At 38.8% G+C, this 60,948-nt stretch overlaps 2 protein-coding genes across 2 annotated transcripts; one reads left to right on the top strand and one right to left on the bottom strand.

Moving 5' to 3' along the window:
* Positions 1-2,370: 2,370 nt before the first annotated feature.
* Positions 2,371-3,303, top strand: LOC115857671 (olfactory receptor 4B1-like). Its single transcript, XM_030864940.2, has one exon. It carries the CDS (start codon positions 2,374-2,376, stop codon positions 3,301-3,303), a length of 930 nt encoding a protein of 309 aa, XP_030720800.2. The 5' UTR covers positions 2,371-2,373.
* A 22,193-nt stretch (positions 3,304-25,496) lies between these two features.
* Positions 25,497-31,726, bottom strand: LOC115857398 (olfactory receptor 4P4-like). The gene is made up of 2 exons (XM_030864343.2): positions 30,820-31,726; positions 25,497-25,498 (listed from the first exon to the last, which is right to left on the bottom strand). Coding segments are annotated over exons 1-2 (909 nt in total).
* Between the last annotated feature and the right edge of the window lie 29,222 nt (positions 31,727-60,948).

Here is a 60,948-nt window from a genome sequence, read left to right as displayed (position 1 = left end):
GGTTAAAGGAGCAGCTGATTCTGGGGCTCTGGCTCACTCAGGCCGGGGGGGAGGGAGGGGTATGGATGTGGGCCGAGCCTGCGGCAGCAGAGGCCAGCGTGATGTTGCACCAGCCTGAGGTGCACTGTGCGTTCTCCTGGGGAAGTTGTCCCTGGATCCTGGGACCCTGGCAGTGGCGGGCTGCACAAGCTCCCGGGAGGGGATGTGTGGAGAGTGACCTGTGCTCGCACACAGGCTTCTTGGTGGCGGCAGCAACAGCATTAGTGTTTCATGCCCATCTCTGGTGTCTGACCTGATAGCTGCGGCTCATGCCTGTCTCTGAAGCTCGTTTAGGTGGTGCTCTGAATCTCCTCTCCTCGCGCACCCGGAAACAATGGTCTCTCTTGCCTCTTAGGTAGGTCCAGACTTTTTCCCAGACTCCCTCCCAGCTAACTGTGGCACACTAGCCCCCTTCAGGCTGTGTTCACGCCGCCAGTCCTCTCCCTGGGATCCGACCTCCGAAGCCCAAGCTTCAGCTCCCAGCCCCGCCCGCCCCGTTAGGTGAGCAGAGAAGCCTCTCGGGCTGGTGAGTGCTGGTCGGCACCAATCCTCTGTGCGGGAATCTCTCCGCTTTGCCCTCCGCACCCCTGTTGCTGTGCTCTCCTCCATGGCTCTGAAGCTTCCCCCCTCCGCCACCTGCAGTCTCCGCCCAGGAAGGGGGTTCTAGTCTGTGGAAACCTTTCCTCCTTCACAGCTCCCTCCCACTGGTGCAGGTCCCGTCCCTATTCTTTTGTCTCTGTTTTTTCTTTTTTTCTTTTGCCCAACCCAGTTATGTGGGAAGTTTCTTGCTTTTATGGGAAGTCTGAGATCTTCTGCCAGCGTTCAGTAGGTGTTCTGTAGGAGTTGTTCCACATATAGATGTATTTCTGATGTATCTCTGGGGATGAAGGTGATCTCCATGTCTTACTCCTCTGCCACCTTGAAGGTCCTCCCGAACATAAAAGTTGAAAAATACTAGCAAGAAAAAATTTCAGCAGCAGAGTTGTGGACAGCCAGATACTTTTGGAGATGGAGCTGACAGGAATCGAGCTCCAAGATTTTCTCAAATGGAGAAAGCAAGCTGAGCTCGCAAGCTGGCAGCTGCCAAGCCCGTCCTGGGAGGAGGTCGCCCCTTTTTTTAAATGCCTTTCAATGCCCCGTTTCTTCTCCAGTTTTAGCCAGATAACTTACTGAGGATTCTCTCAGCATATTTTCACCTTGTGTATGTCTTCAGATTCTCATTAAGAGAAAAACTGGGGGGAAGGAAGTAATTAATCTATTTCAGCATGGATGCACAAGAGGAAGAAGGAATAATAAGAGGAATAAGAGATCTTTCATAGTAGCTTTAAAAGCAGAGAAAATCTTGAGAGTTTTCTCTGCCTCGTTTTATAAATGTGTCATTTAATTGTTTGAAATTGCAAGCTTCCTGAGAGTGAGAGCCATCTTTCTTCTTTCATATGTCCTGAATTGCCTAGGCACATGGTAGGTACTTAATAAAACATTTGGTCAAAGCATTGAATTAAAATAAATCCTTACCTCCTTCTGACAAAAATGTTTGCCAATGGCAGGAAAACTGGAAGACAGAAACAAGCAAGCTTGTGTATCCCCATATATTATATTTGAACTACGTTTGATAGTGAGCTGTATTCTCAACAGCTTCCAGATTTTCACTTTGGTCTCAGATGTCAGAAATTTCAAAAAATGTGTGTAAAAATTCATGAAGCTGTGGGATTGAGTGGAACCATGAGGTCTGAAATAATTCAGAAGATTATCTAGTTCAGACAAGATAATATCGATGACATTCCTTGGAAAGGGTGAAATATCAATGGGACTGGCATTTCTGGGGAGTAAAAGGAGAAAACGAGATTCAGGAGCACAAGTTCACTTGAGAATTTCTAACATAAAGGCATGGTGAGAATGGGATAATTGCTAGTCATTAATATCTATAGATGGTTATTAATGCTGAAGATGGTAATTATTTTTTCAGTGTGGTTTCCTTGAAACAACATACTAGCTGGAATAAAATGATCTAGTTCTTGTTCTGAATCCATTTCTTACTGGATGGCTTCGCTAATTCACAACCTCTCTGAGCTTCAGTTTTCTCACTTGTAATATGGGGATCATAGAATTTTTGTAAAGTAGATTGAATCATAGAGTGGGATACTGAGCACTGAATGAATAAACATTTACTATATTATCAAACAAATAAATAAATAAACAAACCAGTCAGATATTATGTGTGAAAGAGTTCTATCAACAGGCAAGTGCTAAGTAAACATGAAGGACTGGTGTTATGATTGTGTCTGTTTTGTCACAGGTCTCTTCTCTTAGATCCATCTTCTTTGAGTGGAATCCATGGTGAGTAAAAATAATGTAACCGAGTTCATTTTCACTGGTCTTTTCGAGGATCCAGAGGTGCAGAGAGTGTGCTTTGTGGTGTTTCTTCCCGTGTACTTGGCCACGGTGGTAGGCAACGGCCTCATGGTTCTGACGGTCAAAGCCAGTAAGAGTCTGCATTCCCCCATGTACTTCTTCCTTAGCTACCTGTCCCTGGTGGAAATCAGCTATTCCTCTACTATTGTCCCTAAATTCATCACGGACTTACTTACCAAGATTAAAACCATCTCACTGGAGGGTTGTCTGGCTCAGATATTCTTCTTTCACTTCTTTGGGGTCACTGAGATCCTCTTGCTTGTGGTGATGGCTTATGACCACCCTGTGGCCATCTGCAAACCCCTTCATTATGTTAACATTATGAATCGTCAACTGTGTCATGTATTAGTGGCTGGTTCCTGGCTTGGGGGCTTCTTTCATTCCGTAATTCAGCTTCTCATCACCATCCAATTGCCCTTCTGTGGTCCCAATGTGATTGACCACTACTCCTGTGATCTCCAGCCATTATTCAAGATTGCCTGCACTGACACCTCTGTGGAGGGGGTTATTGTGTTGGTCAATAGTGGCTTAATTGCTCTGTGCTCCTTCCTCATCTTGGTGACCTCCTACATTGTCATTCTAGTCAACTTGAGGAACCATTCAGCAGAGGGAAGACGCAAAGCCCTCTCCACCTGTGCTTCTCACATCATGGTGGTCATGTTGTTCTTTGGACCTGCCATCTTCTTCTACATGCGACCCTCCTCCACATTCACTGAGGCAAAACTGGTGGCTGTGTTCTACACAGTGGTCACCCCCATGCTGAACCCCATCATCTACACACTCAGAAATGCAGAGGTGAAAATCGCTATGAGGAGGTTGTGGGGCAAAAAAGAGAACTCAGGGGTGGAGTGAAAATGGGAAAGTGATTTTAAAAAGTGTGTCTGATTATTCTCTGTTCTTGAAATGGATTTTAATTTTAGTGGAACATTCAAGAATGGCAGAAACAAATGTAAAGACTTAATGTTACTGCTAATGTGATTCTCCTTAGTCACCAAAGACTCCCCACTAATCCGGTGTAATGATCAAAGGACAGAGATCAGATTGGTTTCATGATATCCAACAATATCATGAGATTAGGAAATATTAAGATTTAAGCTAAGTGAAAATGCAAAGGAGAACATTTTGACAAGTGTTTTAGAGGTTAAGTCACTTATTCTTATGATCTCCTTCCTTCCTCCTTTTCTTCATCTATCCCTGCCTCCCTTCTTTCTTTCCTTACTTTTTTTTCCTCCTTACTTCTTCATGCTCCCCTCTTCGTTCAACCTCCCTAGCAATAACAACCAACATTTCATTAAAAAAGGAAACAAAATCGAGGAATTATCATGGGATATTTGGGGAGGAGGGTAACAATCTGATCTACTCTTTCGACGCGGGTAAGTGTGTCTTTGAAAATTGCATCCAGGGATTTTTCTCTTCTTCTGGTTGTTTGGGCATCTTGTACCATAGACCATCTAATCACAAGTACCAGAAAAGTCCCTGGAGCAATTTCAGTTCTTGTGACATGTTGGCACAAAAGATAGTCCTTAAATCTTCTCTCACAATGTCTACCATCAATAAATTAAAAAAAACAAAAGGTCACAGATTCTAGTTATCAATAGGGAAAGGTCAAGTCAAACATTTTAACAAAGCTTTATCTATAGGAAATAAATATAGAATGTAGGAAATTCTTGTTAGGCATAACTTGAAGAATGAATGGGTGGTAAGTAATGTCCAAGTATGTTTCCATGCCATACTCTGTACTTTATTCTGACTGATCAGGCCAGGTCCATTTCTTGTCATGCCTATTAGTGTTTCTTGGTGAAGTAGGATGAGACAGACTGTGTTGACATTATTGTTTCATCTCTCAGAAACTCCTTTCACCCAACTGACTCTTATCATTGTGGACAATTTAGAGAATATCATAAAATTTGCCCCTGTTGGCTTCAGGATTACACAGACTGGCTATACATTTGCCCTCCATCCTTCCAGCTCTCCTTGAGGATCAGGGGAAATAATGCAGGCAGCTTCCTTGCAGAGCCGTGGAGCATCATAGTATGCTACAGACCTTAAGGGCTTTTCCCTTTCTCCTCAGGTGCTGATTGAGCATGTAGGTGAATAGTGGTTTTAAAGGCACCAGGAAATCTTCCCCACTTCCCTTGTTGTCCCCACTAATCATGGCCATGGATGACCATTAATAATCTCTGAGAAAATGCCACTTCTTTTGTCTGGAATGACTTTACTACACTTTTCCATATGGCAAACTCCTATGCATCCTTTAAGACCTAGGTTAAAGTCGTCTTCCTTATGAGGCCTTCTCTGACCTCCCTCCACCTTGGGCTGAATTTGTGTCTCCTGTCCATGTTTATTTTTACATGCATTTATCATTGCCCTTATGACTTTGATTATATTATTTTATATACTTTTCTCTCTTTTAAACTGTAAGCTCTCAAGGGCAGGGCTACCCACTACCCCTTCTTCTTCTTTGTGGCTCTAAATATTGTGCATGTAATTGGTAGTTTATACGTGCTTGTTGAATATAGAAACTTTCAGACCCACGTAAAATCCTCTCTACATCAATTCTTACTAATTCCTTCTGAACACTTTCATGGTGAGGAGCACTTCTCTTCCTGTTAAACTCTGAAGAGCTCAGGCTCTGATATTCATCAGGCTGTTTCAATTTCCTCTTAGCCACAGTCCAAGACCCAAGCTACCCAACTTCTCTGAACACCTGTTTTTGCACAAATACAATAAGGTTATCAATGGTATGAACTTCATAAGATTATTCTGAATATTATATAAGGTAATGTACACATAAAGCTTTTAGAAAAGAACATGATATAGAGCTGTACCATGGACCAGTAAATATTAGCCACCGTCACCATTATTCTGCCTCTTCTCATATAGGTCTTCCTTCTTTCTTGGGGAGCTACTTGGAATAAGCCTTGATTGCACCCCAAAAGGCTTTCAAGCATTTGAAGACAGTTCAATCCTTTTGTTTCGAAGCTTCTTTGGGATAAACATTCTCTGTTGCTTAATTGCTTTTTCTTTTAATTTTTAAAAAAATTTTTTGGGATTTCCCTGGTGGTCCAGTGGTAAAGAATCTGCCTTCCAATCCAGGGACATGGTTTCGATCCCTGCTCCAGGAACTAAGATCCCACATGGCGTGGGACAACTAAGCCTGCATGCCACAACTACAGAGCCCGTGCGCCCTGGAGCCCACGCACCACAACTAGAGAGAGGAAACCTGCATGCCACAACTAGAGAGAAGCCCTTGCTCCACAACGAAGAGGCCGCATGCCTCAACGAAGCTCTTGCCTGCCTCAACCAATAACTGACGCGACCCCCCCAAAAAAAAATTTATTGGAGTATAGTTAATTTACGTTGTTGTGTTACTTTCTGCTGAGCAGCAAAGTGTATCAGTTATACATATACATATGTTCACTGTTTTTTTAAGATTCTTTTCCCATATAGGTCATTACAAGGCACTGAGTAGAGTTCCCCGTGCTATACAGTAGGTCCTTATTAGTTATCTATTGTATATATAAAATTAATTGCTTTAGAGTGCCTAGCACAGTACCTGGCACATCATATGTGCTCAATAAATATTTGTTAAGTGGATGTTGACTGTCACATGGCCTCCCCATTTATCTTTTATGCTGAATGCGCTTATATTTCGTTAATGTATATTTGAAAGCGTTTGATCCAGAACTAAACTTAGTGGATTTACCCTCCCTTTGTCTTGATGTGTTGCTAGGACTGTAAGATGCAGGCTGTGACAGGAACCTCTTACTCACGTGCATCTTTAGTTTCCTCACTGAGAGCTACAGAAAGAACATCATCAATGAACTCTGAGTCATTGAATACTGCATGGGCAGATAATATCTACTCCAAATGAATTGTCATAATTCTCAGGGATTACCTCACCTACTGAGAGTTGAGACTTGGTGAGTCTATTGAGAACTAATTACTCGCTTTGTTCTGGTCTCACTGGAAAAACACAGGAAGCAAAGGAAAGCATTTTTTCCATTGTTTTAAGAAGCAGAGAGTGTTGAAAAGCTTACGAATGCCTACTAAATTCACAGATGCTACAGTCTAATTATATCACTTATTGTCGAAGGTCATGTAGTTAGTTCTCAATTGTTGATTCAGTCACAGCATTAAAAAATGTATTTTTTAGAAAATAAATATAAAATAATCTCACTAAAAGAAATTTGGTAGCATGATGCAAACTACCTTGCATATACAATTGCCCCCCCCATTTATTTTTTGTATTCTTTTTGGTATAGGTTTGACTATGCACAACAGAAAATAAGGGCAATTTAAGAGATAGAACTACAGGAGTACAGAGGGAGAAAATCCAGCATGATTGTGAAGTCCAACAGTATTATCAGAAATTGAGACTCTGCCATCTTCAGCATGTAGCTTCAACCTATGTATGACCTCAAGGGACTGCTAATACTCCAGACCTGTGCTGCCCAGTAGGACTCATGCTATGCTGGAGGTGTCCTCTCTCTGTGCTGTCTAATATGATAGGTAGATAATATAATCTAACTGCTAATGAGCAGTGGAAATGTGCCTAGTGAGACCAAGGAACTGAATTTTAAATTTTATTTAAATAAGTTTAAATTTAAATACTACATATGACTAGTGCATGTCATATTGGACAATACCACTCTAGCATTTCATCTATATTCCAAGAGGCAGTAAAAGGATGACGGAGGTGGGGGCAGTGGGCGGGGTAGAATAAACTGATCATTTTCTTTTTTAGGAGATTTTCCAAAAGTGCCACACAGCAATTTTGCTTTCATCTTAGTTTATTGAAATTAATCACATGGCAATCCTTAATTGCAAGGGAGTCTGGAAACTATAATCTTATTTTTATTTTTAATTTAATTTATTTTATTTTGTCTGGGTTGGGTCTTCGTTGCCGCGTGCTGGCTTTCTCTAGTTGCGGTGAGCGGGGCTACTCTTCGTTGTGGTACACGGGCTTCTCATTGCAGTGGCTTCTCTTGTTGCAGAGCACGGACTCTAGGCACACGGGCTGCAATACTTGTGGCTCGCGGGCTCTAGAGCACAGGCTCAGTAGTTGTGGTGCACGGGCTTAGGTGCTCTGCGGCATGTGGGATCTTCCCGGACCAGGGCTTCAACCTGTGTCCCCTGCATTGGCAGGCGGATTCTTATCCACTGTACCACCAGGGAAGTCCCTATAATCTTTTATTCTGTGTAGAATTGTTTTTAACTAAAATCAGGGTTCTGTTCTGTTCTCAGAGAGGAAGAAGAGAATGGATATAAGGATTGGGACTTATTCTCAGGCACCTGGTTACACATATATTCTCGGAAAACATTCTGTTTTCTGAAGCAGCTGTGGTCTAGATCAGTGTTGCCTTGAGAACTATCAGTGATGATGGAAATGTTCTAAATCTATGCTAATACATGGTAGTGCCTAGCCATGCGGCTAATTAGCATTTGAAATATGCTTAGCACAATGGAAGAATTGAATTTTTAATTTTATTTGCTTTTAACTAACTTAATTGTAAATAGCTACATGTGGCTGGCGGCTACCATATTGGATACGCAGGTCTATAGCACTTCAGTGTTTACTTCTGCAAACTTGTAGCTATTGTTCTGGATCAGAGCAAGATTGCTCCTGTGCCAAGTACCCTGATAGGTCTGTGGTTGACTACTATTACATCTCATCTCTCACTAACCAGCTCTTCTGACTATCTTGAGGTTAGGGTTATTTTTGTACTAAAAAAAAAAAACCTTTTTCTCTTCTTCTTCTGGGACCCCTATAATTCGAATGTTGGTGTGTTTAATGTTGTCCCAGAGGTCTCTGAGACTGTCCTCAGTTCTTTTCATTCTTTTTTCTTTATTCTGCTCTGCAGTAGTTATTTCCACTATTTTATCTTCCAGGTCACTTATCCGTTCTTCCGCCTCAGTTATTCTGCTATTGATCCCATCTAGAGTATTTTTAATTTCATTTATTGTGTTGTTCATCATTGCTTGTTTCCTCTTTAGTTCTTCTAGGTCCTTGTTAAATGTTTCCTGCATTTTGTCTATTCTGTTTCCAAGATTTTGGATCATCTTTACTATCATTATTCTGAATTCTTTTTCAGGTAGACTGCCTATTTCCTCTTCATTTGTTAGGTCTGGTGGGTTTTTATCTTGCTCCTTTATCTGCTGTGTGTTTTTCTGTCTTCTCATTTTGCTTATCTTACTGTGTTCTTACTGTGTCTACAGGTTCATAGTTCCCATTGTTTTTGGTGTCTGTCCCCAGTGGCTAAGGTTGGTTCAGTGGGTTGTGTAGGCTTCCTGGTGGAGGGGACTAGTGCCTGTGTTCTGGTGGATGAGGCTGGATCTTGTCTTTCTGGTGGGCAGGTCCACATCTAGTGGTGTGTTTTGGGATGTCTGTGGCCTTATTATGATTTTAGGCAGCCTCTGTGCTAATGGGTGGGGTTGTGTTCCTGTCTTGCCAGTTGTTTGGCATAGGGTGTCCTGCACTGTAGTTTGCTGGTCGTTGAGTGGAGCTGGGTCTTGGCGTTGAGATGGAGATCTCTGGGAGATTTTCGCCGTTTGATATTAGGTGGAGCTGGGAGGTCTCTTGTGGACCAGTGTCCTGAATTTGGCTCTCCCACCTCAGAGGCACAGCCCTGACTCGTGGCTGCAGCACCAAGAGCCTTTCATTCACATGGCTCAGAATAAAAGGGAGAAAAAATAGAAAGAAAGAAAGAGGATAAAATAAAGTAAGATAAAATAAGGTTATTAAAATAATTATTAAGAAAAAAAAATTTTTTTAAGTAAAAAAAATACAAACACGGACGGGCAGAACCCTAAGACAAATGGTGAAAGCAAAGCTATACAGACAAAATGTCACACAGAAGCATACACATACACACTCACAAAAAGAGGACAAGGGGGAAAAATCATAAATCTTGCTCCCAAAGTCCACCTCCTCAATTTGGGAGGATTCGTTGTCTATTCATGTATTCCACCGATGCAGGTACATCAAGTTGATTGTGGAGGTTTAATCCGCTGCTTCTGAGGCTACTGGGAGAAATTTCCCTTTCTCTTCTTTGTTCGCACAGCTCCCGGGGTTCAGCTTTGGATTTGGACCCGCCTCTGCGTGTAGGTCGCCTGAGGGCGTCTGTTCTTCGCTCAGACAGGACGGGGTTAAAGGAGCCGGTGATTCGGGGGCTCTGGCTCACTCAGGCGGGGGGGGGGGGGGGAGGGGGGGAGGGAGGGGCACCGAGTGTGGGGCGGGCCTGCGGCGGCAGAGGCCAGCGTGACGTTGCACCAGCCTGAGGCGTGCCGTGCGTTCTCCCGGGGAAGTTGTCCCTGGATCCCGGGACCCTGGCAGTGGCGGGCTGCACAGGCTCCCCGGAAGGGAGGTGTGGAGAGTGACCTGTGCTCACACACAGGCTTCTTGGTGTCGGCAGCAGCAGCCTTAGCGTCTCATGCCCGTCTCTGGGGTCCGTGCTTTTAGTCGCGGCTCCCGCCCGTCTTTGGAGCTCCTTTAAGCGGCGCTCTTAATCCCCTCTCCTCGCGCACCAGGAAACAACGGTCTCTTGCCTCTTCGGCAGGTCCAGACTTTTCCCCGGGAGGGAGTCCGGCAGGTCCAGACTTTTCCCCGGACTCCCTCCCGTATAGCTGTGGCGCACTAGCCCCCTGCAGGCTGTGTTCACGCCGCCAACCCCAGTCCTCTCCCTGGGATCCGACCGAAGCCCGAGCCTCAGCTCGCAGCCCCGCCCGCCTCGGCGGGGAGCAAACAAGCCTCTCGGGCTGGTGAGTGCCGGTCGGCACCGATCCTCTGTGCGGGAATCTCCCCGCTTTGCCCTCCGCACCCCTGTGGCTGCGCTCTCCTCCACGGCCCCGAAGCTTCCCCCCTCCGCCACCCGCAGTCTCCGCCCGCGAAGGGGCTTCCTAGTGTGTGGAAACCTTTCTTCCTTCACGGCTCCCTCCCACTGGTGCAGGTCCCGTCCCTATCCTTTTGTCTCTGTTTTTTCTTTTTCTTTTGCCCTACCCAGGTTCGTGGGGAGTTTCTTGCCTTTTGGGAGGTCTGAGGTCTTCTGCCAGTGTTCAGTAGGTGTTCTGTAGGAGTTGTTCCACGTGTAGATGTATTTCTGGTGTATCTGTGGGGAGCAAGGTGATCTCCACGTCTCACTCTTCCGCCATCCTCCTCAACTCCTCTACATTCTTATAATTATTCTTGAGCTTGGTTAGTGGGAGTAGAGCAGCATTTAGTTTATGATTAGATTATGGTTAATTTTCCCTCACTACTGAGACAATGCATTTCTGAATACTGTACCTGGTGCCTGGTGAATTATGCAGTTTTCTATTCTGATGGGTTGGAAACCCAGACTATTACAGGTGCTGTGTGAGTTCCTAGGACTATTGCCTCTAATATCACTAATCCTGCCTGATATCCTAAAGACACTCAACATCCTAAAGATCTCAACTCTCCACAAGGTTACCTACACATTAAAGAGTTCTCCAGTAAAATCGTTAATAATACACTTTTTAACCAGACAAGTTTGTTCATGTTGAAATATAAATATCCAAAACATGGGCAGGTAACTTTGGACAAAAATTGAGGGAAAGGCCTAGCAGACATTAAAATACAGCAAATAGCTCCAATAATTGTAAAAATGTGGTATTAGCTATAGAATAAGCATATCATTTAAACTGAACACAAATCCCCGAAATAGAACATAAAGGATAAGAGATTTGGCAATAAGGTTAAGGTGGTATCTCAAATTACTAGACAAATATAAATTATTCAAAAAAGTTGCTGAGACAATGTGTAGATATCAGGAAACATATTCCTTTTACCATGGAGAAAAAAATAGATAAAAATGTAACCGGAAAATATCTGTCAATATAGTAGAGGAAATTATGGCAAAATAATTGCCATAATTTTTTGACTTTGCAGTAGAGAAGGCTTTTCTAATAATGATGCAAGGGCAGTTGGAAGTGAGAGGGTTGCATGTCAAGATTCAGAAAGTGGAAAATTTAAGGACTGAGGAGAAGTGAGAAGGAAAGAAGGATGGTAAAAGTGGTAATTTTCTTAAAATTACAGTGAAGAGAAGGACCTGGGCTTTATATTTTGGGAACCTCTTCTAGTCATGTGAATATTTGGGGAAAGACATGAATAATCTAGGACTCTAGGGTTATGGGGTGGGGTGATTGGAGAAGGGGGCATTTGTGATAGCTGCTGCTCTGGGCTGGTTTTCCGATAAGTTTGTTACATTCAGGAGGCAGAGAAAGATAGCAATTGGGGAAGTTCTAGGAATCTGAACCTCCGTGTTGCTGGCATTCTATGTGTTGACATTCTATATGCAAGTTGAGGTTTACATAGATATTTATCTTTGCACGTGTAAAATTCTCCAAGATGAGTGACAGTCATGAAACTGTGAGTTTTAAATAGCTCAAAGACAATTACGGGATCTTAAGTAATTACATAAATAGGAAAATAGATTGATAGTTAATGTGAATATTAAGAGAGTATGTTGGCTACATACAATATTGGGAAGAATGTGATAGCCTTTCTGAGCCAAGAAAAGTTTTCAAAAATCTAAATCACTTTGAAATCAGGAAGAATATTCATGGTTAGAGTGTGTCAGAATTCTAATCTCCATGTGAGAGTTTGATTTTTAGTACTTATAACAGCAACAAAAGTAACTTTTAAGAACTTTAATTCATTTAAAAATATTTAATTCATTTAGGTCAGGGATCCTTTAAGAAAAAGCACTCTGGAAATTCTTCGCACTGGATAGTGGTAAATTCAAAAAACAAACCAATGAACCATCAAATAACCAGAATGTCTTCTGTGCCAGCTCAAAATATCATCAGGAGGAAAATTCCCCAAATGTACAATAACATACATAGTAAATCATAGTTTTAACAAGTTAAGACAATAAATAATACAAAGAGTATTAAGAAAAAATGTTATAAAAAATAAGATAGCTGAAGTCATTGATAAAGTTCACAGCCAGCCAGGCTTTGGCAACTGGGATGGGAGCAGAAGTGCCAAAATATGTTGTGAACAGCAGTTGCTTCCATTCCAAGAACCTGTAGGCCCTGAGGTTAGAGTTTGCCAAAGCCAACACCAAATGACCAAGAGCAAACTAACGAAGACTTCAAATCTAATCCAAGGCCACTCCAATCTGATAGCACATTTCATTATGAATTCCTACGGCCTAATTGGGGGAGGGGGCTCTGATCCCATGTTCCCAGAAGCCTAAATCCTCACAAAATGTTCTGCATGGAGCTGGTTCAAACATGATGAGTTAGCTTCACCACACACCACCGATGAGTTAGTTTTACCACATACCACTGATATTACAGCTACGTACTCAGATGTGCTAACATCCTTCTCTGACACCACACACCAAGAATAGAAATCTTGGCAATTGTTAGTTCTTCAGTCATATTCCAATAGCTGGGAAACCGAGGTCAATTTCTGTTATAGAATGCCCTGCTGGGAAACAATGCAGAGAGATCATTCTGGAAATATTTGTGGGTTCCAGAAGTGGTACCTAGAGCATCCACCATCCTCAGTTAGTTCCTTGAAGAGCTTATTTTCCTTCCCTCTAAAGACTGTGAATTTTTAACCTGAACCATCCTGCATCTTAACTTTTCTTTCTCCTCTTCCCCCTTCCTGCCATATTCTGGTAACTTTTTTCAACATCTCACTAAAGGAATTCACGGAGACACCTTTCAGTGGTCAATATTCCATAAAAATCTCCAAACCAAAAAAGTAAATTTTTAAAAGTTTACATAAAAGTTTTTAAAAAGTTTATAAAAGTAAATTTCATATACTGTATTTTAAAGGATTGTGTGTGTGTGTACATGCACACACACCCAATTAAATATTACAGAACTGTGAAAGTCCTATCAGGTAATTTTATTAATTAATTTGCAGCAAGAGAAAAATAGGATTCCATTCTTTTTTTTTTTAAACTAATGCTCTTTATTTTTTTTTTAATTTTATTTTTTTTAAAATTTTTTTACATTTATTTGGTTGCACGGGGTCTTAGTTGTGGCAGGTAGGCTCCATAGTTGCAGCTCACCAGCTCCTTATTTGCAGCACGGGGGCTCCTTAGTTGTGGCATGCATGTGGGATCTATTTCCCTGAACAGGGATCGAACCCGGGCCCCCTGCATTGGGAGTGCAGAGTCTTATCCACTGTGCCACCAGGGAAGTCCCTAGGATTCCATTCTTTATCAATGAGGTGTTAGGTTAAAAAAAATGAAGGAAGAAAAAAGTTATACAATTTCATTTTGCTTTGTGACCTTATTTGTGCTTGTTCCTGAGGTGATTTACTAACAGTTCCAGCTGTGGCTGTGATGTCTGTGTTCACGTTTTGGAAAAGAGCTTAGTATTATAATCAATGATACTATAGGAATGTGGGAATATTGGGATTGACATATATACACTATTGATACTATGTATAAACTAGATAACTAATGAGAACCTACTGTACAATAACATACATAGGGAACTCTATTCAGTGCTCTATGGCGACCTAAATGGGAAGGAACTCCAAAAAAGAGGGGATATATGTATACGTATGGCTGATTCACTTTGCTGTACAGTAGAAACTAACACAAGATTGTGAAGCAACTATACACCAATAAAAATAAAAAAAAAAGAATGTCAATTTGCTTAATGTTTCATATCCAAAAGAAAACCAAAGTGAAAAAAAATGAAACAAATAAGGAGATATTCTCTCCAAGTCACACCTAGAATGTTCACCAATACTTGAGAGTTAATATGTATGTATTAACAGTGAATCTGAATCCTGTGACTGATTTGTGATAGCACAGTCACGGAGATCGTATACGGCAGTGACCTATGCAGTCATATCCCTGAAGGGCAGAGAGGTCACAAATGACACTGATGTAGACATTTAGCTCTTCAGCCTTTCAAATGCTAAAGTCTAAGATGATAAACGATTTTGGCTGAAGGCCAAGTCTGAAGCTGAACTTCAGAGCTTACCTAGTTAAAAATCTTCTGCCAGATACGCAAATTTGAGAAACAACTGGCTACACATTAAAAAGGTATGCACAGGGCTTCCCTGGTGGCGCAGTGGTTGGGAGCCCGCCTGCGATGCAGGGGACACGGGTTCGTGCTCCGGTCCGGGAGGATCCCACATGCCGCGGAGCGGCTGGGCCCGTGAGCCATGGCCGCTGAGCCCGCGCGTCCGGAGCCTGTGCTCCGCAACGGGAGAGGCCACAGCAGTGAGAGGCCTGCGTACCGCAAAACATAAAATAAAATAAAAATAAAATAAAATAAAAAGGTATGCATAGGTGTCATGTATATAAACAAATGGAACTTCAAAGGGACACACAGCCTTGAATGTGAATATGGCACTGTGCCCATGCTCTGAGTGACAGGAAAGGGGAAAAGAGTGATGTTAGGAAGATGTTCCGGGTAAAAGCAGAGAGTTGGCATGAATTCACGGATGGGGAGAAAGGAAAGGGGCCTTCGTCTCTGTTCTTCACTGGGCAGGGCACTGGAGACAGAGGCACCGTTCAAAGTGGCTGTTGTAATGTCTTCAGAGAATCTTTTATTATGTTGGGGGAATTGGGGCCTGCTAGTAGGAGCCATTTTCAGTACCTTAATAGTATTATTCTGCTCCAAAGCTTCTTGCCAAGAAACCATTGGTTGCAAAAATAAGTTATCGCTGGGGATTTGATAAACAAAAGTGCCTGTTAGTGTGGAAGTAGTTTTGGCACCAAACGTTCTGAATAATTAAAGCATTGCGTCAGCCTTGGAGACCAAGAGACCGCACTGGAAGGAGACAGTGACTGAAGTTTGCCATATACCTCAGGGAATGCACTTTTTCCTTCCCTGCTTCATGAGCCCAAGGCAGGGACTGGAGCTCCAAGCCATCTCTAAGTAAGGCCGATCTAAAATATACATCATAATCGTTGCCTCAAGGTACCACATTACCCAAGACATTACACCCTAGAGAAACACTTGGCATTTACATGTAGAAGTCTATACATCAGCAAGTAAATAAATTGGATTCATTTCTATTAAAGACTTCAATTTTCAGGAGCAACTTTAGGTTCACAGTAAAACTGAGAGGAAGGTACGGAGATGCCCCACATACCCCTGCCCCTACACATGCAGAGCCCCCCACATTATCAGCCTCCCCTCCCAGAGCTATACATCTTTTCCAGTTGATGAACTTATATTGGCACATAATAACCCAAAGTGCACAGTCTACCTTCGGGTTCTCTCCTGATGTTGTCCATTCCATGAATTTGGAGAACTGTATAATGGCATGCATCTATCATTACAGTACCACACAGAGTGTTTTCACTGCCCTAAAAATCCTCTGTACTTCACCTATTCATCTTCCTCCTACCAATTCATACTGAATTTTTGCTCCGGACGCGCAGGCCCAGCGGCCATGGCTCACGGGCCCAGCCGCTCCGTGGCATGTGGGATCCTCCCGGACCGGGGCACGAACCCGCGTCCCCTGCATCGGCAGGCGGACTCTCAACCACTGCGCCACCAGGGAAGCCCCATACTGAATTTTTAAATTATGAAATAAGATAAAGGTACATCTATCTTTAATTAGGCCATCTTTTTGAGTTCTTCACTCAATATAATGAACTTGTCATAGGTTAAAGTACTTGCAGAATATGCTTGCCATTAGAAGGTACCAGGTTTACTTAGGACTCAAGGTCCTGGAAGTTCATCTATTTATAGAGCTCTTTAACAAGTCAGTGAGAGAGCAAAGTTGATACTTTTCGTTATCATTTTACCAACAGAAGATATTATTCTACTTGGCTAGGCTTTTGAATCCGGGCAATATTCTAGGGGACAGGGAACTGTGATATCATGCAATACACTAAGAGCCTTCATTATGATACCTCCCCTAAACTCTGCATGTCTTCTTTAATTAATGTAGGTATGTAAGAGTAGGTGGAATTTTAAAAATAAATATGCCTCTCATTAATAAAAGTATAAACATACACCTCAATTGTAACTTTATAGATCACATATTTTAACAATATGTAATAAATAAAGGCAAGTCTTTCTGTCTCAAAGAAACGCTCTTCCCTTCACAGGACACTGGCTTATCTTACTATTCAAAGAACTGTATTACAAGTGACAAGAAAAGTGGCTAAGAATTGACATTTTTAAACTGACATTGAAAAATATGAACGCAGGTTGTTTTGAGGATGATAATTTTATCCATGTTCTTACTTAAAACAACAACCACAAAATAGAACATTCTTCTAAGTAATCCTTTGCTAATCATATGAAAGTTACTAGATCTGTTCACAAATATTCTAGTTCTCTTCTTCTTTTTTGGCACATAGCTAGAATGCATCTCCTCATCCCTTGTGGAAATTTATGATATTATTTTGTAAAGCTGAATATTGCCACATCCTGCAACCTATCGATTATACTCCTAGGAGACATATTGAAAAATGTTCATAGTTACTGTTCATAGTAGTCTATTCATTGGCTGGAAAATGAATAAACACATTTTAAAATGATCACACAATGGAGTGTGATATAGCAGTGAAAATGAGTCTACAACTATATTCAACAACCAACATAAAACTAAGTAGTGTTGGATGAAAAAATAAAAGAAATTCTTAGAAGTCTGCATATAGGATGCTAAGTTCTCTAAAATTCAAAGCCAGGAAAAAAATACATATAGATAAAAATATTTTATATTTTAGGATAGTACTGGTTTTTTTGTTTGTTTTGTTTTTCTTTGCCATGCTGTGCAGCATGAGGGATCTTAGTTCCCTGACCAGGGATTGAACCTGTGCCCACTGCATTTGGAGTGCAGTCTTAACAACTGGATGGCCAGGGAAGTCCCTATTTTTTGGATAAAATTAAAATATTGGTTACTCTTAGGGTGAGGAAAGGGACAGAAAAGGGAGGAGGTTAAAAAAATTTAATTATTGGTAATATTTTAGTTCTTGAGATGGTAGTAAGTTTACTAGGATTCATTTTATTATTTACATAAGTGTAAGAAAGCAATAATATAAAATAAATAAAATAAGAGAAGGTAAAATTGTTTAGAGATGGATGAATTCTACAGTTGAAAACATTATAAGAATGGGTCTCTTCTGTCTGATGTCTTGGCTTTCTTTTGTGCTCTCTCTATTTTCTATCAGTCTCTCTCTACTTATGGTAAGATCAAGCAGGAGTTCTGGGTCTATATTTTCAGACACAAATTCTTTCTCCATGTATCTTACAGTAAATAGTCTCCCATTTCCCTCCAGCCTTACAGGTTCCCTATTCAGAATTCCAGAGAGGAAATCTGAGTAAACTTATTTTTGTAGTTGAGTTGAATAGACTAAACTCAGGTCACTGGCCAATCCATGGAGTGACTCCCCAAGTCAGGTGTCATCCCTGGTACAGTCTGCTATGATTAGATAGGAGGGAAAAGGGTAATCGGAGAACAAAAATGTGACAACATCACATTTGTATAATATGGACTGTTAGCCAAGCACGATGAGAAAAATGAGGAAAATATTATAGTATCCAATCAAAAATTTACCCAGACATTTTAGGTAAATTTCACTTATTTTCTTTTTGGTTTTTTTTCCCCTAGTTTTGTTGAGAGACTATTTACATATAACATATGTAAGATTTGTGATGATTCTATACAAGTGTATACTGGGAAATGAGTACCACAATAAGCTTATTTAATGTCTCCATCCCTAATATAATTACTTTGTGTGTGTGTGTGTGTGTATATGTGTGGTGATAATAGTTAAGATCTACTCTCTTAATAACTTTCCAGTATATCATACAGTATGTTAACTACAGTCACCATGTTACACGTTAGATCCCCAGAACTTATTCATTTTTTAGGTGAGAGTTTGTTTTCTTTGACTAATACCTCCCCATTTCCCCTATACCCCAGCCCCTGGAAACCACTATTCTACTATTTCTATGAGTTCAGCTCTTTCAGATTCTGCATATAAGTGAGAACATGCAGCTTGTCTTTTGCTGTCTGACTTATTTCACTTAGCATAATGCCCTCAAGTTCCAGCCGTGTTGTTGCAGAAAGTACAGTTTCCTTCATTTATATTGCTTAATAATATTCCATTGCATATAAACACCACATCTTCTTTATCCATTTTTCCTTTGACAGGCACTTAGGTTGTATCCATATTTGGCTGTTGTGAACAATGCTGTAATGCATATGGGGGTAAAAATATCTTTTTAAGATAGTGTTTACTTTTCCTTGGATATATACCCAGAAGTGGGATTGCTGAATCATATGGTAGTTCTAGTTGTAATTTTTTGAAGAACCTCCATACTATTTTCCATAGTGGCTACATTGATTTACATTCCCACCAACAGTGCAAAAGGCTTCCCTTTTCTTCACACCCTCACAAACACTTGTCTCTTTTAACCCTTCCTATAGGAAGGCTTACACTATTTTAGAACTGTTAAATTTCAGTAAATGTGATAGGTTAATGGAGGCGGGCTAGTCTGCATAAAAAGAGACTGTGTCATCTCAGTTTTCTTCTGTGTCATTCCTTAGTGCTAGTGTTTAAGAATCTCCTTGCAAGCTCTCACTTCAAGTGATCTTCTCTATCACACCTGTTACAATAATGTTTCTTCTTCATCTTCCATTAAGCCCTCTGTCTCCCTTTCCCATAGACCCAGTCTCATTTAAACTGGAGGAAAGGAAAATCTGACATCAGGGAATCATACTCTGATATGTAGGTTAGTTTCTTTAAAGTATTTTTTTTTCTTTTGCAAGAGCTGAAAGGGGGAAAAAGTATTCAAGTTACCAGTGGTAGAAAAGAGAGGGAGGGAAATACACATAAAACAACTGAGTTTTGTTATGTAACCTTCCCACACTAGTTTATATAGAGAACTGTCCTGGCATTTCAAGAATTCTAATAGTCTCTCATCCACTCTTTGTATATCTTAAAATCTACATTTACTTGCCATTCTGACAATGTCTTATCAAATAACGTTTTAACTTATTGATCAATGTCACTGACAATTTTTCTTGTTATTGTTACATCATTTGACCCACTGTTTTGCTTTATATTTTAGTACCATCAGCTGTGTCTTTTACACATGTAGGTTGCTTATTCAAGGCCCAATGTTGAACTTATCATATTTTTACCAGCATTTTATATTGATACACTTGGCTTATCTATGTGTGTGTGTTTGTGTGTAGACTGTATAGTAAAAACAAATCTTTTTTCTTCTAAAAGCCTTCAGCTATTTTAAAGAAAACTGTAATGGAATTTCTATCACCTTTAATCTAGGATTCTTTGCTACAGTTAAGGTATATTGATAACAATTCTTGACGCTAAGTTTAAACTAAACTAAATTTAGATAATAAACTAAGCTAAACTTCTAGATAATAAAGCTAGAAATTAAGCTATTGTTCTGATTGTTTTATATTTCTATTGCTGTGTAACAAGCTACCACAAAAGCAATAGCCTAGAACAACACCCATTTACTCTCTCAGTGCTTCTTGTCAGGAGTTTGAATAAGCTGGTTTCTGTCACTGATAAGGTTACCATCAAGGATCTACTGGGCTGGGCTCTTTTCTGGAGCTTCTGGGGAAGAATTGCTTCCAGGCTCATTCAGATGGTTGGCAGAATTCAGTTCCTCTGATTGGAGGACTGAGGCCCTGATTTCCTTGCTTGCTGTCAGCTGGGGGTCACTCTGAGCTCCTAGAATTTCTTTTCTTTTTTTTTTTTTTTTTTTGTGGTACGCAGGCCTCTCAGTGTTGTGGCCTCTCCCGTTGCAGAGCGCAGGCTCCGGACACGCAGGCTCAGCGGCCATGGCTCACGGACCCAGCCGCTCCGCGGCACATGGGATCTTCCCGGACCGGGGCACGAACCCATGTCCCCTGCATCGACAGGCGGACTCTCAACCACTGCACCACCAGGGAAGCCCATGAGCTCCTAGAATTTCTTGCATGTGGTCCCTCTGTCTTCAAAGCCAGCAATGGTGCATTTAATTCTTCCTGAGTGTACTCTGAATTTTTGTAACTTCCTCTTCTGTTACCAGCCAGGAAAAATTCTTTGTTTTTAAACAGTTTATGGGATTACGTAGAGTTCAAAGAGAACTCAAAGTCAACTGATTAATACACTTAATTAAATTTTTGAAATCCCTTATGACATGTAATTTAACATAGATGTGATATATTATCATATTCACAGTCCCAGGAGCTAGGGCAGGAAATTTTATGTTCCACTGGGCCTCCAGGGAAGTCCCTGTCATCGAATATCTTATATAATCAATTCCATTATACAAATTGTCTCCAGGCATGAGCATGTAAATCTCATTCTCTGCCTCAAGCAGAGAACTGAAATTTCAATTTCACATAGTTTTTCATAGTGAGCTATTGTCATGTTTCCTCTTTATATATCATTTTCTTCAGTCTTAAGATTGTGAGCTGAATGTTTTGTCTTTTAAATATTTCCCAGTTCCCTATACTAATTTCTTTGGAAATTGCATCAGAAGTTTCTAATAATAAAATAATAGCAATAATACTAATAACAATAATAGAAAATACATATTACTTATGTATAATAAAATAAATATATATTCTTATCGTATTTATAAGTGAAGAATCTGAATCTCAGTGAGAGAAGTATCTTTCCCAAAGTCACATCTTGTATTCAAGTTCACGTTTTCTGGCTTCAACGTCTGCGGTGGTATGCATCAAATCATCCTGGACATTTGGCATCTCACATAAAATTGCTTCTTCTTCTTTTGAGTGCTTAGATGTATATATAATTAGTTTTGACACTGTCGCTCTGTTGCTTCTTTCTGCCATCTTCCTGTTACCATTCACATGCCCACATACCACACACATACACTCATGAAAATAATCATTCCCCCTTGCAATGTTTTTGACATCCAAAGCACAAAAATTAAATAGTTTAGATGGTGAAGCACAATTATAAGTTTAGTTCAAGAAAAATGTAAAACTAAATCCTTTCAACTGCATGTTACTTTGCCATCATAAAATAATCAAAGCTATGAATATTATCTTAGTAATTTATTTTGTTGTTGCTATTAAAATTCTATTAGAACAGACTGTATAATTTGGAAACAAATGTATAACTTGAATCCTCACTATACAATTAAAACTTTAAACATGATTTTGAAATATTCAGCATATTATTTTATTATCCTATTTTAAACTGAATATCCAGAAATATTGACTAAGTATTTCCTATGTGTCAATTGTGGAGTACTTGCTTAAGGTAGTGTTTGCCATGTTTCTCCATAGTAAAACTGCTATCTTTTCCTCTCCTAATCTATTCTTTGGAAGTGAGATACTAAATCTAGTTTGCCCTCAAGGGAGACGTGAGGAAATAAAGTTTCACCTCCTAAGGTGTTAGTATTTCCACATATGTGAAGTTTTTTATGTAAAAAAGATTTATTTCTGCTCTTGCATTTATTTATTCATTTATTTATTGATGCCACTTTAGACATATCTATATTTGTTTTATACTTTAGATTTTAATCCACTGTTGCATTATTTATTTTGTTCACTTTATTCCATCTTTGCACTTGGGGGGCACTTTCATTTCTGTCCATGTTTCTCCTTGACATGACCACATTCTGTTGTTTCTTTGAACAGTTATTGACTTTATAGCATTGAAAGATACTCAAGAGTTATCTTCTATTTTCTCTGCCTTAAACCTAGAATCAGCCATTTTTCCTGAGTCCTGTTTCCTTTTTATTAGAGAATAATATTTAGAAACCAAGATATTGGCAGTGGATTTGCTGGGTATGCTTATTGCACCTGGGATGTCATTATGTCTGTGCCTCCCAGCAGGCAAAACTAGGTAATATTGGCATGTCTATTAGCTTTTTGTGCACATATATCTACAATTGGTCTGTACTATTCACCTGTGTATGTGTGTGTATTAAGCTAAAAAATTAATTTATACTAAAATCTGTGTGTATCTCTGTGTCAAAACTGGTACCACAGGGTTCTTTCTAGCCATCATTTCTACCACACACTATCCAAACATTAAAAAATGTTTAATTGCTGTAAAGATAACTGACTGAAACAATAACAGCAATAAAGCATTAGCTGTTTATAGTGTATGGAAACCTAAAAGGTATGACCATAGGGACACAGCAACTAGAGGGAGAAACTGGGAATATTCTGTTAAAAAGTTCTTTTACTACACTGGAAGCTAAATTACATTATTTGAAGATGGAGGGATAGATCTTAAGTTATATAACTTAAAAGTATATTGTAAACTCTATGTAAACCACTAAGTTTTCAGAAGAGGTATAATTATTCAATAAGGAAAATAAAAAGTAATTATAAACAAGTACTCAATGAAAACAAGAAAAACCACGTTAAGAGAAAACAAGGGGCAAAGAAGAAATACATCAAATAGAGCTAGCAAGATGGTAGACTTTAATTCAAATATATCAAAAATTATTTTATGAGAGAGTGATATAAAAATGTTAGTTAAAAGATATAGAAAACATTAAAGTAAAGGGTGGAGAATGATACACAGTGAAAGCAAGAATTAAAAGAAAGCTGAAAAAGATACTAATTTCAGATAAAGTAGACTTCCGGAAAGTAAAGAAGCAGGGGTGAAGGGGAACATTACCTAATGATAAAGGGATCCAATTTCTGAGAAGACAGAACCATTCTACCGTGTATTCTTCTAAAAACAGAGTTTCAAAACTGATAGATCTTATAGAACAATAGAGAAATACACAATTACAGTTGGAGATTTCACCACACTTCCCTCAGTAATTGTTAGAAAGTAGGCAGGAAATCACTAAGGCTAGAGAGACCTTGAAAACAGCACTATTAAACAATTTGACCTAATTGACATCCACCAAAACATTTTAGGGCTTCCCTGTGGCGCAGTGGTTGAGAGTCCGCCTGCCGATGCAGGAGATGCGGGTTCGTGCCTCAGTCCGGGAGGATCCCACGTGCCGCAGAGTGGCTGGGCCCGTGAGCCACAGGCCGCTGAGCCTGCGCGTCCGGAGCCTGTGCTCCGCAGCGGGAAAGGCCACAACAGTGAGAGGCCCGCGTACCGCAAAACAAAAACAAAACATTTCATCCAAAAAAAGCAGAACATGCATTTTTCTTAAGTGTACGTGGAACATTCACCAAAATATACTATATTCTGGGACATAAAACAATCCTTACTTAACAAATTTAAATTAATGGAAGTTATACAATGCATTTTCTTGGACCATACTAGGATTAAAGTAGAAATCAACAACAGAAAGTTTTATGGAAAATCTCTGTATTTAAACAATAAATTTATAAGTAACCCATGGGTCAAAGTGGAAGTCTGTAGGAAATTTTAAAAATTAGAAGTAAAGAAAAATACATCACACTAAAATTAGTGAGAGTAAGTTAAATCCATGCTTCTAGGAAATTTAAAGTACTGAAGATATACATTAAAAAATCTAAAATCAACAATTTTCATTTCCATCTTAGGAAGTTAGAGTAAGAAGAACAAATGAAACCCAAATCGAGGTAAAGGAAGAAAAGAAAACAGAAGGGAAATCAAGTAAACTGTAAATAGAAAAGCAATACAAAATATCAAAAAAAAATTAAAAGCTGGTTCTTTGAAAAGAACAACAAAATCGATAAGTCTCTATCCAGGCTAACCAAGAATAAAAGAGAGAAGACACATTTTGCCAGCATCACAAATGAGAGGGGACGTCACCCCTCATCCTGAAGACATAAAAGGATAATAAGGGGATACTGTAAACAACTTCATGCCATAAAAGACAAATTCCTTGAAATACACATAGTGCCGAACTCACAAAAGAAATGTATAATCTAATAGCTTTATATCCAACAAATAAATTGAATTTGTATTTAAAACAGTGTGAAAAAGAAAACTCCTGGCCAGATAGTTTCACTGCTGAATTCTACCAAACATTTAAGCAAACAATAATACTAATTCTGGGACTTCCCTGGTGGTCCAGTGGTAAAGAATCTGACTTACAATCCAGGGGAGGCTGATTCGATCCCTAGTGAGGGAACTAAGACCCCACATGCCGCGGGGCAAATAAGCCTACGCACCACAACTACTGAGCTCACACACCTCAACTAGAGAGGCTGTGTGCCACAAACTACAGAGACCATGCTCCCTGGAGCCCATGTGCCACAACTAGAGAGAGAAAACCCACATGCCACAACTAGAGAGAAGCCCGCACGCTGCAATGCACCACAGCGAAATATCCCGTGTCCCTCGACGAAGATCCTGTGTGCTGCAACTAAGATCTGACGCAGGCAAAAATAAATAAATAATTTTAAAATAATGCTAATTCTATACATTTTCTTTAATTGTAAAAGGAACATTTCCCAACTCATTTTATGAGGTCAGCATTACCCCAATACGAAAATCAGACAAAAGAACTGCAAGAAATGAAAACTAAAGACTTATGTCTCCTGAACATAAACATAAAAATCTTTAACAAAACGTTAGTAAATCAAATCCAGGAATAAAAACTAATACATCACAGGTAAATAGGTTGTTCTGAGATTCTTTACCCCTCGAAAGCTCCAATATAATCTATTCTCCTTGAACGCCTCACTCTCTGTAACTAAATACAATAATTTCTGCTTATCTGTTCAAGAAGGTCCTGGAAAGTAGCTTCACCTGACAACTTGTGGTGTGACCTATCTATAAGGAATAATTAATATTGGATGTTATTTTTGGGTAAATTTAATATTATTATTATGCTGCTATTTTAAAATACAGATTCATGATTTTTCTTGTCAGATATTTGAACCACCTGTTTATAATATATGTCAATCTGAAGTATATGGAGAGCCAGAGCAACGTCTCAGAATTCACTCTTTTGGGGCTTTCTTATGACCAGAACATAAAAACATTTTGCTTTGTGCTCTTTTTATTCTGTTATATTGCCTTGTTGGTAGGAAGCCTTCTGATCCTAATCTCCATTCGGCGCAGTTCTCTTTTTCACCAACCAACGTACTATTTCCTCAGCCACTTATCCTCCATGGACATCTGCTATACCTCCAGCATTACACCCAAATAATTGGTGAGCTGCTAGTGGAAAGAAAAAACACTTCCTACGGTAATTGCATGTTACAGGTCTTTTCCAAGCACTTGTTTGGAATGACTGAAGTCTTAATTCTTACAGTCATGGCCTTTGATCACTATGTTGCCATCCGAAAGCTTCTCCACTACGTGATTATCACGAACAGGACAAGGTACAATCTCTAGTCTTAGCTGCTTGGGCTTGTGCGGCAGTTCACTCCTTTCCTCAGTTTTCTGTGATAATCCAGTTACCCTTCTGTGGTGCTAATAAAATTGATCACTATTTTTGTGATATTTTTCCTTTGCTAAAAGTTGCCTGTACCGATACCTACATCACTGGTGTCATTATGCTTGTCAAGTCAAGAATGGTGACCTTAAGGACATTCGTGATTTTATTTTTTTCTTATGTAATTATATTATTCACTTTAAGAAATCACTCAGCTGAAGGAAAACGCAAAGCCCTCTCTACTTGTGGGTCTCATGTCACTGTGATATAGTTTTATTTTTTGGTCCTTCAATATTTACCTATCTTAGACCACCCACCACTTTCCCTGAGGATAAAATATTTGCACTATCTTACACCATCATCGCTCCTATGTTCAATCCCTTAATCTATACACTGAGGAATTCAGAAATGAAAAATGCCATGAGAAAAGTTCGGTTTCAAACATTATAGTTAAGCGTCACATCACATACGTAGACTAGGTCTCAATATCTCTGAGGGTTTAGAAATTTCCCATCAGTATACTTTGCCATAGATATAAACCATAGCTTCAATTTCTCCCTAATAAATAGCTATGCCAAAGTTCATAATTATATTTTCCTATTGCATCAGGATCCAAAGCGCTGAGGTTAGACGTGGGACACGGGGACTATGAAGAAATGTGTGTGTAATGCTCACTTTTCAGGACAGGGCAGAATTAGGTAGCTGAGGGAGGCTGAGGTGAGCTGCAATGGGAAACACACGAGAACGCTATGGCCAGAATTAAAAGTACAGCAAGTAGACCCAGGATTTATGATTTATTTTTTCTGAGGGAAAAAAAAAATCTTGTTAGGGCATTGGAATTTCTAGTTAATTCCTAGAAAAGGCTCCTATTCTTTAAAACAGTTCTTTTGGGAACCCCACATGCCCCCATGAGTTCTCTTGCCAGGTTCTCAGATAGCTTCTTGATTTATCTCTGTACGGCAAACCCCTTTCTAAAAATATATGCTTTTTCTGACTGAATTTCGTATACGTATATTGTAGAAAATCTAAAAAAGTATAGAGAACTATAGCAAAAAACAAAATGGTCTCATAAATTCATCCATATAAAAATATTTACTGTCACCTATCTCTAAAAAGTCTAAGTTGGATCCAACTCAGGATAGAGAATGCATATAACTGTAGTGACAGACAAACCAGGAAGTCTTTGCCCTCAGTGAGGCTGGAGACCAAAGGAGGAGACAGACAATGAAACAAACAAGAAAACAAACAAATGTATAACTACAATAGTATTTTTTAAAGAAAAGAATAGGAAGCTGTTAGTCTTTTTAATTTACAGAAGCTTTACTCAATTGTAAATCTTTGACATTTTTATGTTATACAGATATTTATTACTTGGTTGTCTCCTGAATTTTACTTTACATAATTCTGTAGGACAATCGTATTTTCTCATCCTTTTTGTACCTGAAAATGTAGTCTCTATATTTGTCCAAATGCTGAAATCACATGATTGAATTCATCTTTTAAAAAATTTACTTTGTCTTTATTGTTTGTCTGAAAGCTTGTCAGATCTTTCATTGATCACTGAATTTTTTTAAACAGCAGGTATCTGTGAATGGATCTATTTTTATAGCTTCTTTCTAATTTCAGCAATATTTTAAAGTTTATCATTGTCAAAGGATAAATTTTAAAAGAGGATGTAAAAGTGGTTTTTATACAAATAATGAATGAACATGTCAAAGATTTTATTTAACTTAGAATTTAATGCAGAAACCAGTAAGGTGTTACCATTGTTTCAGACAAAAACAGTGTACCATACATTTATAGTCAGTAAGGAGTGCTGAAATGAATTTATAAGTGGATGCAAAACTCGCCCAGTACCCACAGGGCTATAATCAATTGCATTTCACCGAACAAATTTGTATTTCTATGGCCAGGAGATGTTGGCATTGCTATTATTTTCTATGAGTCAACTTCTATATTTTTGAGTTGTAAAATACCTTAGCCAAAGGTAATGAAAGGTGGATGAACTGAATGCAAGAGCTAGTAAGGTCACTTACTAAATTGCAAAGAATCTCATCCTGCTTTCCCTATAGTTATATGCGATATTAATGATCCAGCTGGAGAGAGAAAAATGGCTGCTGCAGAGAAAGGTGGGAGAATCAATGAAGTGATGTTCTTGAGAAGCTGAGAAGGGAGGAGATCGAAGGGCAAAAGTGAAGGAGTTAAATTAGAATTCCCTGCTTAATGATTGGTATTACCAATGTCTTTTTGCTCCAAGTATTTGTTTGTTTATTTATTTATTTGTTGAAGTATAGTTTATTTACAATGTTGTGTTAGTTTCAGGTGTACAGCTCTTACCGAGTCCAAGCTCGTTCTGCTCGCCGCATGACAGGCCAATGACTTGGAGACGAGGTGTTGAGGCAGGGAATACGACTATATTCAGAAAGCTGGCAGACCGAGAAGATGGCAGACTAGTGTCTCTGAAAAACCATCTTATGGGGGTTTGGATGCCAGTTTCTTTTATAGCACAGAGAGGGGGGAAGGAGATGAGGAAGTAAAATCAAAAGGCCATAAGTTTTGTAAATATCCCCTGGAATGGTCAGCCTTGGTGAGAAGATGTGTTAATTTCTTCTTTCTTGCAGCCATCCACAGGTGAACAGGGTCAGATACCTCCCTGTGAGCTGAACAGAGGCATTTTAGTTTAACATTCAAGCAGAGGGGCAGGGTTCCCTAAGGCAGGCCATTATGTGTGATTATAATAACAAAAGCAATGAAAAGCAAAGGTTTTGAAGTTAAAGAAACAGATTGAACATGGAGTCCGATTTAGCTCTTCCCTGTTACACAGCCATGTGACTCAGTTCATATATGTATATGTGTATATATATATATGTTTTGTAAATAAGTCCTTTGTATCATTTTTTTTTAGATTCCACAAGTAAGTGATAGCATATGGTATATGTCTTTCTTTTTCTGACTTACATCACTTAGTATGATAATCTCTCAGTCCATCCATGTTGCTGCAAACTCCAAGTGCTTTAATTATCCCTATTCAAAACTTTTATTCCAAGGATAAAAATAAAACAGAAACATTTGTATTAATTTTTGAAGTTTTACTTTTCAATAATACAAGTCTGGTTGGCTGGAGGATAGGGCTTCTGAAACAGAGGGGAACTTCGAGGCTTGGCGGGTCTTTTTATGAGAGACCCTGCTAATTTCACACCAGAAAGTGATCTTTCATTTTCCCGCTCTGATATATTCTCTGACATGTATACTGTGTGAGCCCTACTCAGGAGTTTTGGGATAGCGGTCAAGACTTAGATTTAAAGCAACAACAACCAAAAGTATGTTACGATATTTCTGTAGAATTTCTAGCACATAATATTTTCAGGTTTATTTGCTGGGCATTTTAAACTGAGTAACACAACTATGCTATTTTTCTCTTTATATTATGCACCCATTTTAGGAACCCTTAACAACAGTAACTCATTTTTATTTAGTATGGCTTTCTATACAATTTGAAAACAGATTCTCATGCAAGTATGTTATGTCAGTGAAGTTTTTGGGGTTTTTTTTTGCGGTACGCGGGCCTCTCACCGCTGTGGCCTCTCCCGTTGCGGAGCACAGGCTCCAGACGCGCAGGCTCAGCGGCCATGGCTCACGGGCCTAGCCGCTCCGCGGCACGTGGGATCCTCCCGGACCGGGACACGAACCCGCGTCGCCTGCATCGGCAGGCGGACTCCCAACCACTGCACCACCAGGGAAGCCCCCATGTCAGTGAAGTTTTTAAAGACCTCTGAGATTCTCCCCATTCCTAACCAATTGTCCACCGGCCTAATTTTGCTCCTAGCCATTTCTGATGTTGGGTGACTTTCAATTCCTGCTGAAAAAGCTGCCTTTAACTTGTACAGTGCCAAAAAAATGTACCCATTGAGTTTAACTGATATTTTCTACTTGCCCACTCTAAGAAAAATTTAATTTCACCAGTAACAGGAACATGATATTAATATGTGTTCCTTAACTTTTTCCCATGCTTATACTCCCACTGCTCCGGAGGAAACTTATTGTCAGAATGGTTACTTTTCTGATGCATAACGGGGTTGGGCAATAAAAATAGCTCATGCTTATTGAGCACTTACTGTGTGACAGGCAGTGTTGCAGCCCTTCACATATCGTCACAAGACTGTGACTGTTGGGCTATTATTATCATTAATAGAGGCTTTGTTGGCTATATGTCCCACTCCTCATAATTAGTAAGCAATTCTGAGTCCAGAACTCATGCCCTTAACAAATACACTATAAGGTGCTAGAATCAGAGAGTTGCAGTTCGCTTGTACATGAACAGAGCTGGTAGAAAAAGCTCATTAGAACAAAAGAAAAGAGTTTAATGAGGGGCTTAGGCATGTGAGAAGTTCCAGGTCGCCACTGGCTACAAATGATCAGAGTAGAAGATGATTTTTTTAAGAAATATTGTGGCAGGTCATAAATTTGATCTTTTATAAGATTCTCTATGTGATGCAAGTGAAAGATTGGAATTATCTTTTTTTTTTTTTTTTTTTTTGCTGTACGCGGGCCTCTCACTGCTGTGGCCTCTGCCGTTGCGGAGCACAGATTCCGGACGCGCAGGCTCAGTGGCCATGGCTCATGGGCCCAGCCGCTCTGCGGCATGTGGGATCTTCCCGGACCGGGGCACGAACCCGCGTCCCCTGCATCAGCAGGAGGACTCCCAACCACTGCGCCACCAGGGAAGCCCTGGAATTATCTTTTAAATCATTGTTTGGTGGCTGGAATTAGCTTCCTTGAATATGGTCACATATAAGAATGAGCTATATGGGCTCTCAGTGTTGATTTGTATTGCATGGTGGCTTTGATAGTCTGCTGCTAAATATGCAAACTGGTTACACAGCCAAACCATCAATGGGGCAAAAGAGATATAAATAATAAAGCTAGAAGAGACATAGCAGAGTGCCTGGACAAATCCTCGGAATTGTAAATTTCGCTCATATTTGAGCCTATACATGTTGCTAGACACAAATACATAGACAAACATTATGCATTTTAAAGTTTTCAGAGTAGAGAAGTCTTATATTCAACAAGCTCAGTGGTGAAAATCAGGGATATCTTTCAGTTCGTTTCCTTTCTTCCTGTAACATGGCACCATAGTTTCTTTATGGCTTTTCTTCATCTCCATGTTTCTCAGTGTGTAGATTCGAGGGTTGAGCATGGGAGCAATGCTAGTATAAAAAAGAGCGAACACTTTGTCTTCTGGTAAAGTAGTTGCTGGTCGAATATAAATAAAGAATAAAGGAGCAAAAAAGAGGGCCACCACAGTGATGTGGGAACTGCAGGTGGAGAGAGCTTTGCGGAGATTCTTTACAGAGTAGGACCTGACAGTATATAAGATCATAGCGTAAGATATCAACAAGACCACAAAAATCACCAGGCTCATCAGGCCCGAATTGGCAATGACCAGGAGACCGATTCTGCTGGTGTCAGTGCAGGCCAGTTTCAGCAAAGGATACACATCACAGAAGTAATGATCTATTTCATTGGGGCCACAGTAGGGTAAAGAGATGGCCAGGAGAAACTGACCAAAGGAATGCAGGAATCCCCCAGCACAGGAAGCAGCGATCATGGCATCACACTTCTGTCTGGTCATGATGACAGTGTAATGCAGGGGCTTGCAGATGGCCACATAGCGGTCATAGGCCATCCCTGTGAGGATGAAGACCTCGATCCCCCCAAAGAAGTGCGTGGTAAAGAGCTGTGTCATGCAGCCATTGTAGGAAATGGTCTTCTTTACTGCCAGCAAGTCAGTGATCAACTTGGGGGTCACAGTGGAGGTATAGCAAAGGTCTGAGAGAGAGAGGTAACTCAGGAAGAAATACAGAGGCTGGTTAATAAGTTGACTGCAGGTGATAGAAATCATGACAAGTAGGTTTCCGATCAAAATTGCAATGTAACAAAGCAAGAACAGTAAAAAAAAGAGGACTTCAATTTCCTTTTTCTGAGAAAGTCCTAAGAGAATAAATTCTGTGATGTTATTATTAATTTCCATGACTCAGAGCAGTTTGTAGCCAGCTGAAATTAGATAATTATCAATTCTTATAAATATTTAAATATAGTGATGCATATCATGGGGCAGATCACAATGGAAAGGGTTCAAAAGTTGAAGAAAATGATTTCATTTTTATTTAGGAAGTCTTTCCTGGAGTTCTTTTTTTCCCTTTCTTCAAGACGTTAATTACTGGTTAAAATCTTAGGTATCTGAGATGAAGGCTAACGTTGTAGAATGCAGTATATTTACGTAACCATTCTATTGGCATGTATTATCAAACATAACGATATCATGCCCTGGTAGAATTCAAGAAATGGTACTGTAGAAAAAAAATCAGATATCTCTTTCCTGTTCTCACTGTTTATTATTAGAAAATACACACAGAAATGAAATATCGAGTGAAAATACAAATAGTGCAAATATATGAAGTATCATATGTGGATAACGTTATATGTGAGAAATTTCCTGCTCTCTCTCCTAGGTGGAAAGGGGATAAATAGAAAAAAATCAGCAAATTTGGAATCATGAGGCATATGCACATGGCCAAAATCGGCTATATTTCTCTTGTGCTTAATTTACAAATATGCTTAATTTACAAATAAAATATTATATTTTATAGTCAACCAAAAGGATAACAAGCAAAGTATAATGATCTCTATTTTTGAAAACATTTATCATCTCAGACTTTTAAAATATTTGTTTTTGACATTCAGCAAGGCATTCAAGGATAATAAAAAGTTTTGTTTGAATTTTAGTCTCATACGATGGCTTACTCACTTGCGTAAATCGGCTTCTTTCTAATTGATGTACACAAACTCTTCAATTCATCTTAATAATCAGCCATCCTGAAAATGCATGCTCCTTTCTGTCCCTACATCATCCATCTTAGTATTTCAGGCTGGCTTTTCTTACTTTCATTCCTGTTATTTCTACCTTCTCCTCCTCCACACATTGCTGTAAAGTAAGACCAGCTCTAATAATGTGTTAATAACTATTACACCTTAGGATAATCAAAACCTTTCTACTGGTAGAAGTTCAAGAATCATAGGCTAAGGAAGAACTACTGAGAAACAATCATTCCACTAAATCACACCATAAATTCTGTACTTCAGCTATATAAAACACTGGACCTTAGTATTTAAAATATTTTATTTTGTTTACTCATAACTTCAGAGCCAATATATTCACAATTTATTTTCAAAGCTGTAACACTCCCCTCCTTTTTTTCCTTTCAGTGTAATTACCATTCAAATTTGTGTACATAAAATAGGATTTTGAAGAGAAAAAACCATAAATCTATCTAGTATATGAGAGTTATCATCAATGACCACAAAATGACATTTTGATATGCTTCATACTGAATAATGAAGAGGGGATATTCGTAGTGGTCAAATAAGCCATCTCATTCAACTAACAATTACATTTTAGGCTTTTAAAATTATTCCCAATCATTTAAAAGAATGCAGTGCTCTACTCTAACTCCTCCCTTAAATTATATTCTTCTGATTTGGTGGGAAGCACTGTAAATTAAATATTCAGCCACAGTTTATTCTTTATTTCACACTTGCTGCATGAACTGATCGATTAACTTTTCTCAGCCTTTTTTTCCCTCACAGGTTTTCCAAAATCCTGCCTCTGTGAGATTCTTTATCAGATAACAGGTCAAATCATATTTGAAAAAGACAATGTAAATGCCATTTTGAGAAAAGTGTGTTTGCAGGCTGAAAGTGGAAAATCAATGAACTGATTATGAATTATCAAGAAAATAAACAAAGGATTTTAAAATGCAGATTATTTTGTTTACCAATACTTGGATATTTCATACAAAACACAAAACTCTTTTAAAAATTGTAATCATATAAATGCACTCAGTCTAGTATATTAGAAAGAGGGGAAAATATGAGAAAAGACCTATCAATTAATTTACTTTTTAAAATACAAAATCTATATAATGCATGACTCAAAAACTATAATCTATATTTCTGAATAACTTGAAAGTAATTTCCCTATTTTTAATTATTTCTATAGAAAATAAGAAAGTATGACTAATATATCTACAAGAATCATTTTATATTTTCATATTTTAAAAAATAAATAATATCAACTTAGAAGATATTCTTTAAAATACTGGACTATTTGGAAAACGAAACAAAATATTGTCTCCTTCATCTTGTTGTACTATTTCCTAACTTTGATTTATAATATTGCTGCATCCCTTTTTTATACTTCAGTTTAACCATAAGTAAGCTAGCTGTGGGAGTTAAACTGGATCTTTAAGGACCGCCTCTGGACCTGAACTGTCCATGGTTCTGACACAAATTAGGAGGTGTCAGCAGCTGGGTGTTGATAACTATTTACTTATTTTCTAAACACGTCAAAATAAATTTACAACTCACCTTCAGATTATTGTCTCTGTTATCTCCTTTAAGATTATCTGATCCAGTCTCAGAATCACAACAAAGTTGGTCTTTTCCCCAGAAAGAAGCAGAAACTCCTGGAGCTATCCCTTTCTTTGGATCGTTTATAGCCTGCTATTTTAAATTCCCTTTATGCAATCCAGGTATATAGAAATCTCCAGCATCTGTAGTTCAAACTTACATATCCTTTCCTGGAATTCCTCATGATTCCCTGCAGCAGTGGAGCTGGACTTGTTCCCAATCAATCCTTGTTCAATCCTATCAGAGTGTCTTAAACTCCTACTACTTCCCGGTAGATTTCACTATAGCCCACCATGCAATGAATACTCAAATATTCTAAGTCTTTTGGTTCTTAGAACTATCTACCTTGCTTCATATTTTTTTTCTAATTATTGCCAGATACTGTTAAATGCTTTAGCTTATCTCTCTAAGGAAATCTTATCTTGGTGAGAGTTAGGGCCAGTGCCTCATTTTCTCCCTGACCTGGACATAATGAAAAAAAAACAAAATTAAAATTTATGCCATTCAGATCTATGTAGAATAGTGGATGCCTGACTCTGGGACAGATTATGTGAACTTTCTAAACCACCTCACTTGTTTAATCTTTAAAGAAAGGAAAATAAAACTCATCTCCTGTTGATGTGGGGAAAGTTCTAAATTATTAATTACTATGTGCCAGAAATTGTGCTAGGTGGGAGAAAGACTAAAATTACCAAGGTAGGCTTTACTGAAATTCTCATTTAGTGAGATAGTTACCAAGTTCTCCCATAGTAAGATTGTGACTAGATAATGAAATGATGAATTATGAAAGAGTCAATGAATTAGATAATGCATTCATAATTTAATCAATCAGACGGCACTTTGTCTCATCATGAATTAAATTATTAATTCTATTCCTTTCCTCATTATATCCCCACCTTATACGTTGATTGTTTTAAGTATTCAGTATGTATTTGCCAAATTAATGAATAAATGTAATTTAAATGTTTGATAGAATGAAATGGACATTCATTTTAATTATATGTCGTTATCATTATAACTGTTTTGTCATGTATTTAAGAGATGTTTATAATCACATTTACTTCAGAATGATAGAGACACAGAAAGATCCACTTAGAATGCTTCTTCTAATTTTGACTAGTATCCTGTTAGCAAAAATCATTTGGAGGTCACATAAACCCATCCCTGTAACCTTCCCGCATTTCTTACTCCCCTGGTGTACTTGGAGACTAGACTCTTGAGAGCAGGCTTTTATGTTAAAACTCGGTCACTTTCCCTAAAACCGTGGTGGTCTCCAACCTGGATGGTCTCCAAGATGTACAGAACTAAACCTGACTATGCTTTATTCTCCACCCTTTCACTCATTCTGAGGGATTATTTAGATCATCTTCATTAACTTCCTATTTTAATAAATAGCTCAGTTTTGGTTGAATTGTAATAGAATAAGTGGTGTTTAAATACAGGAATGAGAAACTCAAACTATAAATATGACACATTCAGACAATTGATAAGAAGTAGGAATAGAGTGATTTGACATACTCTGTACTTCTGGAGTTTTTCCTTTTCAGATTTTCTATATCCTTCACTGAATATAAATCACTAACTTTCTGCTTTGTTTCCCCTTAACATTCCCCAAGTTATGAAAGATATTTATCATTGTCATGTTTTTAATTATTTTATACAATTGGCATAGAAAGTATAAGTTATCATATATGAATTCTATAAAACATGTGTAGCCACAAAAGATGCTCTATATTACAAAGTAGATAGTTTCAAATGCTGACTGTATATAAAATATGGTTAAAGTTTTCTAACAAACATTAGCCAAGGGGGAAACGGTCATTAAGTTAATATTTTAATAATAAATTCTAAAAATATATTTCTTATTGACCTAAGGACAGTGATTAAGTGTGGGTTGATTAAAGAAAACTCGTGTCCAACTCACCAGATATTTGGCTTAAATCTAAGGTGCATGTAATGTTTCACAGTGCCATACTTAGAATTAACCAGTAAATTCAATGAATATGTAGTAATAAGTCTCACTGTGCAAATAATTCTGAAGAATCCTGAAAATAGAACTTACCTGCTCTCTAAGGTACAGTATGCAGCTTTTTTCTTAAGCAAATTCAAGAGTCTTTCCCCAGTTTTATTTTAGTATTTAAGAGAATAAAATGGTACCTTCAGCATTTATGTTGGCAACTATTCCTTATTTCTTTTACATAGCACTTTTATTATATTCTATGGTGAAAATGAAAACAGAGACAACACATGGTTCCTGTCTGATTTGTAAACAATTTTACCTGGGAGATATGTAACTTGCAGACATTTATGGCAGTATCTCTGTGAGTTTGGAAATTCCCATTGGGATAACTTCACCAAAGTGAAGCTGAATTTTTTTTTAATATTATTCAAAGACCTAAAAATAATTATATCAATCAAGCCATATTTTTCCTCTGAAACCAAGTACCGATCAGTTTCTGTTTTAATACGGGGACAATTATGAGAAAACTCTAATGACCTGGAAAGAAAGTTTGTAACACTCACACCTCAGAAAGAAGAGAAGTAGAAAGAGAAGAAAACTGAGTTGCAGGTAAAAGGAAAATACTAATGTTGCCTCAATTCAGTTTGTGGAGGACGCTGAATCTCCCAGCACACATCTCCTATAGTCTAATAAAAACTCTTTAAAAAGCTACCACAGTCTGTTGTCCTTCCTCTCTCAATGTCCTTGGCTATTAATTTTTCTGTCAACAATTCATCCAAACAATCTCCTTATATACCTCATCCCTGTAATGGAAGATAAGACCAAGTCTTTTTGTGATTACTTGTTTATCTTATTTCTTGGTAACATTCTGAGACAGTATTTTCTCTTCTCTGACAGCATTTTATTCAAGCTCCACAGACAACATACATTAAAAAAACTGGCACTTTAGGTGCATAACTCAGTGGCATTAATTACATTTACAATGTTGTGCAACCATCACTACTCTATATTTCCAAAACATTTTCATCACCCCGAACAGAAACTATGTACCCATTAAGTAATAACTCCTCATCCCCTTTCCCTCTGCCACTGATATCCTTTAATCTACTCTGTCTCTATGTATTTGCCTATTATATATTTCATGTAAGTGGAATTGTTACCAAGTCCAAGCTCGTTCTGCCCGCTGCACGACAGACCAATAAATAGGAGACGAGGTGTTGAGGCAAGGAATAGTGACTTTATTCGGAAAGCTGGCAGACGGAGAAGATGGCAGACTAGAGTCACTGAAAAACCATCTTATCAGGGTTTGGAAACCAGTTTCTTTTTTAGAACAGAGAGGGGGAGGAGATGAGGAAGTAAAGTAAAAAGGCCACAAGTTTTGCAAATGTCCCCTGGAATGGCCAGCCTCGGGGAGGGGATGTGTTAATTTCTTCTTTCTTACAGCCATCCACAGGTGGACAGGGTCAGGATGCTTCCCTGAGCAAAGGCACTTCGGTTTAACATTCAGGTAGAGGGGCAGGGTTCCCTGAGGCAGGCCGTTGTGTATAGACAGTATCCTTTTAGTGAACAAAAGCAACAGAAAGCAAAGGTTAAAGTAAAAGAAACAGATCCAACATGGAGTCAGATTTGGTTCTTCCCTGTTACAGAATCATACAATATCTGTTTCTCCTATCCTTTTTTATCTTGTAATTTAATCTTGATTTCTCAAAAAATCTTGATTTCTTGATTTTTCTTTGATTTCTTTCTTGAGTCCAATCAACTCTTTTTGGCATAATCTCTTTTTACTATTCATGTTTTATTTTATATTTATGACATATTTTTAGTATTTCCAAATGATTTTTTTAAGGAGATTTAGTTCAGTGTAGAGTATTCTGGTTTTCTTCTGCTGTGTGTGTGTGCCTGTGTGCACGTGGTATTATTTTGGGGACATTTTCATTGTTTGGAATGTTTTGACACATTCTATGTTTTTCCCCCTTTCCCCTTATAGTAGAATTATATGGATACAGATTTTTTTGATAACTTAGGGGACTAAGTTGTAGGTTTTGGGTGGCTTACAAGAATTCTACTTAAGGTTGTTTTCTTCTGTAGTATAGTGAAATGAAGTGTGTGTGTATACACATACACACATATGTATACTCACACATACTTACACATATATGTGTGCATATACCTATCGATATATGAATCCCTCTATACATAAAATGCGTGGCTCCTGAGAGGTCTTGATGATCGTTTGTGTGAGTTTCATCTTGTTTCTGGAAGATCCTTCACATAATTTACTTATCTTCTTTCTCTTTAAATTTACAACTCTAAAGGGTACTGTCATCTTTTTCCTTTTCTGCTTTCTCTTAGAAAGAGTTTTCCCCAAAGTTTTCACCTCAAATCCTATACAATTGCTAGCCTTTTTCCTGCAGCCAATGCTGTTTCTTATCAGACTTTTGACCTGTTTTCAATTATTGGTTATGTAAGTGGAACTTTATGATTGATTTTACCTGTGTTGTCCCACTAATAAGATCTCCAATTTCTTTTCTCTTTTCTAAACTGTTTCTTCAGATTTCTTCACTATACACACATAGAATTATGGTAATTTGATGCCCAGAGATAGTCCTTTTTCCTTCCGATGAATATTTATCTACTTACAGGCAAATTTCACTTCAAGGGGTTGTCTTTTTCACAGTGATGCAAAAAGTGTGGGCTATTCATTTGATTTCCTGGGTCTGAAAAGTTTCAGGGAGGTTGGGTGGGAAGATTAAATTTTAGGTTCTATCACTATATAAAGGCCTTTTTCTAGATCTTTCAAGTGGAATGTTTTATCTATTTTCATTTTATTGATATCAATATGCAATACCGTATAATTTATTTTGACAATCACCTAGAGTATATCTCATATAGTAATTCTGCTATTGTGGGCTACATTATTCCTTTGTAATATTTTAATGGCATGCTTTTACATTTTTAAATGGACTGCCTTATTTATACTTATATTTATTAGTGACCAATAAATGATATTTACATTTTTATTATTTTTATTATTGATAAATTTGTTGTGTTTTACTCATGGGTTAAAATATAGTCAATTTTTTAAACTGCTTAGAAACAATTGAAGAAAATTCTATTCCTTACTAGTAGAGTTCTGGGATATACATGCGATTGTGAGATTTGGGATTACAGCTTTAATTACTAAATGTTTGTTGTTGTTGCTTTTTACTTTGAATTGAGAGTGTTGTTTTTTCTCCTCTCATCTCCTATAGTATATGGTTTATGGATATTGTTGCTTTGTCATTGGATATATGCATATTAATAACTTATAACTTCATTATGGATTCCTGGTTTTTTGTAATATAGTATTTGTTTCTTTTAATACATTTAAAGCTCTATGGTCTTCATTCTCCTTTATAACATGTCATGATTTTGGCATATATATGATAAAGGTATATATGTATCTTTATATATATGTATATATGTTTTAATATGCAAACTATATATATGTTTTAATATGCATACAGGAAAGTGCATGAACAACACCACAAGTTTTCACAAAGTAAGCACACCTTTTAATGAGCTTGGAGACCAAGAGATTACTATTATGAAATGAAATTCATATCTTATGGCAAGACAAGAATAATTTAAACATAAGAAAATCCTTCTCTGGCCTTTGGCCTTCTCTCTTCCCCACTGTGCATTGTGTATCTGCATTATGCATCTATTAAACCTCCCCCTATCAGCAGGAATACATGCTCAACCATAAAAAGAAACATTCTCCCAGCATCAGCAAAACAACTACTTAAAAGACAGCATTCTTTCTTGAGCTTGTAAGGGGTCACATGACCCACCATGATGACGCTTAGATCTAGATTACGTAAACTGTCAATAATACGTTATTTGATGTACAGCAATCTGTCTCAAAAAACTTACATAACTGTGCCTTGATTTCTAACTGGTGGAACAGTTCTCAGAGCTTTCTGAGATGCTCTTCCTGGGTTATAATCCTCAAATTTGGCTCACATAAAATTTTCCAATTCTTAGATCCACTGATTAATTTTTTGTTGACACTATTTAAACTTGTAATACTAATGTTTTACCTGTTTGTAACTTTATATAAATAAAACTATACATAGCATTTTTTTTGGTATCTGGCTTCTTTTGATCATCATATGTATAACATTTATTCATCTTGTTGCTTGCAAATTTCTTTGCTGTATAGTTTCACTGTATCAATATACCCCAAATTTTATACGTAAAATGTTGATGGTTTTCTAAGTTTCTTTTTGTTTATTTATTTTTTTACTTTTCAGTAAAAATTATGAATAGCGGCATTTTGAAGACTCTTGTTATATTTTGATGAACGTAAATAAATGTTTCTGTGAGGTATAGACCTGGGTAAAATTTCTCAGTAGTAAGTTAGGCATGTGCTCATCTATTTTAGACATTGTAAAAATAAAAATATATTACAAAGCAAAGTCTTTCTAATGAAAGTCCGTGCATCTATTAACAATATGAGACATTATAGGTTTAAAATAAAATAAAATTACTGAAGATCATTTCATAATGACATACATGTTCACCTTCTAAGAAGAGGTTACAATTCAAATGTCAATGCACATTTGGATCTTCAGAATACGTAAGGAAAAATCCCAGAGATACAAAAGAAATAGACAAGTCCTGTATCATCATAGGAGACTGTATGTAACCTGTGTTTTCAATTGATGAGTAAACAAGCAATACAACATCTAAGGTTGTAGAAGTTTTAAATGACACAATTAACATATTTAACCTAGTTAATGTTGATAGAATATGACTACCAACAAACATAGCATACATGTGTTTTTCACTGCACATTAGAAATATACCACATTTGATTATCTGCTGGATCATAAAGCAAGCCACAGCAAATTCAAAGGACTCAGATCATTCAGAATAGTTTCTGTTCATGAAAATGAAATTAATTTAGGAATTGCTAACTCATTCTTTAGTTTTAATTTTACTGAATCTCTTTGTTTATGAGTTTCTCATGTATATAGGATAGTGTTGGGTTTAACTTTGTCATTAAATCTATTAATATAATCAATATGTTCTGGTTCAGTTCTGTAATATTTTATGTCATATACATGATATTTTACATCATATACATTCATACATATGTATATATGTGTGTGTGTATTAATAGATAAATATCTTGTCACCATTTTGTTTTGTTTGCTCTTTACTTTTAGGAAGGTTTGCATTTCTGTAAGGATTTTAATATTTATACTAATATCTGTACATGTTATTAATCACCTTTTTATTTGTGTTTTTACTTATTATAAAATGAATTGAAAAGAACTGCTAATACTATTTATTACTCGAACTGTGTGATTGTGTAAGTGACCGAAAGCCAACACATCACTCCTAGTTCAGAACTGAAAATTGGAAAAACAAAGATAAAAATCAAAGGTGAGTTGATGCTTGAATGTGGTTGAGGGATTTCCCATCTTTGAGCATGTGTTTCCTTATTCTTGAGAGATGAAATTGTCAACTAATAAAAAAAATGCACAACCTAAAAGTTGAGAATTATTTTTTATTCTATGGACTTCAACCTGGAAGACAGCCTGTCAGAGAGTTCTAAGAGACTGCTCTGAAGACGCAGGGAGAAGCCAGGATATATATGCATTTTGCAACAAAAACCAGGTAGTTGGAGCATCAGAAGATTACCATTAATTATAGAAAACAAGATAGCTCAAGTTAATGAATTTAGCACTTTTCTGTGTATGGGAAGACGCAAGAGTCTGGGCTCCTTGAAATCATTCCTTTGATATGCGCCTTAACTGGAGCCAGCATCCTGTACTTTTCCATCCTGAGTCCCCTCAGGGTGCAACGTTTGTCTCCAGCCTGAGTTCCTTCAGAGCTCCCCTGTCCCGGGTGGGAGGTAGGGGTGCCCAGATAGTGGCTGATGGCTTGATGGCCTCAGCATCCTTTGTTTGTTGATATGACAGGTAACGTTTTTCCTTTACAGAAGAAAAAATTTTCAACGTTGTATTTAAACCATGAACATCTTGTTTTCTGTTTGTTTCTGTTACTCTCTCTAAAGCAATTAATGTACATTATTCGTGCCTTGATTTAAATTATGGTATCACCCTGCCATCTAGTGGATATTCTATTTTATCACTTGTAAGGGAAAGACAAGTTCATACTCTGCTACATTTGCAGAGGGATTTTATACTACTAGACCCTGTGAAAAAAATTCTACCAATTACTATGTACTTTTGCTGAGAATGAGATCAAAAATAGACAATAGAGAGTCAGATTGGGAATGCTGGGGGAAAACCAACATTTCTTTCTCATTATGTCAAGCTAGGATAAACTTAAGGAAAAAAAAAGAAAGAAATTGCTTCTTGTGTAATAGGAAATAATACTGGACATAGATTTAAGAGACTCATTATCGTATTTACCTTAACTCTTTAATCTTTTCTGAAATATGTGTCAGACTGGAGACCCAGATTAGATCAAAGAAAGATAAAGAAAATTGCCTGTAATCACACTGAGTTATCCTAGAAACCAGAGTCCTAATAATGGGCTACACTTCATACTTTCCATTCTCAGAAGTATCTATATCTAAATACCCGTATCTATCTATAACTATGTATTTATGCATAATACTAGATTTGAGAGGCTATTTTGAATTGAATTTCTTATTTTTTAAAAGTATGCTGTATTTACATATGCTTACAGGAATGGTCTCCTCAATTATAGGCAAGGATTCATAAAGCTTGCATTGAACTGAATCCTTACTTGTTAAGATGGTTAGAGTATACTATTCAATTACTGTAATAGGTATTTTATTAGATGGGCAGTTAAACCAACATGTTAGATATGTATAAATTATGGATTTTGAGAATTGTACATATAATTTAAAAACAATAGAGTATTTTGAGAGCACCAAACATGAAGTGATCTAGTGAAAGCTTTAGACAAATGTAACAACTAGACACAGAATATGGGAAATGCAGAGAGACATTGTGAAGTTTTATTTTTTGTCTGCATTCTTCCTGAAGAGCCACCCCCTTCCCTTCATTTACATTAAAGTTTATATCTCTATAGCCCCTTCTTACATCCTTTTAGTGAAACTAAACAACCCAGAGACTCTGAGTCATTCATACTATTCTGTTTCTGGACACTCTGGAGAGAAAGTCCTTTTTGGTTGTTGTTGTTCTGAAACTGGTTTTCCTGTGGTTTGTAAATTAATTCATTTAAAGTTAAATTTCTCTCTTGAAGACACAGAAAAGAGGCCAGTGTTTCTTTCACATTTTAGCCTTTAGATATTTGAAAACACTGGTAAGAGTCTCCTTTTGTTTTTCTTCTGTATTCCAGAAATCTTCACGTCCTTGATTGGTTTATTAGATGCTCTAGTTCCCATATATACAACTCACTGTTAATTACTTCACATTGCAGGTGCCTATACAATTATTAATAGTTACTGGGAACCATTGATTTACCTGCAGTGAGATGCTGTCAAGAACATAATGCTCGCTTCTGAACTAAAATGAAAATGGAAGTTACTTCTTTCTGTTTACATCAGCTACTAATGGAACCTAATTGAATGCCATGAGTATAATATTAAAACTGAATCAATTTCATTCCTAATGTCTACAACTTTTTACAACCATAACTTCTTTATTATTACATACTTGTCCTGTTGGCATGGAGCTCTATTACAAGGTCAACAACCAGCACTAAACCTAATTGCATTCTTTACACAGTTTGGATCCTCTTGTCCTCCGATCTTATCCTGTACCGGTACCTGCATAAACTCTACTTCTAACTGATAAAAACTTGAACATTCAAATTCTTACCTTGGCTCAGAATATCTTTTCTGCTTAAAATGTCTTTTGGTTTTCTTTCTTATCCCTTCAATTCTAACTTAACATTATAGTTCAACTCAAAGTTCAAAATCCTATTGTGATTTTGTTAACCAGGAAATATCTTGGTTGTTATTCAAGTATCTCAACATGTGAAGAGCACTCTTAATACACTTGAAAAAAGCTTAAAGAAAAATAAATAAACAAAACAAAAAATGTTATGCACAGTGACAATGCAGTAAAGTGCAGTATTGCTTAAAGCAAATTATTATTTCTCCCACTACATTATAATTACATGAGAATAATCACATTATTATAAGCCACAATTTGGAAGAAGGCTAGGTCCCTGCACCACCATTCAGAGGACACCTGCCTACTGCTCTAGAGATAATTTTGGACCTTGAACAATCAAGAAATACATTCTACTGCATGGGTTGACAAACTGTGACCTGCAAAGCAAATGTGGCCTACTGTCTTTTTTTTTTTTTTTTTGTGGTACGCGGGCCTCTCACTGTTGTGGCCTCTCCTGTTGCGGAGCACAGGCTCTGGACGTGCAGGCTCAGCGGCCATGGCTCACAGGCCCAGCTGCCCCACGGCATGTGGGATCTTCCCGGACTGGGGCACAAACCCGTGTACGGAAACACAAAAGACCCCGAATAACCAAAGCAACCTTGAGAATGAAAAATGGAGCTGGAGGAATCAGGCTCCCTGACTTCAGACTATACTACAAAGCTACAGTAATAAGACAATATCGTACTGGCACAAAAACAGAAATATAGATCAATGGAACAGGATAGAAAGCCCAGAGATAAACCCAAGCACATATGGTCACCTTATCTTTGATAAAGGAGGCAGGAATGTACAGTGGAGAAAGGACAGCCTCTTCAATAAATGGTGCTGGGAAAACTGGACAGTTACATGTAAAAGTATGAGATTAGATCACTCCCTAATACCATACACAAAAATAAGCTCAAAATGGATTAAAGATCTAAATGTAAGGCCAGAAACTATCAAACTCTTAGAGGAAAACATAGGCAGAACACTCTATGACATAAATCACAGCAAGATCCTTTTTGACCCATCTCCTAGAGAAATGGAAATAAAAACAAAAATAAACAAATGGGACCTAATGAAACTTCAAAGCTTTTGCACAGCAAAGGAAACCATAAACAAGACCAAAATACAACCCTCAGAATGGGAGAAAGTATTTGCAAATGAAGCAACTGACAAAGGATTAATCTCCAAAATTTACAAGCAGCTCATGCAGCTCAATATCAAAAAAACAAACAACCCAATCCGAAAATGGGCAGAAGACCTAAATAGACATTTCACCATAGAAGATATACAGATTGCCAACAAACACATGAAAGGATGCTCAACATCACTAATCATTAGAGAAATGCAAATCAAAACTACAATGAGGTATCACCTCACACCAGTCAGAATGGCCATCATCAAAAAATCTACAAAGAATAAATGCTGGAGAGGTTGTGGAGAAAAGGGAACCCTCTTGCACTGTTGGTGGGAATGTAAATTGATACAACCACTATGGAGAACAGTATGGAGGTTCCTTAAAAATCTACAAGTAGAACTACCATATGACCCAGCAATCCCACTACTGGGCATATACCCTGAGAAAACTATAATTCAAAAAGAGACGTGTACCACAATGTTTACTGCAGCACGGTTTACAATACCCAGGACATGGAAGCAACCTAAATGTCCATTGACAGATGAACAGATAAAAGATGTGGCACATATATACAATGGAATATTACTCAACCATAAAAAGATAGGAAATTGAGTTATTTGTAGTGAGGTGGATGGACCTAGAGTCTGTTATACAGAGTGAAGTAAGTAAGAAAGCGAAAAACAAATACCGTATGCTAACACATATATATGGAATCTTAAAAAAACCCCAAAGGTTCTGAAGAACCTAGGGGCAGGACAGGAATAAAGACACAGACGTAGAGAATGGACTTGAGGACACGGGGAGGGGGAAGGGTAAACTGGGACTAATTGAGAGATTGGCAGGGACATATATATATACTACCAAATGTAAAATAGATAGCTAGTGAGAAGCAGCCACATAACACTCGGAGATCAGCTCGGTGCTTTGTGATTACCTAGAGGGGTGAGAGGGAGATGCAAGAGGGAGGATATATGGGGATATATTTATATGTATAGCTGATTCACTTTGTTATTCAGCAGAAACAAACACACCATTGTAAAGCAATCATACTCCAATAAAGATGTAAAAAATAAATAAATAAACACAAGTGATTTAACGGATTCTACTAGGAAGCATGCTATCTACCCTGCTCCAGTTATTGTGGGTGCTAAATGTCTTTATTTCTTTAAAAAGTATCTGATGATTCAGGCTGGCTGTTTCACAGAATCTACTTATTTTGGTGAATTCCTGGTCCTTGAAAACACGCATTACTGTCATTATTTACTACCATAATATGAGTCAGCTTTCTCCCTCGCCTAAGGGAAGTGAACCTTGTAAACACTTTCTGGAATCCCAGCTTATGTTTACCCAAAGAGTGGAAGTGAATTCCAGGTGTGATCCACTTCTTTTTCAAGAATGTCTGGTCGTACCTATGCATCACCTTTCCCTGACCATTTCACCCCATCAGGATACTACCAATGGCCTTCAAAGAGCCAAAATATTCCTAACTGTATTCGTTTGATAGGGTTGCTGTAACAACTATCATAAATTGAGTAGCTTAAACAACAGAAATTTATTGTCTCACAGTTCTGGAGGCTAGAGTCTGAAATCAAGATGTTGGCAGGATTGGTTCCTTCTAAGTTGTGAGAGAAAGATCTGTCCCAGGCTTCTCTCCTTGCCTCAAATATGGCTGTCCTCATGTTCACATGGTGTTTTCTCTGTGTATGTGTCTGTCTCCAAATCTCCCCTTTTTATAAGAACACCAATCATATTGAATTAGGACCCACCTTAATGACCTCATTTTAATTTGATTAAAGTCTCTTTGAAGACCTTATCTCCAAATAAGGTCACATTCTGATGTACTGGGGGTTAGGACTTCAACACATGAAGTCTGAGGGGGAACATAATTCAACCCATAGCATCATCTAGAGGCAAGGCTGCTCAACTCTTCAGGACACTGAGAATCTTATAAACATCTAGTCTAAAGCAAATCCAGATCAATCCTTTATTCCCTCTTCCTTTCTTGGTAGATGAGTCTCTGTGTGGCAATTGGACCTGTCATGACATTCCAGATTATTGGAATTGCATCTTCTCCTGGCCAGGATGCCTCTCACGTCCTTCAGAAAGAAGTGGGCTCTGATTAACAAATCCGGACTGAAGACTCAGAGAACTGAGCCCCAATACATTCTCAGGGGTCTGACAAGCATAAGGAGGATTATAAGAAGGTAAGAGATTGTTATTATAAAAAGTTCAGTTTCAAGCTTAACCACAACCTACAATAACACCAAACCTGAAATCTAAAATTCTGTAATAATAACCAATAATGATGATAATTATAACAACCATTTACAGAATAGTTACTACGTGCCTGGAATATGTATTTTTTGTGCATGGTTTTACTTGATCTCAATACCACTGTGTAAGGTTGATACTTTCGGTTAAATCTGATATGTATGTAAAGAGCCTCCCACAAATCCTGGCACATGGTATGTGTTTAATAACCAAAAGCTAATATACATGCCCATTTTACAGATGAAAAAACTGATCTTCAGAGACACCTAGGATTGCACTGACAGAGATGTAAGCTGTATTTGAATCTAGTACAGGAGTATGTTAGACTCCAAAGTTTAGATCTTATCAACTAAACTATGCTGCAGCCCATATCTATCCCTGTGTCACAGAAGTTCAAAATTATATAAAACTCCAGAAACATCCGTCATGTCCTCTGTCCTTTATGAGTCACTGAAATCTTTTACAGCACCCCTATTTAGTCTCCAGAGCTTGAGAATTACTTTTTTAAGATTAAACTAAGACTTCAGAAATGGAATTTGTAAGCTTCCTATTTTTCCAGGACCCCTTTCCCCCACACACACCCAGATAGTTCCAGAAGCTTTTTATAAGCACTCCCTACCACCAGTGTCCCTTAAAACTCTTATCATCAATATAGAAGACACTGTGACATCAACTGGTGAATGTACCAGATAAGACCTTAAGATCTCCCAATAAATTAGAGTCGGCTGATCAAGGAAGGGCCCTCTACTTGGCTAGTTTCCACGTCAAATTCTCTCCTTCAACTCACATTAGAATTACCATTTCCTTTCCCTAATTTCTGCACCAGAGATATGTACAGTGTCCAAAACTGTGCAAAGGATTTTACATACACCATCTTGTCTGACCCTCACAGCAACTCTATGAATTCACCCTGTGTTGTTGAAGAAAATGATACTTAGGGTAGTCAAACAGCTTTCCAAATCCCTCAGCCAGGAAAACTCAAGCAAAGATGGACGTTTAGGGGTTTTTGTATTATTCTATTTTCTTTCCACTACAGCTCGTTACACCTCTGATTTTTAACATTCCTTTTCAACTCATGTCTATGATTATATTACAGAAATCTTACTTAATCATCCCAACTCAACTTTCAATCTGACTTGACATTCCCTAATCAATTTTCAGAAATTCATTTCTTCAACAAATGTTTTTGGAATGAACACTCTGTGTCTGATTCTGAGTTGAGTGGGGACATAAAAATGAGCGAGACAGACATGACTTCTCCCTTCAAGGAGCTTACAATCTAGCATTAGTGTCACAGCTGATCCAGAACTTAGCTGAAGAGGCCAAAGTCATTGCATCAAAGAGGATATGGTTCAACCACACTCAAAAATGTGAGATAAAGGGCCTTTCACAAGGAAAGTAAAAGGAAGTCAGAGTTTACTTCCTGAAAGTGTTCATTAGGAATATTTGGGGTGCTTGGAGAGATGATTCAAGAGGCTAAAGCCAACCAGCTTTAAAGAGGATACCTAAAGAGGATACCTAAAGAGGATACCTAAGGGCTTCCCTTCCCTGGTGGTGCAGTGGTTGAGAGTCCGCCTGCCGGTGTGGGGGACACGGGTTCGTGCCCCAGTCCGCGAAGATCCCACATGCCATGGAGCGGCTGGGCCCATGAGCCATGGCCGCTGAGCCTGCGCGTCCGGAGCCTGTGCTCCACAACGGGAGAGGCCACAACGGTGAGAGGCTCACGTACCACAAAAAATAAATAAATAATATAAAGAGGATACCTAGCCTTCTGTTTGCAACAGTTAAGTAAGTGTGTGATGATTAGCTCATTAAGAGAACATTCTTATCTTCCCTTTTTAACATGTGAAATTTTAACTGAGTCAGACATAGGAGGTCTGGAGTCTACATTTTTATAACAACTTATTCATAACAATAATGAGAACCAGAGTCAGTCTGACTAATGTACCTAAACCACTGTCTACACTGGGGAATAGGCCCCAGGCCATTGGTGTCTGGAGCACTTGTCAACAGTCCCATATCTAAATCTCACAGGGTGGTCATGTTTTCATTTATAATAACCTATCAAAATGATTGTTAGAATTCTTTGAGAAAATGTAGTCAAATACACTATGAAAATTCTTCTTATATAATCCCTCCTAAAAGCCCTGTGTTAAAATTTTCTTAAGCTCAAAGAGGTACCATTTTAGAGTAATAAGGAAGTTTCTGCCATCTGGTTTGAAAATAAAATTTGCCTTTGCAAGCGTCTATTATTTTTGGAAGGAGCTCTTTAGTACATTTAGCTTTGAGCATGTTAGGTGAGCATTCATTCATTGTTTGCTAGTTTTTGAGAGGAAGACCTGAGTGGGATCACTTTAGGTTGTTGGCTCAAATAGATAAATACTCCAAGGATTGAAATGGGTTCTGTTTGAGTTTTATCCAAAGGCTCAAATAATAAAATCCAGACATCGTTTCTTTGCATCTCTCAGCTCTGCCTCTGTCATGAGTCACCCTCAGCCTCAAGCTGGTCTCCTTCCTGATGGTAAATGGCTGTAGCAGCTCCAAGCCTCACGTGACCAAATATGGTGATGGACAGAAAGCCTTTCTTTCCACGAATCCCAGAAGATATCTCCTCAGAGCTCACCGGCTCTGCTTGGATTGTGTGCCCCTCTCTGAAACAATGGCTTAGGGGAGGAGTGATCATGCTTCTGACTGCAGATAGAGCCAATCATTCCCAAGCACAAAATAAAATGAGCAGAATGGTTTCCCAGGGGAAACTTAGGGCCCTCTTACTAAAAGAAGAGAGACTGAATACTGGACCACAAGTGATAGATGTCCATTTATTTGGGGAAAGATAAATTCCTGTGCACATCATTTTAATACAAGGTAGATTGAGATTGGCCAAGTAAAGGTGTAGGCAAGAGGGCAAAGGGCATGGGGCAGAGAGAGGTTGATTCTGAGGAGAAGGATCTGGGAAGGTCACTTAGACATGAGCACAATGGGAGCTGGTCACTCAGTTTGAGCTTCAGGAACCCTGGGTTCCAGGTCCTGCTCCCCCACGGGCCTATCACGCCAGATACACCAACTCAGTTCTCCTCCATAGAGATTCCTCACCTACAAAATAAAAATGGTCATCGTAAACTCTTAGGCTCCTCCAGCTCTGACCTCATAGGATTCTCGCTGTGGCCTCCACTGTTGGTGTCCTCTGCCCTCTGCCCTCAGGTGTCCTGATGCCTCTGCATCCCTTACACTGTGGTGCCTCAGCTGGTCCTGCCTTCTCTGTATTCTGCCCCCTCCCCTGACATCAACCAGCAGGTAACTACTGTGAGTAACCCCCAGCTGAGTAATGAAAGAATCTTTGACGTGGGATTGTCATTTGCATTTTGACAAAAGCCTTCTAGAACTTACACTTTAACACAACAGATCTATTAGAGTGATGGAAATTTAGGTATTTTCTTTTTAACCAAGTGGGCTGTGGGTCCTTTCTGAAATTATCCATGAACATGGCTGCCTTCACATACAATTAGCCCTAGAATAATTAAGGAAAACCAGACTTGGAGAAGCAAAGGTGTCAGACTTTAATAGTCATATAATGTATTGGGCAGTGAACATATTAAAGAATTTGTTGTACAAACATTGGCAATTCCTCTTTGACATAGGAGATTTGAGTCAGCTAAAGTCATTTCCCTGAAACAAACATGGAGACATTGTACTGTGTGAATTATGAGGTTGTGCTTCCACAGAGAATAAGTATCTGGTGTGACTTGGAGAGAGCATGAAGGAACAGTGGAGGAGATGTGGAGGGAAGCTGCATTCCAAGTCCCTGTAATAATATCTCACTGACCTTCAGCACTGACCTACAGCATGGCTTCCTCAAGACACAGCCTGCTCTTCGCCACCTCTGGGGCTCTGTCCACATGATGCGCCTCTTGAAATGTCCTTTCCTCCCATCCCAGCTCTGCTCTCCACACTATCCTCTCTTCCTTTCAAATTTCATTATAAATGTTGTCTCCCATAGGAAGTCTTGCCTGATCTCTCTGCTGGAAATGATACGAGTACCCCTGAACTTGCACAGCGCCTTACCTCCATCTCTACTACATCAGTGATGAGAAAGTGTCCTGCTGAAGGAGATCTCTGCTCAAACTGCACGGTCACAAAAAGACTTGGCTCCGGCATTATGGTAAGCCTCATTCTGGACCTTGTTGAGAATTGGGCCTGGTTAATGCCTGCCTAAGTGACAGAAGGCTATGATAAGGTCCAGCAGCAAAAGGGACTTTTCCATCCCTTTCTGTGCCTGTGATAGGCAACCTCTGATCCCTTCCTCCTGGTATGCACGGCCTGTGTAATCTCCTCCCCTTGACCCCTTGAGCATAAGTAGGACATAGTGACTCCCTTATAGTGAACAGAATATTGAGAAAGTAATGAGACACTGAGATTAGCAAGATTAGGATTAGGAAAAGACTCTGGCTTCCACTCTCAATCTCTGTCTGTCTCTGTGTGTGTGTCTCTCTCTCCCCTTCCTCCCTCTCTTTCTCCCACTCTCCCTCGGAGGGCAGCCAGCTGCCATGTTGTGAGTTTCCCTATGGAAACATCTATGTGGCAAAGAACTGATGTCTCTGGCCAAAGTCATGTGAATGAGCTTGGAAGAGGACATTCCCCCAGCAGAGCCTTGAGATAAGACCACAGACCTGGCTAACACCTAGATAGCAGCCTGTAAGATACCCTGAGCCAGAAGCTCAGCTTAGCTTCTCAGCTAAGCCACATCTGGATTCTTGACCCATGGAAACTGCGATATAATAAATGTTCCTTATTTTAAGCCACTAAGTTTGGGGTTAATTTGTCATACAGCAGTAGAAAACTCATACAGTAACTAATCAAATGTGCCTTCCAGAATCCTACAATTTTTGGAAAAAACTTTTCCTTCTTCCCCTGTATCTGTCCCTCACTCTACAAATCACTGTTGGCCTTGTTATTCTTCAGAAGTCCACATTTTTTCAGGTAATATGTTGGTCTAAGGAATTAAGCTCAGAATTTGATGGTCCCCATGAAATTGACTCTTTTCCAACAAATTGTATAGGTATCCGAAACTCAGAAAAATTCTTTCTTGTTAAAAACGTAGTCCAGGGAAGTTGGACTATTTTATAGATAAAATATTTTATATCTATATTTCTCACATGATTCTATTTTCTGGCCCATCAGTTCAGATAGATACATATTTCATATTAATAAGCCTGGTCTCTATGAGAAGAAGAACAAAGTCTATTCAAATGTCTTGAAGCAGCTGGGAAGTGAAAGCTTCTTATGAACCCAGCAGATTCCCAAGTGAATCACTCTGGGGGCATTAGCTGACATTTCAAGCATCCTTTTCAGCTATTCATCATGTTCTTCCACAAGCCCCAGCATGACCATCATTGGTGAGTGGTTTCGGTAGCTGAAAAGCAGGGGGCCCAGCCCTATAGGAAGGGTCCCCAGGGTGCTTCTTAACTCATAAAGGTCACAGCTGCTGCTGGAAGAAGAGATACTATTGTCATTGACAGGGACTCTATTAATATTTCACCGAAGTCCTATAAGGCTCACTTCTGTGTCTGAATCCCTCACTGGTTTGGTATCAGACATTAGATCAGTTCACTTCAGCCTTCAAATTACTATAAATTAACCCATGGATCCTTAGTCAAATCAACTCCAAAAAACATTTATTGTATATCTGTCTGCTGGGTGCAGTGCAAGTTGGAGAGCAGAGAACGATGCAAAGATGACCAAAGCACAGAGGTTTTTCCCACAAGTTCAGAGTCCGCACAGACCTGAAAAAAAGGCTCAACAATAGCTCTACAATGAATGACCTCAAAGAGCACCAGAGCTGGAAGCTGAAGACATAGAGTCTTAATTACAGCTGTGCCAGCCTCAGTTTTTCCATCTGTACAACAAAGAATTTGGGCTAGACCATGGATTCTGTAGGAGGCAGGATTCTAGGAAGGGCTCCCAAGATTCCCACCCCCTGGTGTTACATGCCCTATGCAACCCTCTCCCCAAGAGTGTGGGAGGGATACATGTACGTGATGGCATCTCACTCTTGTGATTAAGTTATGTTGAAAGGAAGAAATGAAGGGATTTTTAAAGATGTAGTTAAGGTCCCAAGTTAGTTGCTTTTCCAATAAATCAGAAGGGAGATGGATAGCTAATATAGATTTTAGAAGGCCATCTTGCCTGCTAATTGTAATGATTGAGAATGTCTGCCTGGAGCATCATAACGAAAAGTATTCAAAATTTGCACCTAAGTTCAGCTACAAAAATTGTCATCACTGATTAATAATGTCTGCCATGGGTATTTATCAGTTAGGACTCCTCTGACTGCAAGCAACAGGAAACATCACACCAATTGGCTTAAGGAGGGGGAAAGAATTGTTAGACCTGGTATTTATTCAGGAAATACTTACTGAACCCTACCGAGTGGTGAACATTGTTCTAAGCACTGAAGTTACCACAGAAGTGAAGCCCTTGCCCTCACAGAGCTCACATTATAGTAGCTTATTAAAATGAAAAGTCCAGGAATAGAGTTGGCCTCGGGCATTGATTCCGGAGTTCAGTGTATAGTCTCCATGTTATAGCCACTTTAGGCTTCAGGCTTATATTCTCTCTGCTACACATCAAATGGGAAAAGATTATTCTTCATCTGGTTACTCAAGCAGATAGTCCAAGATTCCCACTATGCCCTGGAAAGAGTGGTGTCCCACTGGGTTAAGCTGGATATTATGAACCTCATGTCTGTGTCCCTCCTCCCTCCAAATTCATATGCTGAAGCCCTAATGCTCAGTGTAATGGTATTTGAGAACTACATGATTCAATAGATATGAAACACTTAAAACAATGTCTGACACATAGTTCATGCTTAATATATGTTAGCTATTGCCATTATTATTCATACATTCACACATTTGTTGAGAATATATGTTCCAAGAGCTATCTTAGGTGCTAGAATTGCTAGAATCAGTCTCTTCCATGGAGAGCTCAACACAGATTTTTTAATTGCAAAATGAGATCATTATTAAGAGAAGAATGAGAAGAGAAGAAAGAAAATGCTCTGGGAGCCCAGAAGAGGGAGCCTAACATTGGAAGAATGAGGGAAAACTTCCCAGAGAAGGGAATATTTCAACTGCACCTTACCTTCATGAGCCATGTAAAGAAGACTGAAGAGAATTAGAGGGGTGGGTAAAACAATTGAAAATTTAAAAACAGCTGTATCTTAGAAACATTGTGCAGAGTGAAAAAAAAAGAATGAGATTTATAACACTAAACAATTTCTATAGTATAAAGACTTGGACACAAAATGACAACCTGCATTTTGCAAAACTATACACATAAAAAATGCTTATGAAACATACTTAATAAGAGTAGAGAATTGGGATTAAAATCGTAAATAAAATTTTAAAAGAACGAGAAAGCAAGGTCATGAACACTCAATGGTGATAATGTACCATCAACTTAAAGCCAGAGAGGGAGGGAGGAAGGGGGTACACCAGGGAGAACAAAGAGACCAAACACAGAACGTGTGAGAATTTGCATCTGAAATTCTGGAAGAATCATATCACTGCTGGTAGGATAAGGCCTCCGGTTATCTGATCTGAATTCTCAAAAGGAATGTCACAGACAGTTACACACATGCACATGCGCACGCACACACACGTCTAAATGTGGAGAGGAGCCTGCACTACCTTACCTGGCCCTCTTATGCACTTAGAAATAAGTACCTCTTCCCCTGAACAAACACAGACGGAGCTCAGGAAGCAAAACCCAAGCTGGAGTTTAGCACCACTCATGCCCTCAGCCGGGCACACCTGTGCAGGATGCAACTACACGACCCTAAGAGGTGGCCCTACAGTAGTTATTCCCTTTCATCAAGCCTCCAGACAAAAAAAGAAAAACTGAACAGCTCTAAACTGTATACAAAATGAGCAAACAAAAGCACAGAAGGTATAGATGGTCAGAGCACTCCGTATCGGCAAATCCAAGAGCGCCAAGCCTCAGAGCGGCAAAGCTGGCTGCCAACCTCAGTCTCCAGCATTAGAGCAGCCCTGGGCTTGGGAAAAGCTGTCTCTTACAAAGCAAGAAAACATCCCATCATCTTCAGATGGAATGTCCACAGAGCCACTCTAGGAATGTCCAGGTCAGCAAATGACTCTTTAGCCTCAAACGATTTTCCCTCTGCCCAAGACTTTGACCCAAATACTGCCTTTCTTTCTCTGGCGTGGGATCTTCATGGAGGAGTTTTACCCTGTGACCTAACGTTTGAAGAATGGGACGATGTTAACTTGTGGCAGAGGGAGAAGGGAGTGATGGAGGATGGGATGTAGAGGGGTTACCAGTAACAAGCAGCCTGAAGTACTGAAGAACAAATAATGATCAAAGTGGTTTAATTACTTGAAAAAAAGCGTTCAAATTTTGAAAAGGAACTTTGCATCTGACAACCATGGGGCAGTGTACAGCGTACAGGACTAGAGCTTTTACGTCTATGAGTTCACAGGATCTTCACAACAATCCTGTAGAACTGGGTACTGAAATCATTAGTAGTACTGGAGGAGGAAGAAGGGAAGCCATTACAGGCGAGGGGTGGGAGGGTTCCAGTCTAAGGTAGAGAGGTCATGGCCAGCTCCTTACCAAAGGACAAAGCCTTTTTAACTGTAGCGGGACAGGACAGGCAATATCACATGGGTATTAGGTCACAGAGCTGCAGACAAATGGATCTGTATTCTAGTCAGCTAGAGGGGACTTGGACCAGTCTATTAACCATTCTGACTTTATTTCTTTAAATGGGATGTAATAATAATATTCACATTGTACGGTTGCCAAGAGGGGTAAAGGTTTATAAAGTGCTTAACGGAATGCCTATCACATAGTAAGTGTTCAATAAATAGAAGCTATTCACATATTCAATAGGTATTACTGAGGGTTTATTTTGAGACAATCACTGATCTAAGCCCAGAGATACAATGTTAAACAACAACAAAAAAAGACATGGTATTTGTACCCATAAAGTACACAGCCTAGTGGGGCAATAGGCAATAATGAAATAATCACCAAAAATATTAGCTGTGAATTATTCTAAGTGCTATAAAATCACACAGAGACAGAAGTTTGTAAAACTGGAAATAGCACAAAGTGAAGGAATCTGAGATATATTAGTCTAGGGATATCTAATCTAGAAAGGGTCAGGAAGCAAAGCAAACTTTGAGTTGAGATGTGGAAAGTGCATAGGAGCTAACAAATGGATATGGAAAAACACTCTAAAGAGAAGAATCAACACGTGGCATGTGTCTGTAATGGGAGTGGGCCTGGTGCAGGCCAGGAAATAAAAGATGAGCGTGGCTAAAGCATGGGGGTGGAAAGAGTCGTGTAAGATGCAGCTGGCATGAAGAGGACAGAGTAGGCAGGGGTTGTGCCCTATGGGTCCTGGTGGGAATCAATGAAAAGCCACAAAGGATTTTCATTTGATTAAGGTTGACTTGTCAGGAACATGAGACAGGGCGGGATAACATGTTCACATGAGACAGGGTGGGGTAACATGTTCGCATGAGACAGGGCGGGATAACATGTTCGCATGAGGTTTTGACAAGATGTTTCTTCTATTTATGTGGAGAATAGATGAGAAGGAAAAGATAGAATGGATACCGGGAAATTGTTTTGCAATGATAGCAGTGGTCCAAGCTAGAGATGATGATGGCTTGGGATAGCAATAGAGGACATAGCACAAAGTGAAGGATTTTCTGAGATTTATTTAGTAAATTGAATTGACAGGACTAAAGGATGGATTGGGTATGGAGCGTAAGGAAAAAGGAAGAATCAGGAATGTCTTGCAGGTTTTGGGAAGAGCCAGTTGCTGACATCGGGAGCACTGGAAGAAGTCCCAATTTGGGGGAAAGATAATACATGAATTTCTTTGTGGCCAAGTTGAGACTAAAACGTCTTTGGGATATCCAAGTAGAGATACTCTGCAGATATATATTTCTAGAGTTCAGAGAGAGGTCTAGGTTATGGATATGTACTTAATAGTCATTGGCATGTAGAAGGCATGAATGAGATCATGTAGGATGAGGATAGAGAATATTTTTTTTAAGTGGCTTTAGACTACACCCTAAGGAATTCCAAAATAATGATTGGGTAGTGGAGGATAAGTCAGCAAAAGAAAGTAAAACAGGAATATTCTAAGCTAGGAAGAAAACCAAGAAAATATTCAGCACCAGAAGCCAAGTGAAGAGAGAGTCTGAAGGAGTCAACATTATTCAATGCTGCTGAGAATTTTGTAAATTGTGTCATAAATCACAGGTCTATTTGTTATTCAACAGCTTAAAATTGCACACCTTTAATCAAGATTTTAAAAATTAAAGGCTTAAAAGTTTAAATTATTTGCCTAAGTTTATGCAGTCAGGATGTAGTGGGCAGGGTTTTAAATCTAAATCTTGCACCAAAGCCCGTTTTATGAAGGTTCTCAAGCTCTACTGTCTTCCTTGGGGATTAGATATGAAGGTTCCTCCCCACAGCACTGTGATTTGCAAAAGTAGAAGAGCCTGACGCTCGGAGCTTAGCAACAACATCTGCATCCTCTCCTCCCAGGGACTGCACATCTCTATAGAAGAAAATCCTCCATTGTCTCTCTGTAAGTAAGTAGCAGAGAGATTGGCAAAAGAAACATGATTTAACTCAGTGGTAGCTGTGATTTCATCTTGAATCTAGACTGGGATCAAGTGCATCTGGGAAACAGGCAGAACTCCTGACCACAGTCTCTTTTCAGAACAGCTGCTGAGAATCTATAGAAAAAATCTTTTTCTATTTTAATGGATCTTTATTGGAGTATAATTGCTTCACAATATTGTGTTAGCTTCTGTTGTACACCAAAGTGAGTCAGCCATATGCATACATATGTCCCCATATCCCCTCCCTCTTGAGCCTCCCTCCCACCCTCCCTATCCCACCCCTCTCGGTCATTGCAAAGGAAGGAAGGAACCCAACACACACACACACACACACACACACACACACACACACACACACACACAAAAACTTAACTCAGAAACAAAGTCTTATTCACAATTCTGAGTCCAGCAGAGTAGCTATTACTCAAAATTCATTCCCATCTCAAACTGCTAGGTCCCAGGAAAATACTGGATGTCAAGTCTGAAAGACCCAGTTTTATCAATTTTTCCCTCCTTTCAACACTCAGCTTCTCTCTCAACCCCTACCTTAGGACTGTTAAGATCATTTTACTATGGTCTTATCCTTGTTCATGTCAGATACCCTGTGAAGCCCAGGACTCCCAGCTCACCCCATCCACTAATTCTCATGCCTGTCTGGTTCTATCACGTTTTCTGAACTCATCCTCCACCTTTCTCCTTCTGAAATCATTTCACTATGACTCTGGAACTCAAGATCTCTTAGCAGCAAACTCCCCTGTATCCTCAGCCTCTTCAGTAATATTCCCCTTCACCTTCATGCTCTAACTGAAACCTGGCTCTTCCTTGAGGACACTGCAGTTATTTCTAATGTTGGCTCTCTTCTCTTCCACTCCTGTAGCACTGGAGCTGGAGTTGGGGTACATACCCTCCTTATTGCTTTATTGATGCTTCAAGATCATTCTCTCTCCTTCCTCATTAACAAAATTAAAGCTCTGACTCTCACATCGTGAAACTGTGCCTACACTACCCCTTGAGGTTGCAGTCACTTTCCCCACTCCTCCAAAGCCAAGTCACTACTCTTCAACTCTTAAGATGTTAGCTTCTGGTCACTATCATTCTCCCCCACACAATTCCTGTCATAGGTCTTATAGGTCAATATCCCCATAGAAAATCCTTCCCATATTCTGGCCACTCAGTATTTTGGCCTCCTCTCCACCATCAATCCTGTCCTTTTCTGGTCCTGCTCCAGGCTTATTTTTAAAATTTTATTTTACTAAAGTATAGTTGATTTACAGTATTGTGTTAATTTCTGCTGTACAGCAAAGCGATTCAGTTATACACATATATACATTCTTTTTCACATTCTTTTCCATTATCGTTTCACAGGATATTGAATATAGTTCCCTCTGCTATACAGTAGGACCTTGATGTTTATCCATTCTATATGTAACAGTTTGCATCTTCTAACCCCAAACTTCCAATCCATCATCTCCCCACCCTCCCCTCCCCCTTGGCAACCACAAATCTGTTCTCTATGTCTGTGAGTCTGTTTCTGTTTCATAGATAAGTTCATTTGTGTCATATTTTAGATTCCACATAGAAGTGATATCATACGGTATTTGTCTTTCTCTTTCTGACTTACTTCACTTAGTATGATAATCTCTAGATCCATCCATGTTGCTGCAAAAGGCGTTATTTCATTCTTTTTTATGGCTGAGTAGTATTCCATTGTACATATGTACCACATCTTCTTTATCCATTCGTCTGTCAATGGACATTTAGGTTGTTTCCATGTCTTGGCTATTGTGAATGGTGCTGTTATGAACATAGGGCTGCATGTATCTTTTTGACTAGTTTTTTCCAGATTTATGCCCAGGAGTGGGATTGCTGGATCATATGGCAACTATATTTTTAGTGTTTTGAGGAACCTCCATACCTTTTTACATAGTGGCTGCACCAATTTACATTCCCACCAACAGTGTAGGCCTGTTTATCAATATTTGAAACCCCTGCCTAACCACTAATTCAAACACTTCACCCTCTAACTACCTTCTGAGCCCCAACCTCAACAGTTCTTTGACTGCATCCGAAACTTTATGTATTCTGCTAATTTTTCACTGCCCCTCATATCTCGTTTTCTCCTTATCTTCCATGGTCAATCATCATCATCATCCTCTTGCATACACCTTCAATTCCATTGTCTCTCTCTCGCTTTGTCATATTTACTTGGCTAAATCAAAGTTCTAATTCAGTCCAACTCACTGGCTTCTCTGCATTGGTATCCATTCAGCCAGTAGAAGGACATGCTCCCATGCTGGCTGATACCAGTTTACTCTCTCCTTATTCTCAAAGCTCCAATTGCTGTCTGGCAACCGTACTATATTTCCTTAGCCTATCTACTCTCTTGGACAACTATTTCATCCCCTCTCTTCTCTCCTTAAACCTCTAACATTGCTGCTTCATCCTTACTCATAGCTAATGAATTTGATCACTTCACATAGAAAATGAAAAAGAACTCCCACAACTTTCCTTCACCACATCCACCCACCTGCCTGATTCTGGGCCCCTAATACTTCTGCCATCCCTGTCACGCTCATGATCCTATGTAAGATCAACCCCTCGATTTGTACACCAAATCACATCTCCTTTTACCTAGGCAAGGACATTGCTCTTCCAATTTTCCCTTCTCTTTCTTGCATCTTCAGCTCCCTGCTTTCTATTGGATCATTCCCATTAGCATACAAATATGTTATTCTTTCTCCCAATATTAGTATAACAACCCTGCCCCCCCCCAAAAAAACCCTTTCCTTTCCATTCCTTTTCTTCTCTTTAGAGCAAAACTCATTGAAAGGGTTGTCTAAACTCACTGTGTCTAAATTTTCT

The sequence above is a fragment of the Globicephala melas genome, chromosome 8 (assembly GCF_963455315.2).
Source record: "Globicephala melas chromosome 8, mGloMel1.2, whole genome shotgun sequence".
NCBI classification, from domain to species: Eukaryota; Metazoa; Chordata; class Mammalia; order Artiodactyla; family Delphinidae; genus Globicephala; species Globicephala melas.
Note: the sequence above shows the minus strand (reverse complement) of the source record. Positions and strands in the feature narration are given on the sequence as shown.

Excerpts from the sequence above, each read along its gene's own strand:
- LOC115857671 (XM_030864940.2), top strand. The coding sequence starts at position 2,374 with ATGGTGAGTAAAAATAATGTAACCGAGTTCATTTTCACTGGTCTTTTC.
- LOC115857398 (XM_030864343.2), bottom strand. The coding sequence starts at position 31,726 with ATGGAAATTAATAATAACATCACAGAATTTATTCTCTTAGGACTTTCT.